General features: G+C 36.1%; 2 protein-coding genes and 1 long non-coding RNA gene across 3 annotated transcripts; 1 reads left to right on the forward strand and 2 right to left on the reverse strand.

Annotated features, from left to right (window-relative positions):
* Positions 1-6,668: 6,668 nt before the first annotated feature.
* On the reverse strand, positions 6,669-16,010 carry LOC106637642 (UNC93-like protein MFSD11). Its single transcript, XM_089595861.1, has 3 exons — positions 15,703-16,010; positions 8,651-9,586; positions 6,669-7,079 (listed from the first exon to the last, which is right to left on the reverse strand). Exons 1-3 carry the CDS (start codon positions 15,793-15,795, stop codon positions 6,708-6,710), a joined length of 1,401 nt encoding a protein of 466 aa, XP_089451987.1. The 5' UTR covers positions 15,796-16,010; the 3' UTR covers positions 6,669-6,707.
* An 8,319-nt stretch (positions 16,011-24,329) lies between these two features.
* Positions 24,330-26,779, reverse strand: Sec6 (Exocyst complex component Sec6). Its single transcript, XM_014350529.2, has one exon. It carries the CDS (start codon positions 26,625-26,627, stop codon positions 24,384-24,386), a length of 2,244 nt encoding a protein of 747 aa, XP_014206015.1. The 5' UTR covers positions 26,628-26,779; the 3' UTR covers positions 24,330-24,383.
* A 6,112-nt stretch (positions 26,780-32,891) lies between these two features.
* Positions 32,892-43,828, forward strand: LOC149373680 (uncharacterized). The gene is made up of 3 exons (XR_016293322.1): positions 32,892-33,122; positions 33,221-33,362; positions 43,552-43,828. It is a non-coding gene; the product is annotated as an uncharacterized LOC149373680 (long non-coding RNA).
* The last annotated feature ends 28,261 nt before the right edge of the window (positions 43,829-72,089 follow it).

The raw sequence follows: 72,089 nt of genomic DNA on the forward strand, positions 1-72,089 counted from the left end.
ATTTTTCAGTTTTCTTCTAAACGCGAAAAACACGTTTTGGCCATTTTTGCCATTTTTTGGGGGCTCTTGCTGATATTACTACTTATTAAATTCTGTGTCAATTTGTTACCATGCATTGAAACTACTACCCTATTTTTTTTAGCTATTCAGAATTTTTAGGATATTGATATGAGTTTAAGCTAATTCTACCATACTATATGCTCAATAAAACTTCTTAAACGAGTAAGACCCGATGATTAATTTTTATATGTATTACCTGCATAATGATGACTGCTATGGGGAACAAAGAATTATTTTTTTAAATCTTCATGCATTGCACGATGGGCACGATTCAACTGAAAACTTGTGATTTCAAACCGAGTAGGTAATGCATGAAGCACTTGAACTTATATACGCAACTGTCTTCAAAGTATATGAATATAAAAAAGGATGATGATCACGGAATCACCCACAATAAGGCGACAATGAGATGTTATTTGTAATGTTATTATCTTACAAATAAAATTGAGGTAACCAATTATATTTTTCAAATTATTATATTTTTAAATCAACCAATTATATCTCCAACTGATGAGACTAAAAATCGGATAGAAATAAAACTCATGAGTTGCAGCAAGACTCTTTCACTCCTCAACTTTCTCCATGAAGCTAGGCTTTTCTCTTTCTTTCTTTTTCTCACTCCAGGGGCTTTCGATTCTTCCCTTATCTTCTCTTCTTCACTCCTTATATTCCACACGTCTGTCGCGAGAGTGCATATAGCATGCTTTTTCAGTGCACATTCGTGTCCAAGGAATAAGGCGGCACATAAATCAAGCCCAAAGATTGCGTGTGTTTATATGCATACTCGGTCGTTCTCGTGCATCTTATTTTCTTCAACGACAATGTTGTCGACGGGCTTTCCTTTTTTTGTGGTTGAATAGAATTTTACGTTTATTTTATGCAAAATAGAACGGTTTTTGGAAAATTTGAAAAGTTTGAAAAACCTAATGATTTTTCAAAGTCTTCTTGCTCCTCGTTCTTTAAAATAAGTATTCTTTTGAGTTTTACACTACTTATAATAAAATAAAAATAATAAATACACAAAGCAGTTCTAGACCGTCCGTAGAAAGTGTGGCACTACAACTTCTTTCACCAAAGTATACTGCATAACTCAACTTGTCTACGCAGCCTAAAAATGGATACAGAATGACTAAAACATATAATTATGTGTTTACTGTAGAGCTACTTGAAAAATCAAGCAAGAAAAAAAACAGATTGATAACGACCGAAGAGATTATGAGATGATAAATATTAAAAGGCTACGAGTATATTCATTCAAATAACCAATTTTGGGCTCAGAATTGAGACACCTTGCCTTTTTTCATATTTGTTTTTTACGCTTAGATTATGCGTTTTATCTTAAGTTTTAAGACCTTGTACTGATTAAAGATTCAATATTATAAACCGTTTTTACTTACCATTACAAGATTTAGGAATTTTTTATTTTTAACTAAACTTTGATTGATAAATATCAATTATTAAATCTATACCTCGAATTTCGACCTTTTATAGAATATCAACCTGTAATTTAAACAAAGGTTTTGTTCATATATACTTGCAGCATATGTTTGTTAGAAGTTATTAATACGGTTGGTGCTAAGCTTCTGCGTATTTTTCGGTAAAATTTTATTAATACAAGACTTTATTGTACGTATCTCGATCAACTTACTATCAGATTTTACTTTATGGTGCTAATTGCTTGATTAAGAAATAATGAACTTAATTTCATAACAAAACATTTGTTATTTTATTTTAAGTTTTTCACTAACTTTAACGAAATTTCTTAAAATTATTTTAATAAATTTACCATTAACGTAATTTTTGTTTTTTTACTTTTCTGACTATTATTTATCAAAATAAACAACACGAGTCATATAATATCATATTCTTCAAATTGATGATAGGTATTTACGAATGTATAAAGCAATTATTTGTTATTATTACTTTTGAGAAGTGAAATTAATTTTAGTGATAATTTTTTGCTGTTGATGATAACTGACCTCTTCCGCAATTAAAGTAATCAATGATTTTCTCAAAATGCAGAAAAAGCGTAGAAACTTTTACAACAATAATTCAATGTATCAGAGAACTAGGTGAATTTTTTCAATATTTTTCATCACAAATTTTTTTATTGATACACATTAATTTAACCATTCATACAATCTCTTAAGGACAGCAAAGCAGCTAGGATCGTTTTTCATTAATAAAAAAGGTAGTGTACTGATACTTTAAATAATTATTATTAAAAGTTTTACTACTTTCGCTGCATTTTGAGAGAATCATTGAACCTCCTCAAGGTGAACCGAGGAGTTGGGATACCATGACTTGCAAATAATGTTTTTCAATGCTTTTTAAATTCACGGTAATGTTTACATCTAGAATAAAATAAATTAAAAATGACCATCTTTTTTACTTAATTTAATATAATACATTCAAGATTGACAGTGAGAGGGGGGTGACCGGTGTTTTATGTACGTATTTTAGTAACAAAATACTACAGAATTTTCTGAATTATTTTAGTATACAAATCAATATCAGGAAAGTGTATAATAGGTGAGGTGAAAATGAAAAATCAAAAGAGTGTAATTGAATATTATTTAATTAAATATGTAACTCATATAAGGCTTTGATTTTGTTTTAAAAAATAGAGCAAAAATGACTGAAATTAACTGCCTTATTTTTATTGAACAAAGTATATACCGTCTTCCACGCATTTTCAAAATGTGTTGAGACATCTGTTGGATTTTGTTGGAAGTACCATTTTTTGACCCGTGCTATGTCGATAACATGTTAAAAATTATCTCTCTTACCTACTGAAGGTATCATGTAATGACACACAAACTTTTTAGCTTGTGATTTTGATAACATAATCTCAAAAGTTTTTTTTATAATATAATGTATTTATATATAAGTTAAAAATTCTTTTACGTAAATAAGAAGCAAAGACAGAGACAAATTGTACTACAATCATGCCAACTTTTCTTTTGCCTTCTCTAGTAAATGCATATTTTCGTTCTAGTTACTACTGTAGTGTGTGAAAATGCAGCCTTCAAATGTCTTTACAAATAATTATTAGGTATAGATATCGCTCGCTTCGTCGAGGTGAGACGCGTGGCTCAGGTTTTAGTTCTTTTTTTCAAACACCTAAACTGGAAAAGTTTTTAGTTTCAACACTGGCCACTTCATTTACTTTTGTACAGAATTTTTGGCGCTAGTAGTTGCGTCTCACCTCTAATAAATATCTATGACACAATAATCTCGTGGATTGTGTTTTTATGTGTCCAAAGTTGAAACAAAGTTAAACACTATTCAAGTCTAAATACTGACAACTATATTTTATTATTGAAGCATCATAAGCAAGCTTTCTATGAATATCAATATTTTGATGCTAAAAGTGTTACTTCATAATAGTTTTATTTCATAGATGTATTTCATGAACATTTGTATTTAATATATAAATAGATTTTATAGAATTCCGCCGATCTCAAAGTTATAAGCCAAATTTACCAGCAATAAGTCGTTGAACATTATGAAAGGATGTTTAAAAGATAATAGATTTATCGGTGATTTAGCTGAAACGCCAAATTAATTTCTTTATTTTTCGGCAGTATTTTGTTAGACCAGACTTAATAAACGTTCCTAGAAAATCAACAAATATAGGAATTGTGCGTGAAATTAATGTTTTCATATACTGGTATGTCCGCTCCACTGATAAAGAATAAACTCCGTTTATTTTTTAATTGCTGAATAATGTCATAGATTCTTATTATTAATCAATGTTATCGGAAGTTTTACGCTTTTTTAAATCAAAAACAATCATATTAAAATAATAAATGAAATTAATATTTCCAATAGTAATTGTAAATGCCTCGTTTCTCAATAATTCATAACTTTCATGTAAAATTTGAAAGAGTATATGCTCTTCAGACGTCCGAAGTTTTGTTGCCGACAAATACATACATAAAAAATGTGCTAGTTCCGTAAAAAGGTAAACACACTTTTAGCTTCAAAAGATTTTCGATAATTTGTACTTTGAAGTTCAGGGAAGAAATAAAAAGGAACAAAGTAAGTGACAGAATCATGTAAAAATGTAATTAATTTTTTATAGGTACAGGTCTCATTCTTAACATTATTTCGAAGGAATAATCGTAAAGGAATGTTCAACAACTTTATACATTTTTTTTTCTTTCAACAACATATACAGAAATTTATAAAATTTAAAATTTATAATTTCTTACGCATGTTATTACGCTACTTTGGCAGGTATGATTTTATTGACAGTGACTCACAGCTTCGGCAAACAGTATCTTTTTTCAAAAAATTGACGATCCTATCAGCAAATCACATTGTTCGATCAATGCAACAACAAGGAATCACATCTCAATAATTAAACATCGATAACGGGAATCGGAACGATTGACCATTATCGTTACAATGTCGCCTGCTTGCAAGCTTGGACTCGTACAATCGCATGGCGACCTGCAGCCTTTGCTTAAAATTTTTCTGATCACCGTTCGAGCGCATATATACATACGTATTGTTATCTGACATCATCTTTTTCGCAAAATATAATTTTTCTCTTGCATTTACGCATCCAATCAGTCAATTACATACACGTACATTGTTCAATGACGCACACACATTCACTTGTGACGTATTAACATTCTTTCGATCGAATAATAATTCAAGAATTTACTGAATCAATATACACTAGACAGAAATCGTCACAACTGATTAAATCACGTGGGACTTAATCACGTTGAGTTTGAAAAAGTGCTGTCTTGTTGTTTAGTCAAAAACGTGTATATTGTAAAAATCTGATCTCCATTGATGGAATTCGTACTGCTTTTAGATAAATTTTCAATCATACTAAACTTTATGTACATACATTTAATCAAAAACTATATTAATTTATTGCCAAAACAAAAGTATACAAATACAATTTAACAACTTACAAATAACTAAAAATAAGAGTATTTCTTCAAGGATTGCGACGATTTTGCATTTTTATAGGGATAAATACAAAATGCTATTAAATACAATCGACACTGCAAGATTGCAAAATAAGCAAAAAAAAATTTTTGTGCTGTTTTGTACAACCTGCATTTATTTCAAACAAATGTGCGTGTGTTCATTAATCGATTAAAATATGAAAAAAATTATCCACTCACCATTACGAATAGAGAAAGTAGAAACTTATAAAGTATCCTTAGTCTAATTTAGAAATATATTAGAAATGTATATTTATGCCAGCTATCAAATTCATCTAAAAATATATACAAAATTTTTCTTACATAAAATTTTAGCTGAGTCACTTAATTTACTATGATGCATTTTTTAATTCATAAAAAATAGTCAGTTCAGATAGTTGTTTTCGTAAAGTAAAAAAAAAAATTATTTTTGGATTATCATGCAATTTAATTAATAAAATAAAAACAGAAAAATAGTTTCTTGCTATGCAATTTATCATCATTAATTTTTAGTAATCGAATATAAATATGTGCAACACTTAATATCTCTCAAAATTCTACTTTATACACAAAAAAATATAATAAAAAAAATTATTAAAACCACAATTATTCAATGGAATAGCATCATGCCTGAAATATTTCTTAAAAAATTATACTTGAATTTTCGCCATAAACAACAGACATTTTTTTTTTCCTAGTAACATTTTTCACTAGTAAATTTCGGTAACTCATTACACATACTATAATCCTTTCTTTGGATTTACAGTATATTTTTTCTCTCAACAACAATGACGATTTTCAAATTTACATTTTATTGACATTTTTTCCAGTTAACGACAGTTGAAAAAGAGAAAATAAATCGATTTTTGCATTCCATGTCGTAACGTATATATTTCTTCGACGCACTCTTATCAATAGATAAAATGACGCAAACATCTCTCGAGTATTCGTTTAAAATATTCATAATTGGAAGGCAAACGTTATTTTGTAAGTAATTTGACTTTTGATAACATTCAACACACGCGTAAAAATAATAATAATAATAATAATAATAATAATAATAATAAAAATGATAATAATCGAATCTCACATCTCAATTGCAATTACTCACGTCAGACGACCACTTTACTTTTCTTCGTACAAAATTACCGTCACTTGGCACATCTCAAGTACACATCTACATTGCTTTAGAGTTTCCGGTAACTTTATAGCTCGAAAAAAAAAAAAAAAATTAAAATTCCCGTCACGAAAAGCAACGGAATCTACCTCGATACGTGGCATTGTAATTACGTACAACCACGTGAGCCCGCGTTCGCGAAAGCCATCCACACAATTCAGTCGAGTTGAGCTATAAAACCAAAGGTACCTACTTTTCCGATAAAATCATCAACAAACGATCACCCCGAATCGAGTAAAGTACAGTGTCACGCAACTCGAGCCAAGGGCGACACACTCCCATCACCAATACGTGCTTCGGCATTAATTTTTTGTGCGCAATGATGATATATCATGCATACCGGCGCAAGTACCGAGTCACCAAAACAACCAGGCGACTCCTTTCTCTGCTCGATCGTTTCCTTTCTCCTCCCTCTCTTACGCAACAACAAAAAAGAAAAAAATCTCAAAAACTGCAAAAAAACTCTACTTGCATTGAATAAAAAAAAAAAAAAAAAAAAAAAAAAAAAAAAAATCACTCGCTCAGTCCTCGTAAATGATGTTGTGGGTGCCAGAGGCGTCGATCTCAGGACAGGCGACGCTGCCGAGCCTCTTGGCGCGTTTGTAGCCCAACTCGACGACGGCAAAGGCTCCCGTGCCGAGGACCAGCGAGCACAGCAGGATGCCCAGCTGGCCGTACAAGCCGAGGTACCGCGAGTAGAAGAAGCTCGCCGCCGTGGCCACCGACTGGCAGAACTTGAACAACGCGAAGGCCGAAGCGCTGTTTCCGGAGTACACCGTCCCCAGGAGCGAGTACACCTGGGTGTTGAAGCAGGCGTCCCCGAGGCCCAAGCTCAAACTCCCGGCCATCGCGAGGACCGGGGAGGCCGAGATCAGGCCTGCGTCGTCCGTTTCCTGCATTGAACAGGTTGCCGGTGAGAAAGGGTGATATTGGAATTGGCTTTTGTAGAGGATGGGTTTGACCTCTATCTAGCGGGGTTGGAAGAGGTTGTTCATCTTCATGGGGATACATACATCGGTTTTGTGTTTGCGCAAAAATTGTTGAAAGGTTGAATTTCTTCCTTTATCCCTCTCATCCAGGGGAATTTTTGTATGTCGAATAATGTTATCGAAATCTAGGGAATCGCGAGTCGAAGATCTTTGAAATCGTTTGTGATCAACAGATAGCGAGCAGAAAAAAAAAATTTTTTTTTAGCTATCACTTGTTTTTGGGCGATTTGGTGTATGGATGCTTGTTGATGCCAGGTAAGATTTAATTACTTCCACAAGAAAGTGGGTATTGCGAAACGAAACGAAAAGAGAAAATGTAATTTGTAAGACTACGCTCTGAATTTTAATTGATTCTGTATATATATATGCGTTACGCAAGAACTTACTTTTTGGGAGAGACGTTTTTGTGGCTCTGGTTGTGTAATTCAGTGGGAAACGGTAAAAATTGTTTTAAAAATTTTAACGCATACGTCTCAAGATTTACTGTAATGGTATTTTTTTTTTATTTTAGTATCATTTTATTTTTTTCTTTTGTACGGGCACAAAAAAATAAGCGTGTTTTTAATATAATTTTATAACGAAATCGTATCCTAATTTTAAAAGACGTCGAAATTTTCTCTGAATTCGACTATTCACACCCATGTCACGAGGTCTTTTGTTTATAATCGTCGTAATTAACAAAATTGTTAAAAGTATCTGCTTTTTCATTTTTTTTCCTTATAAAATAGAAGAGACAGTACCGACATTACAAAAATAAAAAAATAAAAAATACCTCCAAATCAGCACTTTCTTCAAGTCCGAACCTGAATTAGAGCTTTCGTTAACCGAGACGTCGATATAGAGGTATCAGAATAGGTGACGCATCCATCTCAATTGAAAAAAAAAAAAAAAAAAAAAAAAAAGGACAAACAGGGATACTGTAATGAGTAACTCTCTATTTTGCCATCGAGGGTAAATATAAAAATCAGCTGATTTAACGATGTATTAAATACTTTTTCCACCAAGGAGCAGCAACGTTACACTAAGCAACCCTGTTCTTTGAATCAAACAAAATTTCTTTACCCCCATCCCGTTATACGTTTTCTTATGAAGTTTATTTAAATACTAAAATATTTTATTAAATTAATGTTTTTTTTTAACTACAAACTTTTCACTTAATCGTACGAAATGCTTTTTTCGATCGACTAAATGGTTTTTAATGAGAAATGTATGGTAGAAGCTTAGCTCAGAGGGCGCCAGTTATTTGTGTATCCGTGAGACGGTTCCAATCAAATTAATCAAATAAATGCTAGTTTTTGTCTACTTTTCAAAGGTTCAAAATCCAAACACACACTTTTGCTTGGTCATCTGGATAATGAATTTTTTGATTCAAAGAATTGGGTTGCTTAGTGTGATAGTTATGTCTACGTACACATGTGTTTCAGTACACTTGAGGGCATCGTGCCCCATCATACTATACAAGCTCTTACTCTTACCTGGAAAGGGGCGCTGTTGGGCAGATTGAGCAGAGCCACGAGGAACGAGAAGAGGTGGGTCCCAAACCCAGCGAGCACCACGGACGTGCCGGAGTCCCCGCAGCCAGAGCGACATCTGGACGCGAGCAATCCTGACATGGCCCCACCGAAGACCTCACCAATGCCGATGCAAATACCCGACAGTCCGATCAGCCTCTTGCGGTCATCGCCCATGGCCTTGGTGAAGCCGATGCTCGACGAGTACACGGACGACAGGAAGGTCAGCACGAGGCCCGTGTAAATAAAGGTGAGCGTCAGCACGAGCATCCGGGCCGTGAAGAACAGCGCGACTGCGTCCCCGAAGGCCCTCCACGCCGCGGGCAAGGGCCGCTCCTTCGGCTGTTCGGGTATCTGGAGTTCCTTGTCGGCACTGGATACCCCCTCGGCTGGGCCCAGGCTCGACGGCTGGGGTGGCCTGCGCAGGGCAAAGAGCAACCCGAGCCCGGCCACCGACACCCCGGTGAGGACCTTGAAGACGAGGCTGCGCTGGTGGGCGTTGATCTTCGGCTCGCGGAAGGCAAAGAACACGAAGATGTTGCCGATGAATAGGGACGACTGGAATATGGCCCAGAAAAGGCCCGAGTTCCGGGACATGGTCCGGCCGTCGCTGTTGATCGTGAGGAAGAGGCCCTGTCCGGTCCACGCGAGGGCCGCACCTATGCCGACGAAGGCCGAGGCGAAGTAGAGGAGTTCGGTGCGCGGCCAGAGGAACGACGCGATGAAAAAGACGTAGCACGAGCAGCCCACGACGATGCTCGTGCGGGGACCGGTCATCGATATGAAGGACGGGGCCAGCCAGTTGCACAGGGCGAAGCTCGCGTAGATTATCGACAGGCTGAGGTAGCCCTCACCGTGGAAGTCCGGGTCGTCTTCGCTTATGCTTTCCAGTACGGTTTTCTGCGAATCAAAGGGAGGAAAGGGTTTTTTTTTGTGGATTTATTGCGATGTAGAGAAAGAGGCAGAGAGAGTTTTAACTCTTTTGGAGAATCATATTTTGGCTGAGGTGATATTGATACCATCAGGCTTGAGTGTTTATGACGAGTTTATGATTAGTTATCTACGGTTTCGTTTGCATTTTAATTTGTTTATCTATATACACATACATACTAATTCGTTGTGTAACGAATCAAAAAATTTTATTAAAAACTTGTACATATACCTAAATATTAAAAATTTTTAATCTCAAAGCAGAAAGTTCTGAAATATTGAAAAATTCTCGTGAAGACCACACACGTTCGTAAATTATCAGTAATCGCGGTGGACGCAAATCTTTGCTCAAGTTCGAATTGAACTTGGATCAATTATCACTTGAACGTATTTTCAAACAATAACTCATTCATGAAGATTGTTATTGTTGATTTAGTTAGCATTATTTAATTTTGTTTCGCTTAATTATTAGGCTTACATTATTTAAATTTCAAAGAAAAAGATGCCATTTAAATTCCAGAGAAAAGCACGCCAACCGAAGAACTGAAACTTTTATTTTATTTCCAAAACTTTTTTCGAACAATAATGCATCAATTCATCGAGCGACCGCACGGTAGCAATTTAGGCTTGGCTCGCATCTTTGAGAAAGCCAATAATGATAGTATACAACACAAAAATGCAGAGTTTTTATACGCAGAGTTCGTCAGAATGAATGTAAAATAATAATAATAAAAAAAATTTGTCGTGCGTGCGTCACATATCTTATTTAGTTTATATAGGATAACGCTTATTTTTTCCGTGACCGTTATCTACTAATCATAAAAAACTTATTTTATTATCTAGTTACTTCATTATGGATATTACTAAGAGTATTTTTAAAGCAAGGCACATCTTTATCACACGCTACAAACATATTTTATTTTTATTTTCCGAGAACTCAATTTAAATTATATACATAATCGCAGCTCGGACTGATCGCGTCACAAATGAGTAGATTGGTTTCATTATTTTCCTTTTGAATTAAAAGAAAAAATTCTTTGTTGATCACTTAATAATCAAATGAACTAAAGCTAAATAATTTTAAATAAACTTATTTTCTAATCAAATAATCAGTTGACGTATTTACCGCCCAATTATCATCAACAAACCTGATATTCACTAAGTCGCAGAATAATTGGAAATCCCGATCCGGTTGTTTAGAAAATTACGATATTCATTGCTGGAGGTATACTTAGTAAAGATTTTATTTTAATAAAATGAACACGAGCTTTGAAAAAAATAACGTTAAATTGACATTAAGAGAAGAATATGAATAGACGTGTCACTTCATACGAGGAAAATTCATGACTTTGCAAGCAAAGAAAAGAAACTAGAAAAGGCAACGTTAGATTGTTTTAAATGAATTTTTAAACTAGAATTTTTTACAACACTATACATCGTTTAGGCGAAGCTGCGTTATTAATAAAGAATAAAAATAATTAATTGCGAAAAAATGATCGATTGAGCTTTACTGGGTGACAAAAAATTTGGAGAAATGTATGATGTAAGTATTTATCAAAGAAAGAAATAACATATGTGTGGTACAACATAATATTATGAAGGTAATAATACTATCACAAAGAAATTTGAGAAAACAAATCTTGACATAGAAAAACATGTACTAGATGTTACGAAAAGTAAGAAGTTCAAAATACTACAATCGTTAAAAAATCGTAAGAACAGAAAAACTTACAAAGTATTTAGATAGACACAGAAAGGTGGAAATATTCCTGTATCTGTTAGAATTAGATGCATAAATATAAAAAAATTCTGGTTGGACGAGTCAGACACGTATGCCGCGTAAAAAAGAAAGTGTTGGAAATGAATGACTAAATGGTAAAAAAATAGAGAGAGTTTTTTGAAGTACTTGATAAAAATATGTACATTAATGACATTAACAGCGAACTGGGTATTACTGACGTAATTAGACTGTTAAAAAAATTAGGAAAATAATTCAAAAATATGTTAAGACGAAATAGTAAACGGTGATAACAAATGTAAAACACGATTCAAACCAATAGCACGAGTATGATGAGTATAAATATCACGGTATGAAAAATTATGGGATAAGACTGGATTAAAAAATTAATCGTTCGTTAACCAAGTCCTTATCTACGATGATAGGCTGGTGATTAATCAATATATACACATCAAATTTATTTACTATCTCAGGATCATTTACTTATTCTCGATCTAACAATAGAAATAGTATAGCTTTCTGGAGGTGTCATAGAAAATTTTCATTTGAAAATCTGTCATTGGCACATCATACTCTCTTCCTCACATACTTTCGAGTAATTCAAATGTATTTACATATTCAGGCGTCACAAAGAATGTATATATGATTGCCATCACACACTGTTGATTTTATCCTTTGCATGCAACTCATGTAACTGACATTGCTTGATTCAACGAAGAGTGTATGCAAAAAAAGTAAATTGTTTCATTAAATAACTATAGCACTGATAAACAGATACGATCATTCAATTTGCTAATGTCAATAACTGCTTCCATCTATAAGTATGTACCTATACATTAATTATCATTTTGTATACTTAAACCGGATCGTAGGATGATAAGTGAACGCAAAGAAATGAAGAGAATTGAATTACTTTGTCAGCAATGAGGAAATAAAATACTTCAACTGCTGTTTAACCTTGAGCTGCCAAGTTGAAGCATCTGTATTTTTTATTTTTTACCATCATTAACGATTCTCATGGAATTCAACAGCATTTTATTCCAGAATTCCTTTTAAACGTGTAAATCTATGTATAAGACTTTGAAAAAACGCTAAATTTCAATAATTGTCTCGAAAAATGCTCGTTTTTATTCAAGGATCCCGTAGTCGTCATAGGAAGTCCAATCAGCAAAGCAAACACATTGACAACGACTCATTATTGCTTATCACCAAAGCAAACACGCGTAATACGATCAGAGCAGCTGATTTATACATACCAAAAAACACTCCTACTTCAATAGAAATACAAATGTACAAAAACTACATGGCTGATAATATTATGTAGTCTTTTGTGCATTCATCTCAATTACACGCCATATCCCACAAGTACTATGTAAGGAGGAAGAAATTGCAGAGGCCACGTACGTATGGACCTTACCTTCTCAATGATTGTGACATGCGTGCAGTGAATTCTGTAGTAAAAACTCAAGGTGAATAACGATAGTTGCTGGCTTCCATGCCAGGACCCGTGGCTATTATACGTATTGTATGTAGAGATTCGAGTGCCTTTTACTTGATTTCTACACGTACACGCGCTCCAACACACCGTCCATCGGAGGACGTTGCACCCTATTAAAGTTATACTTGACTGGAAGGTATTTTTGAATGCACGGGTGTGAATACGGGAGGTCGAAAGAATTTAGTGATACTCGGATTTTTTTTTAGGTTTGATCAAATAAAAATCATTGCAAGAGCAAAAAAAAACTGTTTTCATCGATGTAACGTTAACTTGATTAATTTACTAGCAAACAACGCAGATAATGCACCTTCGTATTTTTAGAAAGCAGCAGCATCATAAAACTGAATTTACTGCACTTCTCGGATCTGATAGGATTTTTTACTTTTATACTTTTTTTATGAGAAAAAAAAAATTTATCTCGTATCCTCACAATTTTTTGTTAGCGAAAAAATTTCTTAAAAACTTTTTAAAACTGTTTTGTTGTTTGAAACACACGAGTTTTCCTATAATTCAACTGCATATTCAAACAGTCTATCGTACCAGCTTGTCTGAATTTTAGTGTTTTATTTTACCTTTTAGCGATCCGAATGCAATTTTCTCTCAAATACTGCTTTTTTAATAATATGGATCGCAATAGCCCATAGAACGCAAAAATTTGAAAAATCAGCTAATGGTTTTTTGAGCTGGAGAAGCAGATTATTCGTAGAATTTTTTTTTCTTTTAATTTGAAAACTTCAGCCACTAAATTTTCGTACGCACTTAGTAATTAAGTAAAAAAAGCATAAAAAACTATTTAACTATCAGATAACTCTTGAAATTGAAATTGTTGTAGAAAATGGTAGTTTTCCTACGAGTTTGAAAAGTCTCTGTTTGCGAACCGAGAGGTTTGCGGCCTGAGCCGAAGGCGAGGGACGTAACGAGGTTCGTAAAGGAGACTTTTCGAACGAGTTCCGGAAAACTGCTTTTTTGCCCGAGGAAGTACCAGCCTCCCAAAACCACCCGAGGGCGGAAAATCTTTTTTTTTAATTTCTGTGAAATCTTCCTTTTATTAATCTTGAAAGTGTTTATATGTTTGAAATTCTTTAATGCCTTTTAATTAATTTTCTTTTGGAAACAAAAAAACTTTAATAATAACACCTCCAAAATATAGAAAAAATTTCTCAAGTTAATGGATTTATTAATTTATATGAAATGAAGTGTTTTTTGTCTCAGTTGTCATTATTTTAACGATGAATTTTTTAATGTTTGTAATAATCTTTTAAGTAAAAGTATCAAACTTTGTAATCTATATAATATACCATTGATACACTAGTTTATTGTACGTTAATGTTAAAATCGGACATGAATTGGGTATTCAAAATAATTTATAATTCTCTTGTACTTCATACTCAAAATAAAACTGATTTTTTTTTTATTACATAAAACTTTCGAAGCCATCTGCATTCTTATTTAAAAATTATGTTAATTATATTTCAAAATATTAAACATTTTTTAATTAATTAAGTTAAAAACAAAAATTTTTAAGTTATATCACTTCACAGTTTCTGTAATTTCTTTCGTATTTTTGTGTTTTTAGCGTAATTATGTTTTAATTCAACATGTCGAAAAAAAATTTTTTTTAGATATTCTCTTTTTTCTTGGTTCTTATATTATTTATAATGAATTGATTCAAAGGTGCTACATGTATTTAAAAACATACTGTTACTTGTGAATCATGAGAACCAATGTTAAGCATTGCAATCATCCTTTTTTTTCGCTCCAACTCGTTATCCTAGTCGTTTATAAATAATCGTCATCTAAATAATTCTTATCCCCCTGATTTCGAGATTTAGTCATACATGTGTAACAAAATCTGGTTTTAATATTAATTTTACTATGCATAAATATTATTAATAAATCTCAACAACCATAAATTATTGCCATTGTGTGCATAACCCCTAAATATTTTAGCATAAAATTATTTATAATTTTTTCAAATAATCATAAATTATGTACCACATTAAAACGTTAAGTTCCACAATATTTTATTTCGATTTAAATGTTTCAATAAAAATTTTATTTTACACGCCGTAATTTTTATGCAATACAGTCTTTTACTTGTATTTACATGGCCTCAAAACTAGTTTCCATCGAATTTTGTTTCTTTGAACTTATTTATTTACTTGTTAGAGTAGTTATAAGATTAACATTATAAAATAGTAACAGAAAAAAGAATGGCAATATTATTAAGTAAAAAATTTGTCAAAACGCATAACTTGCAATTGCATATTTCGGCTTGTATAACTCTGACTTTAAATCAGTGCAAAGAAGATAATACACGTCACTTATTATCATACATCAGCTATGTATAATATGAATTGGCAAATCGAACTGTGATAACGCAAACAAGACCCATTGCCTCATTACTTCACAGCCTCAATAATTGCATTATATTGTTCCACACATTGGTTAACGACAGCATTACTAATACGACCATAGAAAGATAAAGAGTAACAGAATCTAAGTAAGAAAAAAAAAACAGCAATCTCTCTGTCAAAACATGAAAACACAAACAAAACAATGCTACCTAACCTCGCTGACCACACATGACACAAGAGCCATGAGTACATATATATATATATGTTGCTGCGCTCCAAAACTAATCACTTTCGTTCAAAATATTACATCTGTATCTAATGCCTGATATTTTCATTGCGCTATTTCTTTTACTTCAATAGCTTCTAGTTTATTTTTCTCTCCCTCTCTCTATCCCAATCTCTGATAAACTTTGGTAAAAAGTGTCCATATGACAGACGCGTGTATAATCGTAACAAGAGCATCACGTCAGATATCTGTTGTGTGTGTACGTACTTGTATGTTGCCCATCGTTTGGAAAGCAGTGAACACCAGCATGAATCCCCAACTGAGGATCATGACGTTAAGGAAGCCCCGGTTGATGTTCATTTTGCTATTGCTGAGGCGTAATGATGGAAAATAATAACAACAGAGCACGGCTCTGTAAAAAGCTGCCACGGTGTTGGCTGCTGTAAATTCACGGCTTACGGCCCGGATAATCAGAGTCGCCTGCACTGTTAGTTTACAAATTGTAAGTTGTGTCCGGTTTGACTCGTTTAATCATGTAACGCACATTTACAAAAAGTAACGTAAAACGTACGTTCCCCGCGGATGCTCGTGAAAGACTGTCGGTGTTCGGCATGACTGTATTATTGCCTCTCGCTGCGTAAGCTCACGTATAGGGTATTATTTAGGTGCACCTGACCGTGCATAGTAATATATGTACAGTTCGACGAAAAAAAGACTTCTGTATAAAAGTCCTCCAAAATCTAAGAATTTTTTTTTCCATTTTCATCGTTGGGATTAATTTTTTTTCTATATTTTACTGGACTCCAGAATGGCGATATTGCATTAAAAAGTAATTTTTTTTCTTTCATTTAGTCAGGGGTATATGTAAAAATAAATGTTTAAGACTCATTTTATTCCATTTTCGCATAAACAAAAATTGACAAACTAAAGCGGGTTAAAATTTTGATGTATTAGCTGAATATAATACAACTGTTGTGTAAATATTGACTTTCCTACTGTACCCTAAACGCACTTGATGAGAAAATTTTTTTATTCATGCAATAAGCTTTTCATCATAACAAAATTTATGAACAAGAAATGAACTGTAAAAATTTCAATTAGTTAAAACATATTTTAATATAAAAATGTCATCTTCTTTTGGATTTCAAAATGAAACAAGGCATATTTCTTATTTTAAAGAACCAAATCACAAAAAATTATTCTAAGTGATTTTTTTTTTAACTCCGTAATACTACAGAGGGAAATTTCTAGAATTTAAAAAGAAGTTTTCTACATAGCTTCAAAAAGGTTTTTCAAACTTCTTTTATTATTATAATTATTATTATTATTATTATTATTATTATTATTATTATTAATATTTTTTTTTTGTTATTATTATTATGATTTTTTTTTTTCACCGATTTTTTAGTCACAGTGTAAAATATCCACGTGTTATCCTAGTAGACTCTACAATAATCATATCAAATAATAAAAGACTCCTGACCGAACTGTTGATACGGAATCGCTCATATGTGCACAAACCTCTCTTACTCTCTTTCTATCTATATATACTTACGTACAGCAGCAGAATGGAAGGAAAAATTCTGGGTACTGCTGCTCTCCCGCTCAGTACTAAGCTGATTTCAAACGATATTAATAAGATATCTGGAAAAGCTAAAAGATATCTGTGTAGGTAAATAAGGTGTATCTGGAAAATTTTATTTTTTTATTAAAAGCGTTTCCATCTTTCACGAAAAATTTTTTTCAAAGCAACTGTAAAATGCATATACATACAAACACTGACAGTTGACGTGATTCGTAGGTTCTCTTGACATATACGAAAAAAAAGTTCTATGATATTCAAAATTCGTACGTTTAAATATCTGAAAAATAAAAATAGGCTAAACCTCACCCCCACAAAATTGTTTGTTGCTTTTTAATAGACAAGTTAAAACTGATTTTTACGAAAATTAATTACAATAATTACAGGCATATATTTTTAATAGAAAAATATTAATTAAAAAAAAAAATATATTTGAATTCAATTAATTATTTATGGTGTTAACGCTTCTAAAATAGTGTAATCCTAACAAGTATATGGATAATGAGTTATGAAATCTATTAATTATTTAAGCATCAAAAAGTAATGGTCATTGGCATAAAAGTTTAAATACATATTTTCTCTCAAAGCGAATAAGTATAAGCGTAAAAAAATTAAGTAAAACATTATGAGCCATGATAAAAGAAGATTTCTTGTAATATACATTAGAAATTTATTATATTTATGAAATGAATTTAGAGTAACAGTTGGCATGGTATCAACTTAACAGTCAACATTAAATTTTAAAGGTAATTAATGTAAAGTAATACTTGAGTAATGTTACAAGTGAAATGCAAAATAGTATTAACTTTGTTTCGAAAACGAAGTTTTTCCCTATAATTAAACTATTTTTTCCTCTTATTTTTATAATTAGTTCTTATGTATAGTTACTATCATAAATAAAACAATTATGTAGAGGCTTGCGTATTTTGGGTTATACGAGTTATTTATAATTTGTTTAATGAATATTATTTATTAATTGCGTGTATATTAAGCAATAAAAATTAAAACAACCAGATTATAATTAAAACAAAAAAACTATGACAAAAGTTTTCCACATTAAATGTTGGATCAAAAACTCGCGACTCCGATTTGTTGAGTACAAATCCAGTGTTTCAGCCGATCACCTAAGATAACGACCACGAAAAAATGTAAAAAAAACTTTAAAAAACCTTTGTAAACCATTTCATTCAATTTTATAACTTTCTGAATAACTTTCAGTATTGAAATATTAAGATTAATATTTACATGAAACAGTAAGTATGGTTAACTCATTTCGAATTTTTAATATTTACAATATTTTAAGAATCATCATTTAAATGACAGTAGTATACGAATTTTATGCATTGATAATTAAAAATGTATACATTTCACAAGTTTTAGTTAATTATTTCATGAGATTAACATTTTTTGTTCTTAATACTTTTTCAATTATTAAATTATTTAATTTAATTTTAATTCAAGTTTGCAATGTTACTACACCTAAAAATTTCTCTATCAGTAAATTTTTGATTTATATTTTTATCACAAATGTATGTTTTTTTTTTTTTTTTAATTAGTTTGTGTAACTTGAATATATTTTCATATTTAAATTTATAAGATCGTATAGTACGTATAACAATTATAAAAGAAAAAAATGTATATTTGAGATTTTTGAAGAATTTCTTCATAGTAGTCACAAATAAGTTTAATATATAAGCTTACTAAGAGTTTATCTTCATACAATAAAATTCAATTGTTTAGGGAAGAATTTTAACTGTTTGTACTTCATAATCAACAAATTAAGTATTAAATATTCAAACAACTAATCTTAAATTTTTATATTTTTCAATGCTATAATATTCGTAATAAATATTTAATACATTAATATACTGAAATTAATAAATTAAGATTTAATACAAATGTAATGGACACAAACTATAAAAAAAAGTATCGGAGTTTTTACATAACTGTTTAAAATGTATCTTGATAAAGTATTTATTAAACTCAATGCACTGATTTATGTAAATTTGTAACCATTAATTGAAATTGAATGAATTACGCATCAACTTCACATTTTTTAGTAACTTAACGTTGTTACACTTACAACATTATTAGATTAGTTAAGAATTGTTTCCTAGTAATGTTATTAAATTTAAGGATTTTGTTAACTAGTTGCCATTATACAAGTTACACACGATGCTGCAACTCTTTTTAATAACGAATACTTGTAAAATTCAATTTTTTTTAAACAAATCTTGTAAAATATTTAATTCAATATTATTTAAAACGCAAACATGACTCATTTTTTATTCTTGAATGAATATTAAAAATTTGAATTACAATATCATACATGCTTTGTCTTCATCAATTCGTAAGAGAAAAAAGGTAAATAATCGATAAAACTTGTCAAGGGATATTTTTAAGGTTAAATATATTTAAAAGGAATCTTTCTTACATTACAAAAATACGTAAAATAAACTACTTAAATCTTAACATGAGGAAACTAAATATTTCACAGAATCTTTGGTAAACTACTTGACATTCGTATGACATTGAAATTGGCCGAGTCTTAATCTTAAACACGACACTTGGGTTGTTGGAGTCTTTTCACTTGCGACTAGTGATGCTTCAGCAATTGGCTCATCAACAGCTAGATTTTATTCCGAACCAAGACTACACAACATTAGAAGAGAAAACTTAAAAAACCTGAAAAAAAAAAAAAAAAATTGAATCAATATTTGACTGCACTTCTTGCGAATAGCGTAAAAAATAAAATAACATCAATTACTTCTCCTTGATGGTGTTTTCGTCTCAGTTGTCGCTGCGTAAGTAAACCGCTCGGGACATTGGCACCGAGCAGGAAAAGGCCACCCAAAGTAATACACGTAAGTAACGAGGGCGGCAAATAACATTATGGCAACTATCAACAGTTTGGTCGAAGTGCTCTGCAAATAAAAGACATAGTTTATTAATTAAGATGCACCAACATCACACTTGCATGACTTGAAAAATAGCACGAGAATTAACGTTACAAAGTTGTCACTTAAGTCTCATGTTCATATTTCACTGTGTGGTCGGTAATTAAATAATATTTCCTCACTTACCATACTACAGCAGCAACACAAGTTACACATGCTGAACTCTCTTAAATAAATGATTGGTGCACTGGACGATTGAACCCTTACACACCGCAGCTGTCGTACGACTGATGCCGAAAATCGCACCGGCTGTTGAGTTTACACTCGTTTTAGCTTTCAGCTTGACTGCAGGGAAAGTCGCAGGGGCACTGATCGGTATCATCCAGTCGAATGGTTGAGTGCATGCGTCTGTTGGTGGGTAAATTTCATTTTCGGCGTCGACACCCGAGTCCCCCCGACTCCGACATCCGAAACCCTCCGAATCCGACAATCGAGTCCCTCCGACTCCGAAAAGAAAATTTCATTTTCGGCGTCGACACCCGAGTCCCCCCGACTCCGACATCCGAAACCCTCCGAATCCGACAATCGAGTCCCTCCGACTCCGAAAAGAAAATTTCATTTTCGGCGTCGACACCCGAGTCCCTCCAACTTTGACCCTCGAGTCTCTCCTACTACGGCCCTCTCATAAAAATAGGCTAAACCTCACCCCAAAAAAATTGTTCTTTACTTTTCAAGTCACTTCAACATATGTTTACACTTAAATTTATAAGATTGTATCACATGTGTAATATACATATAAGAAAAAAAAATATATTTTACAGTTTTAAAGAATTTTTTTGAACAGTAACAAATGAATTTATTATGTAAGCTGACTTAAAATTTCTTTCTATTGAATGATATTTAAATGTGTATTAAAAAAATTTAACTGCTTGTGCTTCAAAATTTACAAAGTAGTATCAATTGTTCGAACAATTATTCTAAGATTTCAATTTCAATACCATAATATTATAATCTCAGTAAACATTTATTGATTCATCATTTTCACTTTCTAAAAATATTTATTTATTTTTCTTACCAGGAATGCAAAATTTTTTAACTCCATAGAAATTTAATACATTGACATATTTACAAACTAATTTTTAAATTTTAATTAACATTTTTATATTAAAAATATATGCCTGTAATTATTTTAAGGGGTTCAAAAGTTGAAGTTAGGATAAATATTTCCCACACAGAAGTGATAGCTCGTCAAACTTAGTTTTAACTAGTTTATTGAAAAGTAACGAACAATTTTGTTGAGGTGAGGTTTAGCCTATTTTTATGAGAGGGCCGGAGTAGGATGGACTCGAGTGTTGGAGTAGGAGAGACTCGAGGGTCAAAGTTGGAGGGACTCGGGTGTCGACGCCGAAAATGAAATTTTCTTTTCGGAGTCGGAGGGACTCGATTGTCGGATTCGGAGGGTTTCGGATGTCGGAGTCGGGGGGACTCGGGTGTCGACGCCGAAAATGAAATTTTCTTTTCGGAGTCGGAGGGACTCGATTGTCGGATTCGGAGGGTTTCGGATGTCGGAGTCGGGGGGACTCGGGTGTCGACGCCGAAAATGAAATTTTCTTTTCGGAGTCGGAGGGACTCGATTGTCGGATTCGGAGGGTTTCGGATGTCGGAGTCGGGGGGACTCGGGTGTCGACGCCGAAAATGAAATTTACCCACCAACAGACGCATGCACTCAACCATTCGACTGGATGATACCGATCAGTGCCCCTGCGACTTTCCCTGCAGTCAAGCTGAAAGCTAAAACGAGTGTAAACTCAACAGCCGGTGCGATTTTCGGCATCAGTCGTACGACAGCTGCGGTGTGTAAGGGTTCAATCGTCCAGTGCACCAATCATTTATTTAAGAGAGTTCAGCATGTGTAACTTGTGTTGCTGCTGTAGTATGGTAAGTGAGGAAATATTATTTAATTACCGACCACACAGTGAAATATGAACATGAGACTTAAGTGACAACTTTGTAACGTTAATTCTCGTGCTATTTTTCAAGTCATGCAAGTGTGATGTTGGTGCATCTTAATTAATAAACTATGTCTTTTATTTGCAGAGCACTTCGACCAAACTGTTGATAGTTGCCATAATGTTATTTGCCGCCCTCGTTACTTACGTGTATTACTTTGGGTGGCCTTTTCCTGCTCGGTGCCAATGTCCCGAGCGGTTTACTTACGCAGCGACAACTGAGACGAAAACACCATCAAGGAGAAGTAATTGATGTTATTTTATTTTTTACGCTATTCGCAAGAAGTGCAGTCAAATATTGATTCAATTTTTTTTTTTTTTTTTCAGGTTTTTTAAGTTTTCTCTTCTAATGTTGTGTAGTCTTGGTTCGGAATAAAATCTAGCTGTTGATGAGCCAATTGCTGAAGCATCACTAGTCGCAAGTGAAAAGACTCCAACAACCCAAGTGTCGTGTTTAAGATTAAGACTCGGCCAATTTCGATGTCATACGAATGTCAAGTAGTTTACCAAAGATTCTGTGAAATGTTTAGTTTCCTCATGTTAAGATCTCAGTAGTTTATTTTACGTATTTTTGTAATGTTGTTTTGCATTTTACTTGTTATATTACTTAAGTGTTACTTTACATTAATTACCTTTACAATTTAATCTTGACTGTTAAGTTAATACCACGCCAACTGTTACTCTATCTCATAAATATAATAAATTTTTAATGTATAATACAAGAAATTTCTTTTTCTATCATGGCTTTTAATTTTTTACTAAACTTTTTTACGCTTATACTTATTTGCTTCGATTTTATAATATATACATAAATATTTTACACGGTTTGTTAAAAAAACTTGGATTTTACAACTATTCGTCACAAAGAGTTGCAGCATCGTGTGTGACATATCTTCGTGATAAAACATAAATTTTACCGTGATTTTCCCTATAAAAATTGCCACGCATACGGTAATTGTGTGACAAAGCGACATCGCGGAACTTCTGACCTAACTTAGTCAATTTGTACCGTGTTGCACAGTTCAAATTGTCCGGATCGATCTGATACTATGAATAATCATCTTCCATGCACAAATTTGTTTAACTTAGGATGCGTCCCGTAAGCACTTGCCGTTTACTGTATGTATTTAGATAATGTGTAGATTACTTATTAGTGTGAGAGTGATAACATGTCATACTTTTTTTTCCTTGCACTTAAATAGGTAGCTCCCTTGTGTACTGCTCGAGTCAAGTAGGAGAGTTTTACATGTGTATGTATACGTATATACGTACATCAGGCTTGATATTCTGCTACCGTCTGTCATTCATAACCTTGAAGCTAATTTTTACATCTTCCTTGGCGAGTATCTTTGGAAAATGCCCAACGACCAGCATTTTGCATGACAATATTGAGAAGAACAGATTTTTCTACAAGTACATCATAATTTGTCTGCTTGGATTTTTTATTGTGAGTTGGAAAATGCTTGTAAAGCTGATTTTTTGGTGCTCTGCTATTTGAGATCATGTTAAAAACAGTTCAACTTTGAGCTGAAATATCTCGAGATTTTCCTCCACTTGGGGTATAAACAAGGAGACCTTTGGATTCAGTAGATCAAAATCTATTGAATGAAACATATTTTATTTCGTAGGTTTTTGCACAGGAGCTACCTTGAAAACATGCAACTCGCGCATTCAGTCAAAGAAAATCTTTTATGAATCCTCGAAATTTACATTTTGCTCCGTACAACATTGTTCAATAAGATCTCAAGAACACGTGTCTGAATTTTTAGGTTATAAATATTAAACGAAAATCATTTGGGGGAAATTCAGTAAAATACTCTGGCTTTGTTGTTTACATCTTGAGTCAAGTATCTTCTCAAATGTTTTTCGTTTAATATAGTAACCTGAAAATTAATACACGTGTTGTTGAGTTCTTATTGAACAATGTTGTAAGAAGAAAAATGTAAAAGGTGACTTTTTAAAATTTTTTAGTTTTTTATATCTATTAAAATATTTTTTAAATATTGGAGATGATTAAAACATTTAATATAAATTCCAAACCAAGTCCGATCTTTAATTGATCAAAGCTGCATTGTTTTGTCACCCGATTTTCGGATCGTTTAAAATTAGTACGTCTATTAGACCTACAAAAATTATTTCCATGCTTTGTGAGAAAAATAAGGATAAAAAAAGGTTCTACAACATTTTCCTCTAAAATGTGTCATACGTAATATATATGTACCCTGCAGTCGAATACGATTTGTAATCAGATTAGCTTACTAGGCTCTGGCAAGATTAGGCAAGATTAGCTGTGTAGGATTTTATTTAAAAAAAATTTTCAGTGGACTGATGAAATAAGGAAGTGTAGACTGAAAATTTGAATAAAAATACTCTTATTTGGTAATGTTATATATGTACATATATATATTTAAACGTGTGCTTGTAGCTAATAACTGTAGATGCATTCCTTTTGAATTAAACTTAAGACTTCCAGTTTAAGAAACTGTCCTGAAACGTGATATGTTTAAATATACTAGTTGGATTCGACTGGAGTACTTTACGAGTGCGTTGAGCTTGAAAAATGTATGAAACCTTCTCCCTTGCATCACTTTTCGAAATATCACCTCTGAGGCTGAGTAGTCTTAGAAGCTGATCATCAGTCATATCTGGATATTTTTCTATCAAAGAATGTAAATCTAATGAAAGAATTTCAGGATCCTCACAGCGTAAGACTTCTGCCAATTTTTTAATTATTTCAAAAGGAGAATCGAGTTCAATATTTGGTGCTATTTTCAAAAAAAAGTTTTGCAACTTTTCAGCTTCTAAGATTATCTTCGATGTACATGTTAAACACTCATCATACGTTTTGAATGATACTTTCCGCTGTAACATAGCCAAAATGTAACGTTTAGCTATTAAGTTTTGTGCCTCAGTAATGACAAATATAAAATTGTTTTCGGATAAGTAGATGTAGTCTTGAAAATAATCTTCCAAAGTTACACAAATAGTTTCTACAGGTATAGGAGAAGATAACCACTTCGGAGTTAACAGGTCGTTGAAATGAAGTTCGAGATCTAAAAAAGATTCTTCCAACAGTATTGCTGCAGCTTCGTTACGAAGTTTATAATAATTGTTGATCACTTCTTCAAACTTTGTAGCTAACTCATTATTAATAGTGAGTACCAAATATTGTTGTTTCATTTTTTGAGACAATTCTATGAATTTCAAGCAATTGTTTACAACAGTAATCATGTGGTGTGTAAAGTATGGAACTTGGCTTCTATCTTCAAAATGTTTATTTTTAAAGTCTAGAATAGCTTGATGGTATTGAAATCCATATTTTATTACTTGCTCGACGCATAGACTTAGTGCCTTCAATGTTAAGTCTTCATTAACAGTTTTCGTAACTTGCAAATTTTGATCGATCATTTCAAATATAATAACAGGAGCAGCAGTGTAGTAGTATTTGTCATGTATACTAGTTTCGGGTGATACTTCCTTCGACCAATCAATCTTTTCTGTTTCCAAAGTTTTTCTCATCCAATCTTCATAGTTTTGGGACATATTTTTTAGATATTTTTCTTGAAGTTGACTCATAATTTCATCACTTAGTAAATTTCCCAAGTCATTAATGTTCAGATTTAAATCTGGATGGCCCATCATGTCTTGACTTTTATATGTGTTAATAATCCAGGAAAGCAAAGAAACATATTCGTTACCTTCAAGACCTTCATTAATAATATCTTTCAAATGTTCAGATAAACTCGTGTGATACATTTTGACAAATTTACAAGAAATATCATAGGATGGAGGAAAACAAGGTACACATAAGGTTTTCACAACACGTAAATCTTCCAAAAACAATAATCTTATCAATTCCAGGTATCGTACTAACCACATTTTAGTATCAGTCCTCTGATCAACATGAGTACCTTCAATTTTATTTGCAACGGATTTCTCCAAAACTTTAAAAGCAGCTTCTTTCCACTGCTTTGGTCGCCCAGGAGGTATAAACCCACTCTGTTTGTATCTCTGCAAAGTGTAGTGATCTGCTTTTTCTTCACGTTCAATGATTCTTAAAACGGTTACAATTACTGTTGGTTCTTTTCTGACAGTATTGAGTGTCCTACTAAGAATCAATTTTATTTGCTTTTCCATAAATAAAGAAAGTTCGTGAACATCTTCAAAATATGCTTTCAACATAATCTTGTCTGCTGGCTTTTCATTAGGTAACTTATACAGTTCAAATAACAACTCATCCCTAGAACTCTCAAGATCCATGAGGCTCTGGTGAGCATACAATAATTTACTTTCACTAATCCACTGTTTTGTCCTTTCAATACTTTCTGGGACTGTAAAAATGTGTTTTAAATTTTCCTTGGCTGTAATATACTGAGAGTGTCGTAAATTTTCATAATGCACCATTTGTAGTCTATTACTGAGTACAGGAATCGATTCAAATAATTTTTCAACAGATTCTAAATCATTTTTAATAATTTTAATATTTGACAATGAATTTTGCAACTGATCAAACCCAACTTTCACACCATCGAGTTGGCTTTGCATTGCAGTTTTCAACATCGTTTCTACAGATGCTTTTTTCCTCTCCATTCTGCGTTTATAATGCTCGACTTTTTCCAACTGACCTGGACGTTGCAGCATATTAATGACATGCTTGGTTGCAGCGGTTTTCGCATTTTCTTCGAGCAAATGCAAGTCGTACATCTTTTATTAATGTAACTAGGATTAGTTTGTTGTCGAATGAATACTTGACAGCTACAGTTGTCACTTGTCACAAATATGTTGGAGTTCTGAGCGCTCCAAGGTGGATAAATGAACAAACCTTATATGTATCAATAGATTCGTTCACCTTACAATCCAGGGACGGTCGGGGACAGTGTGGGCGAGTCGGAGACGAAAGTGAACAAGTCAGCGATGGGATATAGTTCCGGCCAGATTTGGGAATTCTCTAGGACCCAACCTCTCTGACGTGGGAAATCACTAGATCAAAAAAAAAATAGTACCAAAGGTGACGCGCGAGATTCAAATAAGGTCCAATAACACAAGCATCCATCACCTATTGACCCGGGGCGCTTACTGGCCACTCTTTTAAACAAATAATTATTAATAACACAAGCGCCTATCACCTGATGACCCAGGGCGCTTACTGGCCACTCTGTTAAATAAATAATTATTAGTAAATTACACAAGCGCCTATCACCTCATGACCCACGGCGCTTACTGGCCACTCTTTTAAATAAACAATTATTAATAACACAAGCGCCTATCACCTGATGACCCGGGGCGCTTACTGGCCACTCTTTTAAACAAATAATTATTAATAACACAAGCGCCTATCACCAAATGACCCGGGGCGCTTACTGGCCACTCTTTTAAATAAACAATTATTAATAAATAACACAAGCGCCTATTACCTATTGACCCGGGGCGCTTACTGGCAACTCTGTTAAATAAATAATTATTAGTAAATAACACAAGCGCCTATCACCTGATGACCCAGGGCGCTTACTGGCAACACTGTTAAATAAATAATTATTAATAAATAACACAAGCGCCTATCACCGTATTACCTGGGGCGCTGATTGCAAATCTAGTGAATAAATAATTATTCATAAGTATGTCAAGCACCTTCTTCCTGATGATCCAGGACACTTGTTTGCAACACTATTAAATGATAAAAAGTTGATCGATAACATATTAAACATATCACAATTTATTTTGATTGCCTATCTAGTACAACAAAGATCTTTTTAATTGGCGCTCTTGTAATTACTTGATAACTTATTATTCAATAGTAGCCAGTAAGTACCCCGGGTCATTAGGTGATAGGCGCTTGTGTTATTTATTAATAATTGTTTATTTAAAAGAGTGGCTAGTAAGCGCCCCGGGTCATCAGGTGATAGGCGCTTGTGTTATTTATTAATAACTGTTTATTTAAAAGAGTGGCCAGTCAGCGCCCCGGGTCATCAGGTGATAGGCGCTTGTGTTATTTATTAATAACTGTTTATTTCAAAGAGTGGCCAATAAGCGCCGTGGGTCATCAGGTGATAGGCGCTTGTGTTATTAATAATTATTTATTTAACAGAGTGGCCAGTAGGCGCCCCGGGTCAATAGGTGATAGGCGCTTGTGTTATTTGTTAATAATTATTTATTTAACAGAGTTGCCAGTAAGCGCCCCGGGTCATCAGGTGATGGATGCTTGTGTTATTGGACCTTATTTGAATCTCGCGCGTCACCTTCGGTACTATTTTTTTTTTGATCTAGTGATTTCCCACGTCAGAGAGGTTGGGTCCTAGAGAATTCCCAAATCTGGCCGGAACTATATCCCATCGCTGGAACAAGTGCTCTTCTCCGATCGTCCGCGATCGTCCCTGACCGTACGCGATGCGCAGTTGTACACGTTAGGTTAGGTTATTGCAAAAAGTAAACAAACTTTTTTGTATTTGCACTTCTTTATTTACAAACTATTGTTTACATACAGCATTAACCTAACCTAACGTGTACAACTGCGCATCGCGTACGGTCAGGGACGATCGCGGACGATAGGAGAAGAGCACTTGTTCACTTTCGTCTCTGACTTGCCCACACTGTCCCCGACCGTCCCTGGATTGTAAGGTAAACGAATCTAATACTCCATAGGGTACGTTTTTTTAGTAGTCGGTCGGTCGATCGGTCGGTCCATTTCCTCAAAAAAGTATACCTATGGAGCTGTTCACATAGAAATTTCTGCTTAATTCAATGTGAACGTTCATATTGAAAAGGGGGTTCCACTGTTCCGCTAAACTCAAATTGAGTGAACAGACTGAACAGACCTATGCTGTGTTCTCTGTCAGTCAACGTAGTTGCGACCATAGGCATAGGCTTTGTTGCCTTATGGAAAAAGAGATATAGGTCTGTTCAGTCTGTTCACTCAATTTGAGTTTAGAGGAACAGTGGAACCCCCTTTTCAATATGAACGTTCACATTGAATTAAGCAAAAAATGTCTATGTGAACAGCTCCTATATTTACTATGTTACATGTATTTCTGCAGATGTACGTTCTAGAGGAATCGGACCGACCGACTAAAAAAAAAAAAGTACCCATAGGCCATACGCCATAGTGAGTATAGGTATACTTTCTTCAGGAATGGGACCGACCGACCGACCGACCGATTAATCCGACTATTATAGACATAAGACTGCTCGATGCTCGTTCCTGTGTACGCCGCTGAAGCACGAGTAGAAAGTGACACAGTATTGAGCGTGAGTATCTGTATTTCTCGCACATTGACAACGGTGGGAATCAGTAAACTAAGTCCGGTTAGTGCAACCTCCCCAACGTTGGCAACGAGCGAGAGAGACAGATATCCACGTTCGACGTTATGTCTCTTCCTACTTGTGCTTCAGTGTCGTGAAAAAGAACGAGCAGTCTATAATTTGTATGTCCATGCTAACTACAAAAAAAATGTACCCATAATATAATGTCGATAAGATATAGACAAGAGCTGAGTCACTTATACTGACTGCTGGGTCCGTACCATATAACTTTTTTTTGCTTTGCAGGCCTATGTTATAACATAGGCCGATGTACTGAAAAATAGTTACATGGTACGACCCCTGAGAGTACTGAGGTGCTGAGAGTGCTGAGGCCCGAGGGTGGTCAAAAATCTAAACAAACCGCAACTTTAACAAGATTTTAAGTATTTCATGATTCGTAGATATTCGAAAGTTTTTCATCATATTTTATTCTGGTAAAGAATTATGTAGTAATTGAAGTAAGGGCCATGTAGTCAATTTTGTAAACCAGCCGCAACCAAAACCAACATGTTGTTTATTAGATGTTGTTGCCAACTGGTTTTTTTTTTTTTTTTCTTCACAATAATTTACATACTAAACCAAAGTTGCAGCAATTTTCGCATTAAATAAAAAGGTGAAAATGACCTTTCCGTGTTGCTCATTTAATGCTAACCTTATATAGAAATGCATTATTTATAATCCTAGATGAGCTGGTATTATTTATTGGTGTATTTTTTAAAAACATCTATTGGGCTGCTGCTGGTCTAATATTTTCAAAAAAGTATAATACTTTAATACATTTTTCCGTTTATTCCCGCTGTTATTTTTCTTATTCCAATGATATCCCCTTGCGTCAATGAAATCAGAGGAAGTTGAGTTAAAATGTGAATTCTACGATCTAAACTTTCAACAGTGAATGTGAACCACAAACCAGTTGAAATTTGAAGCAAATCACAAGTACAGTTTATACAGTTGCAACACTCCGTGCTAAAAAGTGTCCGCCAGGCGCCATGTTCCTGGTCACACAGTCCGTGAGTTCGCGAAAACTTGAATACTTATATACATTAATATACGATAGTGTAACAGACATCATGAGTACTTTTTAAGCTAAATATTTAGTAAATTATACATTCATAACGAAATTAGCTTCGTAAACGTATTCGTCAGTCAAGGAAAATATATAAACAAATAAAAATTTTCATAACAGCTAATTCTGCTTTGGACGATATTTCGATACTCGCCTTTCCGCCATGTTCTTGATGGTGGCAGAAAATGGCATTTGCATATTGAATAGAAATTTAGAAATTGGGATATTGGGAAATCTCACATAGCACTCACGCTACCTGTGGGCTAGCTCGGAACTACGGAGAGAAGGCTTTTTATCGGACTGAAATGTAAACCTACAATTGCATTATAACATTTATATTTAAGTCAACTCATTTTCATCTAATTCATGATCAGTGTTGACGTTGCAACCAGCAGTTAAATCGCACTCAACTTAGACTGAATCTGAGAGTACTTCTACGTGGACCAAACAATTCAATCTTGACAGTGCCTATTAATAAACAAAGTAAATTGGCAATGTACAGTCAGTGGAACTTTGCTCTGTCCCGGACCTTATTATTGAACAGTACTTCACGCAATAGTTCCGAAATAGGGTCCGGAACAGATCAGAGTTCAACTGAGGGTTTTACAAAGAAAAAAAAGTATATTCACAGAAATCGTTAAAATTCTAGAGAAGAATGTGCCGGACGATATTTTTCCGATCAATCATACAGATGATCCATTTAAACATGGACTACAATTACTTAAACAAATTATTACTACGTACCTACGCATCAGGATTCATCAGTACGAAAAACAAAAAAATATTGCTGCTAAAAAAATTCGAAGAATTTACACCAAAGTTATATTATTTCACAATCGATAATGTTCCATTAGAAGGAAATTAACGATAGCTGTCTTTAAATCTTATTTATACATTTAGTTTCTGTGAATATGTATTTGGTATATTTCAAACACCGCCAAGTATCCTGTACATACCCTATTTCTTCCTTTATATTGTGGTATTGGTGTAGTACTGTTCAGTATTAATTATTTGTATTGTAGTAATTAAAGTAACACATCTGTACTTATACATCTTCCTCACTTGGAATTTTATTTTATTTTGTAATGTTCCAAGTATCTGCATAAATTTACAATGAAAATGTACACTGTAACATAAAAAAAAAAAAAAAAAATTTACCAGTCGGGACTCAATCCATGTCTACAGCTTAAAAAAAAACACCATTCGGCGCATGCAGCCCACTCAGCTATCATCATTGACCTCTAAAACTACAATAGATGTAATATATAAATTGTATGTCACCAGAGCTTGAGTTGTACATATATTGGCTGAAGAGGTAAAGGGGTATCGAGGTATAGCTATATATATGGAGCGCGCGGTGGCTCAGTCGGCTAGGTCGTGGATTGGCACACGGGAGACCGTGGTTCGATTCCCGGCCAGTGCGACTTTTTCGGGCAAGTACCTCTGTGATTTTTCACATGTGCTTTTTCACCACGCAATGCTCCTCGAGGAGGGTTAAGGCGACCTCCTCGCAGCATACTTGCCTAATTTCCCCCTATCCCCTCCCAGTAATGTGAGGCCTCCTATACTCCTATCCCTCTTCCCTTCCTTCTCCCAAGTGCTAAGTGCCCTGTGTAGTGCCCTTTATAGGACCGGACGTAAAGCCATAGAGATATCTATAATATCTCTATGCGTAAAGCACTATAAAAAAAATAAAAAATAAAAAAACTATATACACGGAAGGAGGCTAGCCAATCATCGGAGTGTAAGAGAGAGAAAGCATATCCTGCATCACGGGCCCTCTCTCTCTTTACTAGTCTCGTGGCCGAAGCATTGTATGCTCCCTCCAGGTATATATTATGAGCTCGTCGTTGGCTCAGTGGTTAGCATGCTAGCCACCAAAACAACACAGCTCAAGGGATCGTGGGTTCGATTCCCGGTCGGGGTACTCAGATTTTTTCTGATGGTTCTTGCCAGGTATCGAATTCATGAAACCGACTTAGGATAAAGATTTAGTTTTTAAGATGAAAAGAAAAATAAAAAAGCGATTGAAAAATAAAGAATTGTGACGAGCTCTCAATAACCGGTCCTGCGTGACCGGGGAGATAAAAAAGATATGATATGCGAATAAATAAAGAACGAAAATGTAATGACAATCGAAAATAAGAGAAATGTATAAAGACACGATGAAAAACGACATGTTAAAAGACAATGTAAATGGTGAATGAATAAAGACAGTGTACATACCCATAGTAGGTCGTCAGTACACTATAATATAAAAAAAAAAAGGTATATATTATGCTCTAAGACATACCCCAAGGTCCCTAAGTAAGTAAACAGGAAACCGAAACGAACAGACTCGTATTAACCGGCCATTCGAAGGACTGGGACCGTATACCATGTAACTATTTTTCTGTACAATCAAGTACAATGGCCTATGTTATAACACTGGCCCCCGAAGCGAAAAAAAGTTATATGGTACGGCCACTGAGTACGCCATCTACGTATTGGCAGCTGGCAGCAGGCAGCAGTTGGCCGCCTATGTCTATGCTCGAGTCTTGACCTATGACGACCAATCATTTTAAGAGTGGGCACCGGTGCACATGGTGTAGCAGAATAACAATCACGATCATTTTTGAATTTATTCATTTATTGACGTCGTGTGTTAGTACGTTAGTCTAATTCATGTGTGCGGTTTTCACGCAGTATTTGTTATTTACACATGTTACAACTAGTACAAGTAATAAATTAAGTATTGCAAGAGAAAGTCAAGTAATATTAAGCATTGCAAGCAAAAGTGTGCATCATCGAAAAAGTGTAGTGGTAACAAAGACAGCAAGGTTACGTTTTTTTAAGAGGTTATGCGTTTTTCAAATTGCCATGTTTTCATAATTCTTAGCATTCTTTTGTTATAGAATTCCACACATTCTTTTTTTTGCTCTTTTTCTACGTATAGGTTAAAATGGCAACAATGAGAACTTACGATTTCTGCCAATATCGATGCTGTACAAAATCAAAACTAAGTGGTGATAAACTCTACAGATTTCCGAATGCAACAACTCAAAGAGATCGTCATAATAAATGGATTAAGCACTGTGGTAAGTTTTTAATCTACAAGTTCACGCTCTCTCCATGAAATTGTTATTTAATTTTCGTTAAAATAGATGACAGTAATCTTTAACTAACTCTATTTTGCTACGATGTATTCATATATTTTAGCTAAGTTATAAATTAATTAAACCGGTAATAGAATTGCACACCATCAAGAGCTGACTTAGCACAACGCTCTGGTGCAGTAGGAATCACTTGCGTTTCTGTACTTACTTTAAACTAGCTGTCCTTATCTTTGGTTCAAGTAAATATTTTTACAAATTTAAACAACTGATGCCAACTCTATCGGATAAAGAGTTATTTGCTTAATATCTGGGCCAGACTTGGCTTGTGCTAGAAAAGAGTGATAGGCCCACTGGCAATTACATGATCCTCTAATAAACTATCCATACAAAGAATGCATTTACAAGCATATCATAGTAGAATTAGTGGTTACAACTGCAAAATCCTTCATGTCAAGGTGGTTTGTGTGCGAGATGAACTATAATTTGATACATCTCTAACAAACTTCGTATGTAATCATGAGTGTAAAAAATCGTGTGCTTCATTCACAACTCAGGGATAAATCAGGAATGACTAAAATCCTTTTTTGCCAGACAATTTTTTTCTTTAAAAATAATTTTTTTTTTAATTTTTATTTATAATGTACATTTCAAAGTTGATTAATTTTTTTATGTTGACAATGTGTCACAAATATTTGTTTTTAATTAAGTACTTTACACCAATATATTTCTTTAAATTCAAAAAAATATACAGTTGTAAAAGCTAAGTACATAAACTTAGATGATATTAATGCAGAGTGTAAGTAATATTAATGCAGATCTTCCAAAGTATGCACATTACACCGAATATTACATGCCAATAAAGCAAATACATATATCTTCTTTTGCTCGCTATCTACAGCATACCATTTGTATTAATGTTGTATATTTAGTTACAATTCCATGAACTTTTATGGATAAATATCTTAATGGAAACAAATCTATGCTCATGTTTAACTGCACCGACTTGAATATTAACATAAGAATACGAAAATTTTTATCATTTTTAGAGGAACTTTAAATAACGTTTAAGGTATCAATATTAAAAAAAAGTATGATTAATAACCAATTATAAAATCTGATCAGTTTGAAGATTATTAAATGTCTAAGTTACTACAAATATAAAAAACTTTTGTTTCTTTAAATTAGCTATCGTTTGCAAAAAAGTATCCATGTTTTATCTATAATTTTCTGCTGGTGCAGCGCAAATTGTAAACATGCAAATAATCTGCATATGAAATATACTGTTACAAAAGCTACTTTTTCACCGTTTTTTTATCATTATGGCATTAAATTATTTACTTACATCCCAGTTAACATAAATTTTGTATTTCTGTAAATATCAAAAACCTAATTTTTTCTTACTACTAGCACAGCTGCATATATTTTTGAATATATGAGATAATTAAACATGTATTAGCAGACAACACAAGTCTATATACGACATTACTCATTAAAAGTCCTTCATGCTTTATTTTCATTACACAAGGACATGTACACATTGTGCACTTTTTAAAAATGAAATTTTTTTTAATATGAGCTGTATTTCGAATGTGTTTCAAACATTGTATCCCAACGAAAATCCTAAAGAAAAAATTTTTTGTTTTTGTTGTGAATAACGCAATAAAATGAAGGTAAAAGGCTTATAATGACATGAAAAGATTTAAATATCGTCTTATATAACAAGTTTAAACGCAAGTAACATCAATAAGAGTAACAAACATAATAAAATAACATCAAGTATACCTATATATATTAGGAGTGTCTGAGGCGATCGGGTTAGCTCGGAGAAAGAACACGTGTTCGGTTATAAAAAAATCTGGAGCGTCCGAAGCGCCTGGGTGGCATAAACGAACAAATCTATTGGCTCAAGAAAACTTAACCTCAATTAGTTATGTACTCCTCAAATTGGGAAAAAGTTAAAAATAAGACATTTTTCTGTCAAATAAATCTATTAGGTGCTGTTATTGCTGTAAAACATGACTTAATATATCTAAGACTACCATAATTGTTTTCAGACTTGGTAAACCTAACCTCATCCCACAATACGCCATGGCAATTACTCCAAAAAAATCGCCTAGGTTCTGACATTTTTATCAATAATAAGCCATTAGATAGGCCGTTGATGGTCCTTTTTTTTTTAAGTCTTATTGCACTACGTCCATCTAGTTATATAGGTCAATGAAATCAAGCATTTAAAGTAATTAATTTAAATAAACTACTTGAATTACTTAAATATGGAAACATTTCAAATGGTTTTTATAAATCTTGTTTTTTAACTTTACTGCTCGTGACGAGTCTTGACAAATTACAGAACAACTAAAAAAACTTGAATCAACGGGAAGTTTTTTTTTTTTTTAAGATAGGAAAAAAAATTTACGGAATTTCTGGGTCAATAAAAATCCAATTGTAAGAAAATTATCTTAATTACATTTTTATTTTCTTTTAACAGCATTATCATTTTTCTACGTATAAGAATTGCGAGGAAACATGTTTTGCGCAGTTGTTTGCCGGTACGCCTGCATTGGTGCAATCATTGATTACTGTGCCATTGGTTGTTGGTAGGGCGGTACAACCATGATGCTTTTTCTCAGCAACGAACTTCTCGTTTGAATCTAAAAAAGAAAAAAAACACAAATTTTATGACATATTTTTGTCTGACTTTTTTCAAAATTTTATTGTATGTATTATAATTGACAACAACAAATAAGAACTTACGTTATAAAACTTTTTTTTCATCCACTCATTGCTTCACCTCACCATCTTTGATTGCTGCTTGTCCCTGCAAACGTCTAATAATTATTTTTGCTTGCTCCAGAGCTTTTGTGTCTGAAAAATAATAAAAAATATTACTTAACAAATTTGGTATATTATCACCATCACTAATTTTGGTATAAAGTGTATTGCATGATAATAAACAAAGAGTGATTTGCAAAGAGCTCATCTCTCTTCAAAAGGAAAGTATGTCGACAAGGCCCTAACAACAATTAGATTAGACTTTTCATCGGTGTTACTAATTCAATAACTGTATTTTTTACTATATAATAAAATTCTGAAAATGTCTTGTTCGTCAAGCCAATTTCAAAATATAAGAAGACTGAGCTCATGGCCAAACAGCTTGTCGAATAAGACGTTTTTGGCATCTGGTTACATAGCAAAAAATAACTCTATTTTCACCGGTTTTACCATGTGCCCACTGTCTACTTATATTATCAAATTGGCCTTAATGTTTAATTTCATTTTCTCATGTATGTAGCTCTTATTTAAGTTATTTGCATTTAAACTTGTTATCAGTCGATATTTAAATCTCTGCACCATATTATAAGCCTTAACTTCGTTTTATTAGGTTATTGACAACAACAAAATTTGCACCCCTGCGCGCTCCGAGCGCCAACCCCCCCCCCCCCCCTGTTGTGTTATAAGTAACGTGACCATACGTCCCGTTTTGACCGGGACTGTCCCGTTTCTTGGGGTGCCGTCCCGGTGTCCCCGACAAATACCTGGCGAAACCGATTTGTCCCGTTTTCCTGATAATGTCCCGTTAACGTCCCGTTTTTCAAAAAAATGTGCAAGTTCGTTTTTCTTAATTTAATTTTTCTCGGAATTTAAACTATTAATTTACTTTTTGTTTTTGGATTCTATATTTTTTTGAACTGAAACTTTCAACTCTGTAGATTTAATCTTTATTGGAAGTTAAACTTTTAATGTATATCTTGTCTCTAGATTCTATATTTCCTCGAATTCAAACTTTTGATTTATATCAAAATTGTCTTAAGTTTGTAAATGATTGTTATGGAGGTTACGCATATTATTGTTTGCTAGTAATATATACCGATATACGTAAAGTAAAATAAATAAAATATTGTTGTTAAATTGCAAGTGTTTAAATTGCCTGTGATAAACAATTTAAAGTATTCGGGGTGTGCCGTTACAATGCCAAAGCGTAAGTGCACGTTTAAAGATAAATTACAAGCAAAGTACCCATTTATAAAGAAAAAAATCGGCCCCTCGGATGTAAGCTGCGAAAAGTGTTGCGCAGAATTTAGGGTTTCTCATGGCGAAGCTTGTGATATAGAACAATATTTAAAATCAGAAAAACATAAAAATGCTGATCGGGCAGCTGCTTCAAGTTCGTCTATGTTAAATTTCTCTAAGAATTCAGATGTGCCAACTCGACATGATTTGGATATTGCTGCAGCAGAAGGCGTGTAGGCTTACCATACAATACGAGAGAATCACAGCTTTCGATCTAATGATTGTGCTTCAAAGTTGATTCAAACATGTTTCGAACAAAAATTTAAATGCGCACGAACGAAAACAGAAGCTATCGTCGTTAACGTTTTATAATGTGCAGGGATAGAACAGTTGAAAGCCGATCTTGACAAATCTCACTGAACAATTTCAACCGATGCATCAAATCACGGTAGCACAAAGATTTTTCCAATCATAGTACGGTATTTCAAACTATATGAAGGAATACAATAAAAATCTTGGATTTCCTAGGTCAGCCCGATGAAAGTTATGATACTATTGTTGATTACTTGATTCGAGTATTGACAGAAAATAAATTATCTTCAAAAGTTGTGGCATTTTGTGGTAATAACACTAACTATAATTTTGGAGGCAAAGCTAGACGAGGTGTCAATAACGTATTTGCTAAATTAAAATCATCCTTTTAAAAGCCTTTAATAGGTATAGGGTGCAGAGCGCATATAATTAACAATGCTATCAAATCAGCTGCAGATGGATTCTTATTACAGTCGCTTTTAAAATATATATCCTTGTACATTAACTTCTTATCAACTTTAACTTGATAAAAATAAGATCTTTGTTCAACTTTCAAGTCTAGTGGAATCTCTACAGCAAGCTTCTGCAGTGCGTCCATCGAGACAGTATCATTTGCCTTAGTCATAGATCTCAGCGGGATTCTTTGCATTTGCGTTAGTGACCTAGCTAGTTATCCGTCCACCTGTTACTTGATCACCCCAGATCCCATTCAGTCTGAGACAGATGCAGTGGGACCAAATCCAAAAAAGCTGGCCAAAAATCGAAAAATCAAGTAATTGATCTGAAATTTCTTACTGAGGGGTCTTTGAGGTCGCTGATTACGAATTTAATGTCGGACCTTCTAAATTTCCCCCCCTTCACCCCTAATTCACCACCCTCTTGCATAAAATATCCCATATTTCACATCGTACTTAAGTCACACATCATTTTCAAGGTTTTCGGGGTCGCTAATTACACATCTGGTATCAGAATCGCAATTTTCAGAATGGCAGACTCAATATGGTAAATATAACCTCTTCAAGGAGTGAATCACTTTAGTAAATGATATTTAAACATTTCACTCGGGTTTTTAGATGTCGCTGATTACAAATCCTCCGTCAGATTTGTAGAAAACTGTTAAATATGGCTTGAAATTTCGAAATATTTTTTTATATTTGTTAAATAATAAGTGGCAAATCAAAATCAGAAAAATTTTTAATAATTTTTTTCATTAGTCAGGCAGTCACTGTGCATTAGGGAGGTAAAAAAATATTTGTTAGAAATGCAATTTATAAAAAAATTTTTTTCTTTTTCCTAGAATTACAGAAAAAAATCATTGTGAATACAAGTGAAAGTTATATCTGTTTTTTCTGATGTAGACGAACATTCAGAGCTTGAATCTTCATCGTGTAAAAATTTTTTATCAATTTGTACTTGTGGTGGTAACAGCAGATCAACAACTTCTTCTGACATAGGTTTTAATGATTTCGCAGGTAAATCTTGACAACTAGACAAGTGCGAGTCAGAGAGTTTACCTAGAATCTCAAAAATACATCTTGTAATGTTTCAGTTGGAGAAAATTTCCGTGCACAATGTTCACGGAATTGTTTAATCAATTTATTGCAAGATTCTAGGGCATCTTCTAACATCTAACCAATTGGTAATACTGAATGCGATATTATTACAGGAGCATGAATTAATAATTTATGAATTGTTGTAAGCATGGAATACCAGCTGTTAAGAGCTACGTACTTTCTCGCTGTTTTCAATGAAAACTGATTTAATTTCTGAGCATTTATATCAAAATCAGATTATAAAGGTGATAATATAAGGTAAAATCGATGAATCAGATCCTTATCAACTCAAGTTATGGTTGCAGCAGTTTCACTATTTTTAAAAAAACGTCTAGCGGTGTTGCCATTATTTGAACTTCTGTATCCAGGCTTCGGCTTATCAACTATCAAACCCAACTTTGTTTTGAAACCTTTCTAAATATTTTCTATTTTTAGTTTGTTTGTTTTTCTTCAGCACTGCGAGTCTGCCACTTATTAATAGCCAATTTATAGCCAATATGTATACATTTGATTCACGGCAGATTTCGCACAATTTCGCAGTAACCGCACAAATCATGATTCTTTTGCACCCAAGTACTTCATTGTTTCTTCTTAGCTGGTTTAAAGATGGTTCAAGTTCAAGTACTGACAGTACATTGACACGAGATAAAAGTTCTCGGTAGGCCTGTTGACCTGTACACAGACGCAATACGAAGTGCTGAACTTTCATAACTCCGTTACTGTGTATTTACTTGTCAAGGAGCAATATGCAAACCCATGCAACTTCGCCCTTTTTATTTCCTGTTACGACTACGTTTTTAAAGGCACTCATTCTAACAACTTGTATGAGTACGGGTCCTGTATAGCCAGGATCGTAGTTCCAATTTGATTTGCCTTAATGAGTAGTTCATCCATATGGCATCTGCCTCTTTTCAGGTTCACCTGCACTACGATAAACGTTTTTTGGCTACTGACCATAGTCTGTGCTCATACGAATTCGTTCCGCCAATGCCTTGTACGTGTACTTGCCGGGCTCGTGGTCACATACTCTGTCCGCCCTTTTACAGGGGGCACATTTCTGGACCTCCTCTTTAGTCTTGCAATTTGCTGTCTTGTGCCCTTTTTTCGCACACTTTAGGCACGTACATTTTTCTTGTCTGCATGACTTTGCAATATGCCCATATCCTTGTTTTGTTAGGTTTTTCTCCTTTATTCTTGAAAAGTGCCGTAAACTTTTCCATTGCATCTGCAATTTCAACGTAAGCAAACGACTCCTCAATGAGATCGCCTTGCTCGTCTTGCAGTTCTGGTTCTTCCCTTATGCGCTTTGGGCGTTGGCCAAAAGCATCAGTCCCTGCACTGCATCCATCTCATTTTTTATTCTTATTATTGCACTCTTCTGTGTCAATTCCCTCCTCATATATTTTCTCACGTAGCTCCTGCGAGCTATTCACCTTCTCACCGAATGACAAAGTACGAAGACCAAACGGTCAAGCCGGGCCCCGGGTTTCCTTTTATGCAATGTTCCCACAATCACGCTCTAATGCGAGTTGCTGCAGCACACAAGTCAATTAGCGTATCTAAAGGAGACAGCGCTCATCTCCCCTAGCTAGAGGTCACTCGGGTGCCCCCAATCCGTGCTGCCATTGATTTGACAACCCTTCAAAATTTCTGTATCGAGGATGCTTGATTTCCAAGCCAACTCGATCCTCAGTAGCCGCTTTACTCACTCGTGAAGTAATCGTTAAAGGACTTTCAATCTCGGGCAAGCTACTCTTGTAATAGCTGCTTTGCAAAGATCTTCACTATTGAACCCTGTACTGTTACCATTCAGAAACGTGGGGAGGTTACAGTTAAGGCACTTACCAAGGCTATAACTCACTTCACAACAATTTCTATAAATGCTTTAACATTATTTATTTCATTTCTCACCCTTCATCTTAGCTTAACACTCCCCTGCCGTGTGCCCTTCTCGCGTCCTTTATTTCCAGATTTGAAAGACAGTTTAGATTGGTTATTTATATTTTCAAAGCTGGAACTGCCAAACACCTCGTTATTCTACTCAGTGGCAGCTCTTATTCAAATTGTTCGCTCAATCAATAATTAATCGCACAATTCACTCACTTTCTATGCTATATACCGATGTTTCTCTCTCAAACAGGTTTCGGATGCTCATACTGAATTTCGCTAAAGTTACTTACAGGCTGTAATATTTTCAATAGATTATTTTTTCGAAATTATATTTATCTGAGAACAAGTATAACTTTCAGTTTTGTGGCCAACTAGCCCACTAAACTGCTGAGTCAAAACACACAGGCACTTTAGTAGGTTGACGACGTTTTTCACGTCCAGTACGATCTTTCTTGGTTTCCAATCACCTATGCGTTGAAAAAAAATATTAGTCATAAGCTTTTTACCTCCAGAATGTAATTTTAACAGAGTTAGATTGTTTTGCTACTACTTACAAGCATCAAAAAAATAAAAACCAACTAAAATCTTTTCCCCCTAATTGATTATTATATATATCTTGGAAGTCACGTGACCTTTTGAGATTCCCATAGCAAAAAAATGAAATACTTACACCTTTATAATTAGTAAAAGATATTAATAATTCGATAATAATTTATTTAAAAAAGTCTTTATAGAAAAATTCCAATAGAAAAATTCTTATAAACTAAAAAATGTATAACCTTCTATGAACCACTAAAATCGTAGAGATCCCAATAAATAATTTTCAATTACTCCCAAATAATTTAAATTCAAGATCTATTGATTAATTTCCCTCACTTGAATGAAATTTCGACACCCCGGACGAAGACTATGCCCTTTTCTCGCGCTCGGACGAAAACTATGCCCTTTTTTCGAGTCCGGACGAAATCTGTACCCGTTTTTTCTAGTCCGTGTGAAGACTATTACATTTTTTCCGAGTCTGGACGAAGATATTGACTTTTTCTGGAGCCGAGATGAAATACTATTTATATAAGCTCACCATACATTTGTGTTTGTAATTAGATATAGAGTCAAATATACTTATATAGTGGTTGTTGTTTACATTAACATAAATAATTGTAAATAATAATACAAACTCAGGAATCGTTTTATAAGCATGCTAATTTGCAATTAATGAATATGAAAGACTCTTTTATGTTTCATTTTCACATTTAATTTTTTTTCTACATTTTTGTTGATTATAATAAGTAACTAATATAATTATTGCAACTTGAAGTTAAAAAATTAGTACAATTTGTACAATTCGCGATATAATAAAATATAATATTCGTAAGAAAATTGAGAAAAAAGTAAACTTTTTTTTATTAATTGATGTTTGTAAGACATGCATATTTGGATTATAAAATATTTTTAACACAAGAATAAATTAGCAAGTTTAAATGAATTACAGTTATTGTTATGTACAATTCACGGAATCTTTTAAAAAAAAACTCCAAAACCCCTTTTTTTTAAACACTTACCAAAACTCCAAATACTTGGCCGTTAGACCTGCTAAGAATAATGATTACATGTTGTTTTTTACAAAAGCGTCTGTAGATTCACGTACATGTGAATCTCGATGTGAAGATAAAACTTATATCGATATAAATATATACACAAGTATCGAGAAATCTGAAAATGTTAAATCGTTTTCAGAAGCTTCGTATTCTTGAGCTTCTTCCAGCGTACTAGTAGCTAGTAGAGGGGTTAGTAAATAATATTGGGGTGTTTTTTAATTTAGTTTTCGTCTGGACGCGAGAAAAAGATATATTTTGAGCCCAGACTAAGAAAAAAGGGCATAGTTTTCGTCCGGACTAGAAAATAGGGCATAGTCTTCGTCCGGGCTTGAGAAAAGGGCATAGTTTTCGTCCGGACCAGAAAAAAGGGCATAGTCTTCGCCCGGGACGTCGAAAGGGCATAGGGCATAGTTTTCGTCCAGGGCCAATTAGGGCATAGTCTTCGCCCGGGGCGTCGAAATGAAAAGATAAGAAAAACATAAATTCTGTTTTCCTATTATTTTATGAATTAATTTGCGCTATAGTTTTTTCATTCTCTCACTGCACTTAACAAAGCACTTCATCGAATTTTGTACTAAGACTCTGCAAATTAGCGGTTTTATAGAGAGTAACAGTGGAAATTCCGAAACTAAAATTTATTATACTAACATTTTTTTATAATTTAACATTAAATTGTACTTCTTATATGTGTCTCTTCAGTAATTGATTATTTTTGAAGCTTTATTAAAATTATATTGACTGTCATGTAGATATTTAATAAGGTTTTCTTTTTTAACTAAATGAATAAGTTCGAAAAACTTATTTTTATAGGCAACAAAAATCTTCTACATTGGGCGGCATCTTCTATACGGTCTGCGGGACTTTGTGGACATCATTTTGCTAAAGAAGATTTCGTAGAAAGTATCGATGGAAAAAGGCGCTTGCGAGGAAATGCTGTGCCAATTGATTGGCGATCGCCTGAAGCCCAAATTGTTCAAAAACGACCTCGGCAGACCTTAGAATCATTGGTAATGGACGCTATAGAAGATCATGAGCTACAGCCAGTACAAAAAAAAAAAAAATTACTAGAAACAGATGCTGCAGAAGATCCAATAGACATCGATTGTGAAGAATCACGGCACACCACAGATAATAGCGATACATTTCCAATTCTTGTAGAACAAAATGATGATGTAGAGGACGATTTTTTTGAAGATAATGAAACGCTTACGGTTAAAAAAAGTTTTAATGATGTCTCATACCCTTCTGGACAATACATGTTTGTCAAAGTTGATGAAGTTGAAACCAATGAAGTTTGTTTAGATGATGACATTGTTCACAATAAAAAAAAAAAAAAGTTTAATGATGTAAATACTCATAAAGCTAAACACGAAGAAAATTATGTCTCCGATGCTACAAAAACTGTAAAAGATAAAAATGTTTCCCACAGAAAATTTTGTTCAGCCGCTTGTGAACAATACACTCGATCTCTAGAGCGTCAGATAAAATTGTTACAAGAAAAAATCGAATCTTCAAAAAAAGTTTGCAAAAATATTAAGCAGCAAAATTTTAGATTAAAGCAGCGTCTAGATGTAGAAAAAACTAAAAAGCCAATAGATATTAATGATTTTATAAATGATAAAGATTTTACTGAATCTCGCAAAGCTTTAGTATCTATGCAGTTTAAACCAAAAAATAAACACAAGTTCACCATTGATGAACAAAATTTATGTAAAATAATGTATTTTCATTCAGCTGCTAGTTATAATCAATTAATCAAATTGGGTATTAAGTTAGCCGGAGAATCTACAGTTAGAGGTTGGATAGGACAACTAGTTAGTAAACCTGGTTTAAATGACAGTATTTTAGAAAAAATCAAACAAAATCTAAGTGAACTACCTGCAAACGAGCGCATATGTGCATTAAAATTCGACGGAATGAGCATCAAGAGTATAGAAGAATATTCAACCAAGTATGATGAGGTTGAAGGTCCAAAAGATATAGGTGGTAATATTTTAAGTACTAATATTGCTAAACATGCTCTTTTATTTTCATTGAATAGCTTAAATGCCAAAAATCCTTGGCGCCAACTTCTTTGTTTTAAACTTAACGAAAATAAAATGAGCGCTGAACAACTGAACAATATTGTACGTGAAATATTAAGTGCTTTATATCAAATAGGTGCACTAGTTAAAATTATTGTTTGTGACCAAAGTCCAAATAACCAGACGTTATTTTACAAATTTTTGAAAGTAAGCATAGAGAAACCTTTCTTTGAGCATGAAGGCAAGACAATATTTACAGCTTTTGATTGGCCACACCTCATCAAACGTTTGCTTTATCAATTACAAACACATAAATATATTTATGCAGACAACAAAATTATAATAGCTTTCGACGATTTATTAAAAACATATGAAATAGATAAAGTGAATGATACATCGAATTTGTTAGCATTTTCAAAAAATAATCACCTAAAGTATAATAATTTTTATTCCATGACAGTAAGTTCAGCTTTTCAACTATTGAGTAGACGAATGGCTGCTGCGATAAAAACTGCTGGTGAAGCTGGAATAAAAAGTGATAAAACAGGGTTAACGTCGGATACGTGGAAGCAGTCGGCTGAGTTTATTACAATAATGGATTCTGTTAATAATGCGTGTAATTCCTATAAAATATCTAATGTTAAGAAGCAAAAGCGTCCAATATCACGTTTCAACCCAGAAACTGAAAAATGTCTTCAGGATTTCGTGAAATGGTCGAAAAAATGGACAATACACTCTGTACGTGTGAGTAAACGTGGAAAACCAGAGCGAAATAGTAAACCGCCATGTTTCGTTGGCTTACCTCTGACTGCAAATTGTTTATTAAAACTCTTTGATAATATAAAAGTAGAATGTAACGACCAGGACTTTGAATTAGCAACTGATCTTTGTAACCGAGACGGCGTCGAAAATACTAATTCAAAAACACTATACAGTAGCTTAAGTGAGCTTTGAAACAAAAATGCAAACCGTAAAAAGCGTTAAATTTTTTTTTGTTTGAAACGTTTTTTCAAATTATTTAACAAACAAAATTAAGTCTTATAAGTTTGATAAAATGCTTTATTTAATGTATTTTAAAAGAAACACTGCGGCTGCTGTAGAAAGTTCACAAATTCATGTCATCTCAAGTTTGTCACATGCTTTAAATATGTAAATTTTTGTAAGTAATTCGAATTTCGATGTAAATAATGAGTAGACTATAAGGAATTATATAAAGCTGTGAACTGTGATAGTTGATTAAACAAAAGTATAGTGACGTACAATCGAAATTATATGAACTTGTTCGAAGATATTCGTACCTCAGTATCAGATGTCGAGATCCCAATAAAATAATAAATGATATTTGGACACATGAGTGAGTCCCCCGCTGTTCTACTCTACTCATTTAGTTTAAAGCGCTATTGAAAAATAATGGGTTTAGATAGGAAAAAAAGACTTTGCTAAAAGGGAATATAATATATCCTCGAACAAGACTTTCGTATGATTTCGATTGAACTTCACTAAAAGTTCGTTTACTCAACAATTATACTTCACTGCCTTATTCGAGGATATTTACTGTGTAGATATTTAGAGTGCATCTAAAATACAAAATGTTAAAGAAATATTATTTTCTTTATTGATAAATACATGTTTTAGTCTTCTCCTCTAGGTTGGATAATCAAACACATTTCTATTGCCTTACAGCTGGATATTGACTAAAAAAAAATTCTAACCCTTAAAGGTCTATTATAAAATCTTGAGAAGATAAAAGAATTCTTTGACCACCTTGCTGTCCATTTAATTGTATCAACAACTATGCAAAAGCTCTTGAAGTGGACACGTGTCTTATCTAGTGAGATGAGCACGTGGCTTTAACTCTTATATCCTTCATGACTGTTTTAAGTTAAGCACTAATCGTGTTAATGGATAAGTTATCTGGAGATTAGAATTAGATAAAAAAATTGAGTCTCATCACCTCTAGGAGTCTTATAATCTTTGTACATAGGAGCATAAAGTTATGGTAATACAGAGAACCATATTCTTGAGTAGAGAAAACGGGACATATGAGTATTGAGCTCTTGATTTAGTTAGATCTTGAATTCTAATCTCCACACATTTGACCGTATCTCTCATGTTCTTTTACTATCTTATTTTAATAAAGGCTAGAGTTTGGTCTCCACCCGATTAGATATAGTGGTTCGGCGGTTGCCGAAGTACCGGAGGTAGGCCTACGGTGTCAGTGTGAGGGAGCGAACGGTAGGTCCGAGGTTGCCTGTAGTGAACTTGTCCGATAGCCACCTTAGATTTCTGATCGGGTAACTGCTGATCCAAGTGCCAAAAAACATGGTCATCTTGAGCCTTAATCTGCAAAGTTCCAATCCGCACTAGAATTCCAATAATTTGAAAATATTCGTAGGGTCCTAAGTAGTTGAGTATTTAGGAGCCGTAGGTCTATTTCTAAGAATACCTTTTAAAAATCTTGTAAGTAGATTTTCTTGCATGTGGGCCTCAGAGTTAATCAAGGGTATCGCCGCTTTTAGTGCCGTCAGAGTTCCATTAACTACGCCCTCTTTAAAATTTTCAGACCATCTAAGACTGAGTGCACTTAAATCGAGAAAGGGTTTTTATTTTGCGCCTGAGAAGTCTTACCAGTATCTAAGAGCATTATTATACAATTTGATGGTATTTTCTTACACTGATTAGATCGTCACTTTACCTGTACCTAGGCCTATTTGATGATATTTTTTTATACTAATGAGATCGTCACTTCACCTTTATTAAGGCTTAGTCCCTGATGGAAGTAAGATGACCTGATACAATTCCTGTCACCAGGATAAGGCTCTTTGCTAGTAGGTGTATTATTATCCTGTAGATAAAAGAGAATCAGATGGATCTCAATAAAAAGTTTTGTCTCAACGAGACGCTTAAGCTCCGGAAAACTGCGTTGGTCAACGGGGGATGGGTAAGATACCATTGGATTATTCATCTTTAATTTTCTTTGTTTAAACTTGTTTTTTGTATAAATCTTAATCTCCATTTGTGTTGTCGATAAACAACTTATGATCCAACCGATTCTTATCCATATCGATCTTTAAATCTATAACCATTTTCATTAGAGCATCTAGGCTTGCTGAGATATTATCTATAAAAATCAGGGATCTATTTTTGTAGCACTGAAAATATTTTTATTTGGGATATCAACAATTAAGTTCAAAATTAGATGATAATTTGACGTTCTAGCAAGTGAGCTAACTTTTTCCAGAAAAGAGCACGTAGAAATCAGTGGTACTACTAAGCTTCATAAGCTCTTTATTAATTATGTGTTGATAATCTATTATTAAATTAAACGATTTTTTAGCATTAGCCTCCGAACCTCGATTTTATACGTTTCCGAACTTAAGATTTTCATTGATCGATAAAGTTCGTCTGAGGTTGACGCATTAGTTTGTACAATCTCTTTGTGAAAAATGATTGGTAAACATCCTTTTACATTACCAATCATGATTGTTAGAATCCATAAGAACACGCACAACAAAACATGAATACAATGTATGAGTCACGTATAACTTGCGTTAATACTGCAGTTGACGAAGAGATGTACATCTTTCGACAAGGACTTAAGTTGTAAGGTAGTGTCAATTTCCTCGTTTAAGCATGATGGCTCGAAGTGAATAATGTTGTCTAGAGGGATGGACTGCAAACTTTTATCTCTTTCTGCTTTATCAATGCCAGTGAATGTATGAACCACAATTCTCTTTGCCACACCAGGTCCCATGTTAAGTTCTCCTTTCTTTGAGCACCTCTCAAGAAAAAAGACACATCCATTTCCACGTCATCAGCCTTCTCTGTCTCTCACATATTCCTTGCAAAGATGAGTTGGAATCCTAGTCGACTCAGTCAACCTTTAAGGAGATTTCCAACATAGCGATTGTCTCCTTAATTTTCACTAGATGTAGGGCTTGGATTTTTTCTGGTGGCCTCTGTTGTGCCTGAGCTTAGGTATGGTCTGACATCCAGGCTTTGGCTTCATGGTTAACTTGGACTGCTTGATTGCTCCTTAGATTTTGAATGCGTAGTGTTGGTTTAGTTTAGGTTTTTTCTTCCCTGCAGGGAGATTTTCTGCTTTCCATAGGTTTGAGATAATCTGGCTGTGCCACTGCGTCACTGTGCTTATTAGCAACCGTTGTAAGCTCTGATCTCTAAAAAATTCTCTTTGGTCCTCCGTGGAACTTCTTTCCGAGCTGTTCCGAATATCAGTTTTTTTACTTCATTGCGTGTAATGTTGTCATATACCATCAAGACATTTTCTCAGTAGTGGGCTTTAAACACAGAGCAGTTTAAGTCTATGCTCTTGTGGGCTTCGTGGCAGTTAACACATGATGGTGTTTCTACTTCCGAATTTCTGTTTTCTTGCTTCGCCTTAGCGTACACAATGCATATACCCTCATCGTTGCAGCGCCTGGCTGTGCGCCTGAAGCTGAAGCATCTATAGCACTGCATGTATTAAGTGACGCAGGGCTCAACTTATACCTGCTGTAAAGCAAGCCTTGATTTTCTAGGGTAAAGTCTATCTTTGAAAAGTAAGGAAAATGCTCTTACTAGCAATCCACTTGTCATCGTTGTAACGTTGTACCCGGTCAGTTTAGCACACGCACACTACTAGCCCGAGTACAATGCCACAGGTACTGCTGTGCGGCTTTGGCCTCTTCGATGCGACCGTCGTACCCCGACGCCGCCACCCAAAGTGCCCCGCACAGCAGTTATTAATAAAACTTATTAATCGATCAAGTAGCTAACCCTTAGCGAGCCACTAAATTCCCGCCAACGAGCTACTAACAATGCCCCCCAGGGAGCCACTAATAACTTTCCCCGAAGCCACTATTCGCGACCCGGAGTCACTACCAGCTATGCTCGAGGAGAGCATGAAGTGCACTTTGCGACCCGAGTTTCCTCTAACCACGCGTCGCGTATAGCCACTAACACCTGGTCCCAGGAAGTCACTACCTTGGAGTGAAGGAGACGGAAATGCGTCGTATTCACTCTAACGCGTACCCTGTACCCACCACCGCTATCTCTCATCAACAGATAAAACGTACTCACGGGCTTACTATTGACCTTCGCTACCAAGGGACTTCTAGTCCTGAATGTCGGCTCCGGCTTCGGTCCTCTTGTAAACTCCTGCAGCCACCTGATCGCACCCAGCCAGCCAAGACCCTCAAGCTTCCTTTCCGGTCACAAGATCCTTACAGGAAAACTCTGACAAAATTGTAAGCCTCACCGTAACTATCGATACTGCTCCAAATCTCTCGTCTTGTTTTTCCACAAATAAAAAACGTAACAAGAGATAGCGAAAAATTGAACTGAACTTTTCCAGCTACTTTTCCTTGCTCGATACCGCGGAAAAATCTCTACCAACAATCCTTGATCGATCAAAATAAGTGAAAAAAAAATTTTTTATTAAATTGATGAAACGAAATATAAATATAACATAAAATAAAATTACAAAAGACATGAATATATACAATGGAATGAACAAAAAATGAAATAAAAAAGGGAATGAAAAACAAGAAATGAAAAAAAAGAATACAACAAGAAATAAAGAAAAAAATAAAACAAGAAATCAAAAGAAAAAAAACAAATGAAAAAATTATAAAGGAAATTAAAACAACATACCAGGGGGTATTAATGGGTCATAGGACCCACGGTAAGAACGAAGTTCTTTAAACATGAGATGGGTATAGACACAATTTCTCAGGTAACAAGGGGGTCGCTAGACCCACAGGAAAAACGAAGCTCTGTAAACGTTAGTACTGCATTCATGTTGTTTACTAAAACAAAAACTTGAAAAACGAATGAAAAAAAAAAAAACAATAAGTAGTTTAGTACTCACGATGGTTGAACTTCGTGAGTACTGTATTTATGCACCAGGTTCTCACGAAGTTCAACCATCGTGAGAACTACTCTCTCCCATGCCCCGCTCCCCGCTCTCCGCTCCCCCCTCGCCACCAAGAACCGGGTGGACACTTTTGCGTTGCATCAGCCGGTTTTACTCGCCTCTAGACTTCCGATACGCAGCTGTAGAAGTTTCACTTCAAAAAAAATATACATTGTACATAGTTTATGAGCTTCTATAGCTTGTTCAAGGTCTCTGCGCACCCAAAGTGTTCATTTTTCAACGAGTTTATTGAACCGGTTTAACGGCGAAAACCATGATGTCATCCATATATACCTCTATCTCGCGTCCTTGTAAGCCTGCTAGTGCCAGTGTTATCACTCGCATGAATGTACTTGGCGAGTCTATGCATCCCATCGGCATTCGTTTATATTGGTAATGTCCGTTTGGTCCTGAGAACGCAGTTTTATGAGAATCCTCCTCGTGAATCTCTACTTGGAAAAACCCGCTCTTCAGATCTACCACGGTTATATATTTTGCAGCTGCTAAATTTTCCAAAATTTCAGTCTGGAATGGCAGTGGGTAGCACGTACCAACTGTTATTTCGTTCAATAGCCGGAAATCTGTTACGACCCTTCAGCGTTTTTCTTTGTTTGATCCCACGTTTTTCGGGACAATCCACATATTTGAGTTATATGGGAATGTCGATGGCTCAATTATTTGTTGCTGCAGTAGATTATCTATTTCTACTTGCATCTGTTCCTTTAGTTTTATTGGATAGCGTACCCTTTTGGCAACTATTGGCTTCTCTGTTGCCGTTATTATTCGATGCTTAAGTAAGTTTGTAGCCTTTAGTGGCTCGCCGTCGAGGCCAAACACGAACGGATTGTACTCTATGAGATCCCGGATGTGGTTTAATTTCTCCATGTTGCAGCCAGATGTATCAACGATTTCAATTATTTTGCTTACTTGAGCCACTAAATCCGATTTCTTAATATCTTTGAAATTTTCAATGTTGTTCTTTATATTTTCATTATTTTTGCAGCTTACGGCATTTCTTCCTTTTATAATTTCATTATTTTTTACCTTTGCGTCTGAATTTTTAGTGTTAAAAAGCCCAATCATGGCTTCGTTTAACCCTTCAGCGTCGTCCTCAGCGATGCTGAATGGTTCCGCCCCTTGTCTGGTTTCATATTCGAAAACATTTACTTCTGGTACTGGCACGTCAATTTGTTTGTCTGTTATGTTTATAATTTCCGCATATATTTTTGAGTTTATTTTCTCCTATAAAATTTCCAAATAAGATTCCCTCCTTTACATTTTGTAGAGGGACCCAGCTGACTTGTACGTGGCTGCTCTCATCTTTTATACGCGCAAATATTATTTTCCTCGATTTTGCGGGGATTTTAAAATATTCTGGTTTTAGTAATGGAATTCTGATGCCTTTTAATTCTTAATAATTTTCTTTGGCGCTTATGAGGCCATTATACAACTTAAAAGCGTCCCAGCCAATAATGCCTTCCATTTCTATCGGAAAGGTATCGGGGACTACGTGCAGATTCATTATTATACCGTTAAGAGGTATTTTAGTCGTTCCTAACGTGCAGCGTGCTCCGTGTGTGACACCAGTTATTAGGACTTTTTCTCTGCTCTCTATATGCGTGTCTGTAGTGAGACATGTTACACTATACTCCTGCCGATTTTTATCGGCAGCCCGGAAGTACAGGTCGCAACTCTCACGTACGTCTGCCCCTCTCCTAGTCCCGATTATCGTCCTAAACCAAAAGGAGGTTCCCGACGAGCTTTCTCCCCCAGCCCGGGAGGTGAGGGAAATAATGAAATAACAGCCAGACTCGGTTACCATATACAGTTAAATTTCACAGATTTTTATTCATCTTCATGTACAGAGGTGCCGCGCTACAGCAGCATCGCCGCGCTCGACGTGCTGCGAGCGCTGGCGTCTAAATGCACCGACACAGCCCCCTTTCCCCCCCTTTCTGTCGTATACCCCTATCCCCCCGCGTTGGTATCTTCTCGCGACCAAGTAGCAGGCTCGCCTCGTATCCGAGGTCGGGACACGCTTACGGCCCGTTCTTGGTTATGCTCGGCCCTAACCCACTGTTCTAAGGCGGGTACGCCCTATCGCGTCCTATCTCTCTATTTCTCGCTTTACACACACCCACGCGTCCATACACTTATTCCCCCGTTGGCCCACTATTTGTCGCTGTCTCTCTCTCACACCCTCACGTTCGACGACCACACAATATCCCTCTCCCGTAGCCTGCACCGCGAAACAACCTCTCTCTGGTTCTCCTTTCACACCACGTCAAAACAATTATAATTCTAAACACCGTACCTTACGGCTGAAAGTACGCACGTGAGAACGAGCCGCGTCCCGACAAGAGCTGGTTAACCCCCTTTGTTCTCGCTCTCTCGGGGGGCTCGAATTCTCTCCTTCTGTCCTCCCCTGACTCCGCGGCAGGTGTCACCTCTCGGGGCCGTGTCGTACCCGGGACCTGACTGCTGGGCAGGCGGTTGAACTCGGCGTGGCCCGCTGACTCGATGGCGTGCTCTCGTTCGGCCTCTGCTGCAGGTCTCGTTGACGGGAGGCGGTGTGGCAAGGCAGCAGGTGGCACGGTAGCGGGGCCGTCGGTGTCACGGCCTGGGTCGATCTCCGGACGCTCTTGTCCCCGATGGCAATTTACTCTCTCTCTCTCTCTCTCTCTTTTTCTCTCACACTCCGACAACGCGCAAATTTCTCCGTACACACACACTGTGCAAAAACTCGGTGGTTTTCCTAACGAACCTCTCGGCGTAGTAGCCCGCTAAGGAATGGCTCAAGCGCGCGCGCGGCAACATACTCCCTGTATCTCTCTCTCTCGCGGCGCTGCCGCTGCAGCGCTCACAGCATATACGCGGGCATGTATTCTTCCATTTCTATATCTGTCCGTCGCTGCCGTGCCCTCGTCTCGTCCAACCGCGCCTCTTTCCTCGAAGCCACATGTGTATCAACAAACAAGAGAAAAACACGAGTGCATGACTATACATATATATACCTTTCTACTAGTCGACTCACATGGAGTCGTCGGTGGGACGGGTGAAAAGTAACTTCGTTACTTTTACCACGTCACAGACAGCATTCTTTGATAGTTGATACTTCGGCACCAGTATCCGCGTAAAATTTTGCGCTATAAGATTGCAGCTGATTGCTGTTTAATATTACTGATGGTGGTGTGCTTCCAGTACTCGATATATTTACCTTGCGGAGAGGTAGGTTCATGCTTTCATGGATTTTTTCTTTACCAGCTAAAGGGCTACTAGTTATACATTCTGTTTCAATTCTTTTTTCTTTGTGAGCATTCTCAGCCGTTTGAGGAGCCTGTTCGGAGTCTGTTTCTAGCGATACTTTAATGGTTTCATTTCTCGTATACTTTTCTTTGCGTGATGTCTCGCTATCTTTACCTCCGATGCGTATTTTATTTGACTCTGCTTGCTCCTTTCCTTCAGCTGACTCCGTTTCGTTTTTATGCTCTATCTCCTTCTCTATTCTCGAGGCCCGCTCGGCGCTTGGGGAGCACGACGAGCGTCCTGCGAGTTTAAGTGTTCCGTGCTACGCGTGGATATTTTTTCATCAGGTGCATCATTTGTTCCATTCGGAGGTCCTCTGTCGTTATAATTTTCATCCCTACTATAATTTCTGTTATAATTATAATTTCCTCTACAATTTGTGACGTGGTAGCTAAAGCTGCGGCGAGGGACGCGCGGATCTGTCGAAGTGCACTGCCATAACGCAGCAGTATCGCGTGGATCGGCATAGAGAGCAGATAGGAAAGAGAGAGTGAGTGGATATAGGAAAAAGTGACAGGTAGAGCTGAGAGTGAGGAAAGGGATCCAAAAGGAGAGCATAGGAGGACCCCGAACAATACTGCCCGAGAGTTAACCGTGCCGCCGAGTCTACGCGACGATTGAGACGAACTCCAGGTAGCACCGGGTGACGGCGAGGACAGAGAGAAGGTCACTTCACGGAGGATGGTGCACTAGGTGTGATTTCGAGGTAAAGGTTTGGAGACGATACGATTGAGTCAGGATAAAGGGGTGTAGGATCTATATAGGGAGAGGAAAGATTGAATTGAGCGGAAGGTATGCTTGAGGTTGTGTGTGTGTAGCCTAGGTGCCGGTCACCAACAGTCGAGCCAGGGAGGAGTTCGGCGAAGAGGACGACCGGAGATGACAGCACGAAGATATCTACCTCGAGAATAGTGTGCCAAATATATACATATGTAGATTTAGATTTATTAGGCTAAGGGCCATAGTCCCAGAATAGCCTTGACAAGGTAAGTACATATCAGACACAGAGATTGATACATTAGAGCTGCATAGCAGCAAAAATATGTGTCAGCATAAACATTGGCGCAGAAAAACAAGAATAAAGTAAAGTGAAGTAAAATAAAAATTAAAAAAAAAATAATTGAATGAATTAACAAGTAAATAAAAGAAATTTGACACTGGTAATCGGTATAAGAATTAATCCACTATAGACTAAGGATCGTGTAGCCGGTTGTCTCGTGATCGAATTAAATCCAATAGTCTGTGCTTGAAGCCGAGTCTAGAGAAACTCATACGGAGGCTGACAGGTAACCTGTTCCATTCTCTGGCCGCCGCGACAGTGAATGAAGTTTTGAATATGTCCAGAGCGGCTTTGGGTACGAAGAGTTCTTTGGTGTTTGATCTTCTAGAACAGACTGTATCTGATAACGTAATTTTAAAGGCAAATCTATCTGCGAGGTAGGTAGGAATTCCAGTTTTGAGGACACCGGCCAACAGACTAAGCATGCAGTAAAGGATCCTGCTACTGAAAGACAGGATGTGATGTTTGCGGTATGCTGGTGTGATGTGTTCCGATTTGCGCATGTTTTCTACAAAGCGGAGAGCGGCATTTTTGCATCGACCTAATTTGGTCGTCATCTCGGCCGAAAGTCCGTAAAGCAACGCTGCACAGTACTCGAGTCGTGGAAAAACCAGTGATTGAACGAGAAGTAGCTTTGTATCTCTAGGTATGCAGTCTTTAAGGCGCTTGAGTTTTGCAAGCGCAGTGAAACAGCTGGCGGCGGTGGCAGTGCAATGAGGTCTCATAGTGAGAGATGAGTCGAGGAATACACCGAGGAGCTTGATGGTATCACTAGTGTCGATGATGGCCTCGTTCATTTTGATAGGAGGTAGAGTTTGGTTCATTCTATTCCTAAATCCCCGGGTTCCAAACCAAATGGCAACAGTCTTCAGTACATTTACTATTAGGCCGTTCTGTTCGGCCCATATAGAAATTCGCGATAATACTAAGTTCACTTGTTCAATAAGACGCTCGGCTTCTTTGACATGGCCATGGAAATAAAAACAGAAATCATCAGCATAGATGTGGTAGCCACAATCCTGACAGACAGCAAGAAGATCGTTAATGAAAATTGAAAACAGAAGAGGTCCTAGTAGGCTCCCCTGCGGCACGCCGAGGCTGCGAAACAAAGTCTGAGAGAGTTCACCATCTGGTGAGCGAACAGTCTGTGTGCGATTTGATAAGTAAGATTCGATCCATTGCGCGGCAGGGTCTGAAAAACCGTAACACTTGAGCTTATTGACAAGTAGTTCGATGTTAACAAGGTCAAAAGCTCGAGTCTGATCAATGGAGACAAGTAGGGTTATTTGATCCTTATCCATGGCGCTCCGGATATCGTCGACGATGTTAATCAGAGCGGTATGGGTACTATGTCCTGACCTAATGCCCGACTGATGACTATCGAGAATGCTCCTTCTACTTATGTATTCCGAAATTTTGTAGAGAGCAACTGCCTCAAGCAACTTTCCCCCTGCGGCCAGGATGCTTATGGGCCTGAAATCCTTAGCAGCAACAGCTTTGTCTTTTTTGGGTATAGGGACGATAGTAGCATGCTTCCACAGAGTAGGGAATATGCCTGTATGGAGCGACGTGTCGAATATGTGAAGCAGAACCGGCATGATGACTGGGAGACATGTCTCGAGAAATCGAACAGGCAGCCCATCAGAGCCACAAGCATTGGACTTAGCTGACTTAAAGGCCCTCAGCACTTCCAATTCCTCGACGTGGTTGAAGTAGAATCGTTCATCCGGATCAACTTGAGCGAATTGATGAGGTAATAGTGACACTGGCTCATCGCAGCCCACAAAAAACTTGTTCATCTCCGACGGCGAAGAAGGGAGCTGAGCCCTCTTGTGTGTACGTCCACCAAGGCCAATCGACTTGATCATCTTCCAGGTTTCCGCAGTGGTGCGACATTGAAGAAACTTAGTTTTATGGTACTGAAGCATGGCGTCGCGAGTAGCTTGTTTGACTACGTTACGCAGGGTTTTGTACTTTACACGAAGGTGTTCCGATGAATTACGCTTGACATCGCGCCAGGCCCGGTTACGGGCTTTAATCAGGTCCTTAATTTCAGAGGTAATCCATGGTGTTGGGCGTGTTTTTGCCTTGAAAGTACGTATTGGCGCATGCTTATCGTAGGTGGTTTTCAGAAAGTCAGCGAAGAGATAGACTTTCTCATTAACGTCTGCAGATTCAGTTATCTGGTACCAGTTATATTGGTTGAGATCCTGTATGACGGCTTGTTCGCTGAAGTTCCTGAAGGACCTACAAGTGATGTAGCGTGGAGCCTTGTCTGGGACAGGGACATTAAGCACAGCTATAACGGCATCATGAGCTGATATCCAAGGCATCCTGAGCTGCTCGTTCAGAAGAAGAAGATGAGGAGTGCTGAGACAGATGTAGTCGATGGTGGAGTCTGAGTTGCAGCTGTGATGTGTAGGTAAGAAAGGTACCCGTTCTAGGCCAAGAAGACACATGCTTTCCTTAAAATTCCGAGAGGTTGTAAGATCTGAGTTCCATTCAATATTGAGATCACTCATGAGGATCAGGGTGTCATAAGCACAGGAGCAGTTAAGGACGGCCATCTCAACGTCTTCCCAGAAACCGGATTTGGGGGGGCTGTACGCCACAATGCACAGCATTGTGAAAGCACCTGATTTGATCACCGAAAGCATAAATTCCGGACGCTTGGTGTACATGAGAGGACGGTTGGATGTCTCGAGTATTTTAGAGGTCAGGGATTGGTGCACGTAGAGGGCAACCCCTCCGCAGCCCCGGCCAATACGGTCGTGCCTGTAAAAGTTATATCCTTGCAGATGTACCGATTGGTCGGGTATTTCTGGCTTCAAAAAACTTTCACTAACACCAAAAATCGATATGTTTTTGCTGGTGATCAAGTTGTGGATGTCAACAAGGTGTGCAGTGAGAGATTGAGCATTGATGTGACCCAATTTGACATTGCCTGTGTAATTTGAGTAAATATTATTACTCCCCATAATTTATAGTACGGGTTTTTCGCTCAATGCTGGCTCGCAAAAGAGGACATTTTTTTTTGTCAAAGGCGTTGTGTTTGTGGTTGACCTGCTTGCTGTTTTTGCAGTTGATGCAACAGACAGCAGTCTTATGGGTACAGTCTGTAGTTGAGTGTTCACCCGCGCAATGGCCACATGCCACAGTGTTCGAGCAATCGGCAGCTGTATGACCTAGCATGAGGCACTTGTAGCACTGTAAAAGAGAGACGTGGTCAGCAAAACGACATTGGAACCATCCAAGGCTTATCCGATCACGACAGAAAAGCGCAGTACGACATTCAGGGGATACCTCGATGATACAGGACCTGTGCTTCTTGCTCTTAGCTGGGTAGAGATAGACTATTTTTACCTCGTCGTTTCCGCAGTCAGGCAAATTCTGCGCAATGACAGACTGTAGTATGTCCTCCTTGGAGTACTCGACAGGTATGCCATTTATAATGATGCGAGGCATGAGTTTCTTAAAAGGTTTGACTTCGAGTCCCAGCTCACCAAGAACAGGGCTCGTAGCAAGAGCTTTAACGGTTTCGCCCTCGACAATGATTGAGCAATCCGAGCGTAGATTTACACGTCCAACACGAAGTTGAAGAGCAGCAGCGCTGACTTTGTTGAGCAAAGCTTTTTTGGTGTCATTCGCAGAGGTAAATTCATCCGCATGGTCCCTGCAAGGGCCTATAACTATCCTCTCAGAGCGTTTGATGGGAATGGATTTTCCATGTCCTAAGAGAACCTTATTGGAAGCTTTTGAAGGCTTTGCAGCGGTGGCAGCATATGAAAGTTGCGACGTTTTTGTCGACGCGCCGTTGGAAAGTGCCTGCGTCATGGGCCTACAAGCAGTATCAACACTGGTTTTAAGTCTGGCGATAGCCTGTGTGCACGCAGTTAGGGCACTATCAGACGCAAGGCGCGCGGTATAAGCGGACATTATGCTCTCAAATGCAGCGGAGAAACCGTTGACTGCAGCACGTAGTTCTTTCTTGCGTGTGGTTTCTTTCTCGTTGGTTAGCCAAGTTAAAAGTTGTTCACGGTGCAACGAGACCTCAGTGTGGAGACGCTTCAAGTCGTCTGCTGTGAGCAGAGAAGCAGAAGTCTCACAGTCCTCGAATCCATCGCTGGAGATCACACTCATGATGGTAATGCAGAGCAGGCCCGCAGGTACCAGGACATGAAGCCAGGTGGCGTTGTCTCCGCCAGGCACCCCCGAACAACAGCTCCCAGCGGCCGCAGCTTCGAGGTTATGTGAGCGGACTCCAAGTACTTGTAAGCGTCTCCTGGCTCAAGGAAGAAAAGTTTGCAGTAGCCACCAGCTACAGATCTTCCCAGGCCCCACGGAGACCAAGCGCTGAAACAGTCTTACTCACAGATAGAGTATTAGAGGAGTGAAAGGTCACAAACTGCCGGAGCACATGACGAACGAACTGCACAAGAACTCACCTGGAGAGAGAGAGAGAGAGAGAGAGAGAGAGAGAGGCGACGTTGTGGAGAGTGTGCATTGAGGCGAATAAATAGCGCGAGAGCGCTGTGAAAATTTATATCCGTGAGTGTTTATTGAGAAGTAGTGCCCCCATTTGCCCCCTTCTATTTTTCTTTTAGGAGTGTCTGGTGTTCCCGAGCCAGACACCTGTGGCAGACCTCCCGGAGGAGAGACATCCAGAGTGTAGGGACATGGAAAGAAATATAGTGAGAGTTTTGTGAGGGGATCCGGGACGGCTGTTTATCGGCTAGAAAAATCCTTGTCACAAATTATTGTAGTTACCGTACTGGTTGTTGTAATTGTTATTATTATTTCTTGAGTAATCAGCGTTTCTGTTGTAGTTATTATATCTGTTGTAGCCTGTATTATTATAGGGGTTCTTTCTATAATCGTTGTTATAGTTTTGGATATACGTATTAGAGGGGTAATTATAATTATTCCGGTAGTTAAAATTTCCTTCCGTATTTTCCCTGTTATCATTGTTGAATTGTTCGCGTCCGTCGCTCCGATTTATTCTCCCATTCTCTGTCTCTTACTAGTGTGCGGCATTCGCTTGTATAGTGCCCCCTGCGTTTGCAGTAAGCGCAATTTTTATCCCTTACGTTTTGTTTATCTTGTGATACCTGCACTGGTGGATCATTTGCTTTTATGTCTGGGTTTTGAATTTTCTTATTCGCTACGTCTGCTACTAATTTCATACATACTTTTGTAGCATGCTCCCCGTATTCATTTCAATATGAGCAATATTGATAGTCCCCTGTTATTTTATTTTTATCTGTTGTGTCGCGTACTTCTGCCTGCTCATGGCTGCTCGCACGGTTGTCCGTATCTCTTGTTTCTGCTCTCGCTCGGTATATTTGGGCCTCGATTCGTGCCGGCATTATTTCTCGTAGGCTTAAGTCGCTTTCCATTTTCAGCGCGGCCACTATAGCTTCGCCTAGGGTTTTCAGGTTAAGGCATGTTACCCTGTAGTTGTAAGGTGATTGTATCCCGTACGTATATATTGCTTTATAGCTTCTTTTTCAGCGCTCTCCTTTAATGCGTGTCGTTGCCCGGGTGATAGTGTCGTGTCCGAATCGTATAGGGTTATTATTCTATCGTATAATTTTTGAACGCGCCTGCTGTATTCCTCTACTAATACCCTTCTGTATTGTTTCACTACTTTTAATTTTGCCAACAACGTGTCAACGCTTCCGATGCTGCTATATCTATTTTTCAATTCTACCAAGAATTCATCTACAGATGAGAACTGTGCCAGGCGCGGTATAAATTCGGCGGCTGCTTCTTTCAGCTTATTTGCTAGTGAGCCTATAAAAAATTTTTCATATACGGGGCTTACTGTCCACGATACCACTCTTACCATTTGTTCAAAAAGGGGTAGTTTAACGGAATCGCCGTCAAATATCGGTATGTTTGCTGCTAGGTGACTTAGTGATAACAGCGTGTTCTGAATTGGGCGTTCGTAATTAAAATTTCCTGTGTAATGTGGGGGTACTGTAAATCGGTCTTGGGAGTTTAAGTAATTTCTATTTGTCCAACCTGACTCGTCCTCTCCTGCAGAATGAAGTGGTGCCGCTGTGTTTTGTCTATAATAATTATTGTCGTGGTTTGTATTGCGAGTGATGCCATCGTTCCCGATTTCTTGCTCGCCTTGAGCTACTGGGGTTCGCATTTGTGTTTTATCGCTAGGTGGGTTAGTGACTCCTCGATTCATATTAGTTGTCGCATTTTCACGTTCGGTATGTGGAGTTAATTTTTCAAATACAGGGGCTCTATGTGTTTCTGTGTGGGATGGCGCATCAGTTTCGTTATCGCTTATGTCTTGTCTATGAGATAACTGTTCGTGTTTTATGCTTGGCGTTAATTTCCTTAACATTTTCATCATAAAAAGCTTCTGTTTTTTGCTGGCCTTCTGCCACTCTGTCCATGTTTCCGGATCATCTTCTAGATTAATTTGTATTACTTCGTCATCTGTGTCAATTGGTCCTATTTCGTGTATATCTGTGCACCTCACGGCTTCCTGTACTCCCCTTCCCAGTGTATTTGTTTCTACGTCACTCATAGTGTTGCTCTTTAGTCTCTTTTTTTTCTGTAGTTCGTCTTGTGCTTTTCTAGTTCATATATATATTTTTCTAATCGTAAAACGCCGTCGTTTCTGTGTATTTTGTGTTAACCTGTTAACCGAGTGTTAGTCGATAGTCTTTTTTTTTCGTTTTTGTTTTCGGTTGGCTACTCCTTGTATTTATTAACTAATTTAAAAAATTTTGTATGGGGTGTTGTTTGTATCGGTTATATGCTTGTGCATGCAATTATCGGTTGCCGCTAAGGTCTTAGGATATTGCGATTTAGAAATAATATCGATATATAGGTTTTTTTTTTTTTTTTTTTTTTTTAGGTGTGTATTTCCCTCGGGGGTTATGAGTATAGTATATACGAGTAACGAATATTCACTTACCAGATCGCCGTGACGATGATCAGCATGACGATAATCCCGTGCATACTTATGGGTCCCTTCTTTGATCCTTCCTGGAGTTGCTCAGCTTCTGCTTCCGCTCGTTGTTCCCTTCCCCTGTGCCGTGTATCCCGTGTTCCCTCTGCGGCTGTAGTTCGGGCTTGGCGTACCATGCTTTCTTCTCTTTGTCTGTATTTTTCTGGGTTTAGTGAACAGTAGCTACCTCTAGTGTCCTGGTATATTGGTCCACTGGCTTGATATGCAGTTTTTCCTTGTCTGGTATCCTTGCGGTATCGAAGATTTTTCCGATTATATCTTCCTGTTCTCCTCTACTTTTCGAATTTCCCTTATATTGTGGCACTTGACACGCTGAATTTGGCGTCTGGCACTTTTGACACTTTTTTTCTATGGCGACGAGAGATATATTCTTTTTATTTCTTTTATTTATTACGTCAATTAAGTCGAGAAAAAATAATTAAAAATTTTTTTTTTTTGTTCCGCGAGACTAAGTGATTTCCGCGCACGCGACAGACCGTAAAAAATGTTATCTGTATCCCACTTCTGACACCAGCTGTTACGTGGGATTCTCGGTGCGGGAATAAATAGAAGCGTGACTTGTTGTTACTTATGCTTTATTAGAATTACTTATATTTGAGGGAAGTTGTGCGTGTCTTCATGTCTCGCGGACTTCGTCCTTACCCTCTTGCGTCTCTAGCTGATCTCCCTTTCCCTTCTCTCTACCTTTCCTATCACCTCTCTTCTCTATTCCCCTACTTTTCAGGCCCAAGCCAGCAGAGGCGCACGCACGCATAGCTGTATGCTATCGTACGTAACAGTTGCATCGACGAAGATTTTCTGTGCGTATGGAATCAAGCTTTCAAAAAATGAGTGATCGTAAATATATACATTGGTAGCTTGCACGGCTTTCCCTTTTTTTTATTTTAATATTATCTACATCGGCAGACATGTTAAATTCTTTATTGGTTCCGTACAACAAATTAATGCTTTCTCCGTTGGATAAAGCGGAACCAAGATCAATCAACTTTCTGACTTTACATTTCAACGTAGTCTTGTTCGGATTTTCTGTGTGTGCGTACTGATGGATTGTACGCCGCACTGTAGAGTATGGTACTTCAGATGCAGTCTTCAGATCTCTGAAGAGAGAAAAATTTTTATAATTATATTTTATATTTTGTAAAATGTAATTTTTTTTCAATTCATTCATTTATTGGAAGTGACAGTCACGTGACTACATCCAGCCAATCAACTTACGAATAAAAAGCTTTACTCCGAATTATCCTTTTTTTAAGATTACGATTGATTACATACGTGATTTCTCGTATTGGTACTACGAACTGTGCGTCTCATTTTTACGATTAATCACCGTATTAAAATAATGTATAGTATCACAGTATATTTGTAGATGTTTGTGCGTAAGTAAGATTTAAGTGAGGTACATACTTTACCATAGCGGTCTTGTACACATTTTTCGGTTTGATACAATGAACAGCACTGTAGGTCCGCATATTTTTGTAAAATTGATCTTTTTTCTCTCTCTGCATATCTGGGGGGTGGTTATGATGAAAGGTCGGAAGATATTTTCCATTCTTAAAAGCTCCTCGAGCTAAACACTTCTGCGTTTCATCTTTCCTGATTTTTTGGTCTGCGGAGACTTTGTATTTAATACACCTTAAATAACTGGTGGGAAAACAAAATTCTTTTTTTCATTACAACTGTGGTTACTGTAAATTGCTTGTGTAAATATAAAAGTTAATTATTGCGCAGAGGAAGGTGCACAATCTCGCCCCCACGCTATTACTTTTACATGTTATTCCTGATTACAAAAATTTATAATGTTTTTCACGAGAACTTTGCGTGTCACTTGTCGCGTACGCGATTTTATCTTTGTACGGCTTAATTTGCTTGGAGTCAGGACAGGTTTCTATGTAAAATAACGGTCAATGATGGCCGATCTCAAACATCAACGCAAAATTCATGAGTTAAAAAATAGATGAAGAAAAATAATTTTGTCTTTCTGATTTGTATTAATTATTATCGCTGTGCACACGTGTCTTATGTAGAGGGTTATCGCGGACGCGATTAACAAAAACAACATTTCAACACGAATGTCACTCATTAAATCAATCATAAAATCGAATGTGTTATTTATTTAGACGAACAACTTAAATATTATTTAACATAAATTTACATTGAGTGTAACGATAGCAATAAGTCGAGTCAAGAGTGCAATACTTAGGCGATGTCCTTAAAGTGTTGATATCGATAGTAGGAGTAGCCATCAAATACCCACGGACTATTTCCTCTTACTCCTTTTAAAGCTACGACCTTCTCCATAATGGCGTAATCACAGTAATTTATAAAAACAATGTTTACTGCGTTATTTGAAACAAATATTAATTGACAATCTATTCAATGGTGTATCTACGATAAGCAAGGGGACGTAGTCTCATAAGGAGAGTGGTAGTACATAATAATATACGTCAGAGGAGATACGCGCATACACATATATTCTGACAGCACACTACAGTTTCGCAGTCGCGTCCGCAACAAACTTATGTTTAAAATTGGTCATAATGTTCTGTTTTTACTGATTTTTGAAGTGAAAACTTCTTATGGCGCGTTGGGCACTTTTGTGGGTGAGCATTTTCAGCCGTTCTCGCGACAGATGAGATTTTACACAGATATACTCCGCGTGTATTCTTATAATATATGTATACTATACGCGCTCTTTGCATGGGCATTCGTTCGTGCTCTCGCGACAGACGAGATTACATACCTATATGTATACTCAGAGTGTATAGGTATGCAAGAGCGCTGCATGCTATACGCAGCAGCGTTGGTCTGAGCATTATTCCATGCTCACAGTTCATGCTTGATCGCACATAGCGCCGCGAACTACTTGGCGCGAGAATTCAAATTCAAAATCGTATGATTTTTTCAGCAGACAGTAGGCACAGAAATTCAAATTCGAAAGAAATCTTTGTATGTATTGGCTAATTAATGCCTTAAAATATTGGATAATGTTGTATGATTACATACATAAATAGTATACCAAGAATTCTTTCGAATTTGAATTTCCGCGCCTACTGTCTGTTGAAAAAATCATACGATTTTGAATTCGAATTCTCGCGCGAAGTAGTTCTCGGTGGGATCCAGTCAGCGTCGCTATGTGCGGTCAAGCATGAACTGTGAGCGTGGAATAATGCTCAGACCAACGCTGATACGCAGTCTTTGCATGGGCATTCGTTCTTGCCCTCGCGACAGACGAGATTGAGAGTTTTTTATATTTATTTTATAAATGAATATTAAACGGAAAATTTGTTTATTTAAAAATTTATTTGACTTGTGTTGCTGCTATGGTATTGTGTTAAAAAAATTGATAAATTTTGTATTTACTATTTACTAATATTTACTCATTTAAATAAAACCACTTCCTTTGAATATAGTTTCTATATTATTATACTTCATGTCCATTCAAAAAGTGCCCACATTGCTTTGATAAACTTGATTTTTTATGTACAATTTCTCATGTCGTGAGCGCACCTAAAAATGCTCACCCAAAAAAGTGCCCAACGCGTCATAAGTTCAAGTTTTCACTTCTGCCTGCACTCGCGGAGTGCTTAGTTTTTTTTTGTTTACATAGAAGCTTGTATAACCGAATGCATTTTAAATTATGTTTTACTTACGATCTGTACAGTAGGCGTAGTTTTAATATATGCGTGGCACATGCTTATCATTATGTTTGTGTCTTTTACTTTTCATAAAAAAATCAAAGGGCTGGCTGTTTTGTCAAGCTGCTGTTTTTTTAGGCAAATTTAATTTTTTTTTTTTTTACTTCATTTTTGGCGGAAAATGTTTTGATCCAGGCTTTGCATAAAATTAAAAATGAGTTAACAACATAAAGTTGGTTAACGTATTCAAAGAAAATTTTTCATGATACTAAGAAAACTACTTTTATATTACCTACTTTTATTGTCATTTTTTTCATGTATCCATAAAAACATTTCTCTTTCAACGTGTTTTTAGAAATTTTTTTTACTACATTGCAATTAGCTTATATTTACACTTTTATTTATATATTTTTTTTATTTATTGGGAAGAAAGTAAAAGACGACAGTTCCATACAATAAACTTTTTCTTCACATACTTTCTTTTTAAGCATCGTTTACGATCATAAAAGTACTTCAATTCTAGCAGTGAGTTCTGGTACAAGAATCTTGAGTTGTACGAGCATGAAAGCTTTACAAAAACTTACTTACTGTACACTTAAGCCTTGGTAATGATATTTTAAAATATAGAACTGTATGTAATGTAAACTTACAAATATAATTGAGATATTATAAGACAAATTAACTAAACCATATCAATTCAATAAAAAAAGTTTTATTTTTAAGTCTTGAGTATTTATCGCATTATAACTTATATGTAAAAAGAAAAATTTTAGTGTTTCATGGAAAAACTGTTATTATAAAAATAATTTAAGACGTACTACACAAATTTAAACAAAAATTACAATAAAAAAATTCTATTTTATTAGCAGCATATTTACTTAATTTAACGCATGATAAATGCTCCCAGATCAGACAATTATCACACTGAATTAAATTACTCAGCGCGCTACGTTTACAGACCTGGCATTTGAAGCCCATTGCTTTTTTTTTGTCAACAAGTGACAAAAATAAAGCGTAACTTTCGCCATCAAAAAATTTTTTGATAATTTTTAAGTCCACCGACGGGTCAATGAAGGTGTCGTCTAGTGTCATCTGCTATCCTGACGTGCAATAGACTGTTCTTCGGAGCCTGAAACAATATTAATATGTAACATGATTTTAGTATAAAACTTCAGTACCAAATGGTTGTCGTATGATACGATAGTCCTCTAAAAAACTATACACACGCACACACATAGAGACACTATAGCTAACATTTGAGGTGAATAAGAAAATGCGGTGGCAAAACGCTAAGTACATTTTTTTAAAGTAATTAATAAATTTTTTATGCTCTCTTTCACGTACTTACATGATGTAAAATAAGCTTAGACACATTTAAAAGAAACTGTACTTTTTTTTTCTAACAATGTCGCAGTAGTCGTGTACGCAAAAACAAATTTGATATACGTTACACACAAAAAAAAAAGAGTTTGCTACCGGAGAGAGTACTGTCGACAACGAACGAACAACAATATTTGTCATTGGTACGCAGTCACTATGTACATACTACGTTCCACAAAAAAACTCCCAACCATTAACATTGCTTTAAAAAAAAAAAAAAAAAACTGTACGCACCGTTTTCCAAGTATGAGGCTTCGGCCACAGCAGCAGGAAGGGCCAGTGGTGCTTCCTTGGTCTCGTAGATCTCCTTAGCCATTCCGGAATCACGAACATCATCATCTTTGTTCTTCTCATTCATCGCCTCAGCCATTTCGGGAACGCGATCATCATCATCTTTATTCTCCTCATTTATCTCGTCAGCCATTTCGGGAACGCAACCATCATCTTCATTCTTCTCAGCAATTTCGGGAACGCGATCATCATCATCTTTATTCTCCTCATTCATCTCCTCAGCCATTTCGGAAACGCGACCATCATCTTCATTCTTCTCAGCCATTTCCGGAAAGCGATCATCATCATCTTTATTCTCCTCATTTATCTCGTCAGCCATTTCGGGAACGCAACCATCATCTTCATTCTTCTCAGCAATTTCGGGAACGCGATCATCATCATTTTTATTCTCCTCATTCATCTCGTCAGCCATTTCGGGAACGCGATCATCATCATCATCTTTATTCTCCTCATTCATCTCCTCAGCCATTTCGGAAACGCGACCATCATCTTCATTCTTCTCAGCCATTTCGGGAACGCGATCATCATTATCTTTATTCTCCTCATTCATCTCGTCAGCCATTTCGGAAACGCGACCATCATCTTCATTCTTCTCAGCCATTTCGGAAACGCAATCATCATCATCTTCATTCTCCTCATTCATCTCGTCATCCATTTCGGAAACGCGACCATCATCCACTTCACCTACGTGAATATTAATTTTTGTAGTAACCCAATCAAATTCGGATAACTTTGATTCTCGTAAAGACTTATAGAGAGATTTAGAGAATTATATATTGGGAAACTGTTTTGTTTAACAATGTGTATGTGTGTGCATTCGCACTCCGTCGCGTACGCGAAGCTCAAATGCCTCGCTTGGAAAAACAATAAACTCGGACTCTATAAGTATCCACAGTAGAGTTGCCGAAAGTATACAGTACCGAAAGTATTTTCTCCCAATTTCGTACGCGAAAAAAGGGCGTTCTTCTCGTATCACGTAAGATTATGTATACCGTTTCGCATACGCGACGGTGCGTTTACAAACTCATATACTAATCAAATTCTCCAAAGTACCCAGAATGTACTTTAATAACTATTAAACTTAGGTATTCGGTGGAAACACGTGTATACATAGGGAGTGTTGGGGTATCATACTTACGATTTTTATCCAGAAGCTTTCTTTGTTTATTACTCTCGGCACGGCACGTATTATTGTGACTCCAACAACTGCTACTACTGATAATCAGCCGGGTTTTTTGGTCATTTAACTTGATCTTTATTTTGCAGGAGCAGTCACATTTTACGGATGAAACTTTCCGAATGCCATTTCCGCGTGTTTTAAATTTTCCAGCCCTGTAACACTGGAATGTGAGCGACGAATATTTGAGTTCTTCATTTGATATTTATCTTCCATTAACTTTGCTGAGGGTGATGATATTTAACTCTTCGTACTCTTTTAAATGTTCTTGTAACTGCGAGAAAGAAGAAAAACTTTGCATTTCGCTTGACATTTCCCTGTCACAAAGCGCACGAGTTGGAATATAAAAATCTCTCTCTGCTGACGCGTCGCACGTGTGTGTGTGTTTGCAGGAAAAAAAGAAGGATGAAGAAGAAGAGAAGAGAGAAATGCGCACGCCTGAAAAAAAAAATCGCACGTGTTGTGACACAGGTCGCGCGCATAGCGGTGCGCAGGTAGCCTCTAAGTGGCCGAGTAGTTGCCTGTCGTTCAAATATTTAAAATTAGAACATTCAGCGAGCGCGCAAAGCCATCATTATATGTACGTAATCTCTCTCTAACCTTCAGTTTTCTAAACTATTTTTATAATAAGAAGTGTACAATACAAAACTTTGTTATTAATTACAAGTAGTTAATTTTCCAAATAACCAATGAATGTTGCTTGCTTTCAATGGTAATTTAAATCTTTAGTCGTTCAAATCCAAAGCTTTTTGCACGTACATATTATGTATATGAGGACTTCTACGAAAAATTTATCATTTGTTGCGCTAAAAAATAAAGTAAATTTTCTGTGAAGGCACATTTTTAGAATGATAATTAATAATTATTAATTATGACATACAATTCGACATGATACGGTAAGTAGTTCAAGCAATACAGAAAAAAATTAGTATGATGTTGCCTTCAAAATAATGGTTTCAGGGGTGTATATATTATGTTGGCGTATGTAATACAATAACGTTATATCATTTATCATGAAAGAAGTTTATTAGTTAACAATACTCCCCCTAAATCAACATATTTATAAATAAAATGGAAATGCTAGCATTAAAAAATGTAACGAGTCATCGAAATTGCAAGTAAAAAAGTGTCAAAAATTTTAAAAATGGATATAAATCTTTGCGTCGGTACAGACGCACTTATATTTAAAAAAAAATTGAATTTAATGCCAATGCTCCGAATTTTTTTTTTTATTGCTTATTGTAACTTGAGTTTCAGACTATATGTAAAAAAAATCAGGACCCATGTCAAGTCAAGTTTGGAGCATTGGCATTAAATTCAATTTTTTTTAAATCCTTACTTGCAAATTGCATTGTGCAAAAATTACCTAACCGATTCTAACGAAATTTTGAGTGTATATTCTGCGCACTTTATACTATAATTTTCTAGATTAGTAGTATGAAAAATTATTTCTTTATTGTTTTTTAGTACATTGAAGCCAAAGGATATTTTTATGCAGTATTTGTTGATTTGCAAAAATGCAATTCTAATTATTTAGACCAAAAAATCGTTATCTCGTACGAAATGTGACAAGGAATAATAAAGTTTGTGTAACATTTTCTTCTTGGAGGCGTCGGTTTTGAGTTATACACGAAAGTATGCCCCAAAAAAAGTGATTTGTCGTTAAATTGTTCAGTTATCGGGTCGCCACTAACATTGCTCTTCATAAAATCATTGCGCACCCACTAAATATTGTTAGGTACATTATTCCGGACCACCTACCATAAAAATCGTGGTTGTCCCCTGTCACAACCAAAATTTGAGGGTCTAGGGTCTCTATTGCTTAGGCTATTAAACATCTCTTTCAAGCACGATAATTAGCTGTTTTCAACGACTATGGACGACTTTTTTAAGCAAAGTTATGATAAGAACAAAGTCGAAGATATAGAAATTTATATGAAATTATCTGGTAAAAAATCTAAAAAAGCAAAAAATAATTATGTACCGACACTCGAATCGTTTGTACTGACTATTTTATTCTTATACTATTTGATCTCTCTCGAAAAAGAAAAACATCGCGTTTGGGGGACTAGACGAACGCTGCCGCCGTCTTACTGCTAATATTCTTAACCAGACTTATGATGCCCGAAAATCATCGGTGACGATGCCTCTCATGCCGAAGCCTGCACATCTGATTTGCAGCTACTAGGTATGTGTCACAGCACAAATCTATCATAAATGCTAGAGATTTATTTATTCTCTATATAAGCCGCGAGGGAATATGCGGGCTCCTTATTAATAAAAACACTCAGCACTATTTAATTATATCAACACCTTTCATTTACTAGCTTCTCTAGCTTATACAAACCGTTTACCTAGCTTTCTATCTAACTTATTATTAATAAATACAATACAATAAAGACTTTTATGAAAACAAAGTAAACTAAAACGCGAAGTTGATAAACTGTCGCAACTCTATACGTGAAGAAAAAAGTAAACTTTTGGAGACAACCGAGTAGCTCAAAGATCAGCACATGAGAGAGATCGGCCGAAGCACAGCAGCCGGTAGGTGATAGCAAAAACAGCTCGGCGCGCGCACTTCTCGCCGTCAGCTGTGATCATGGCTTACTAGGTGTCGCCACCGCGCGACCTCTGATTTGATCGGGTTGATGCACCGTACCAACTCTGACAATAAATATAATGACATTATTGACAGTTATACACCTATAACTTTGAGCAACCGTCCGCATGCACGCACGCATGCACACGCGCTTGTCTCTCCCCCGTTAGATTACACACCACCACCCTAACTTGAGTTAATAATCGCTGGCGTGGAACCTACATTTGTGCTCTTCAGAAAGCCCCCGTATACCGGCGTACACCGCAGTAAGCCGCAGTACGCTGCAATCTTTGTCTATGGTTCCGACTGAACATGTATGGGAATAACGAGTTTCATACTCCGAAATCATAATCCTCGAAAACTTGGGGCCATTAATTAATAACACAGGAATAGGAAAAAAAAAAAACACTCAAAAAATGTTTCCAAAGATGAGGGTTAATTTTAAACTTACGTCGTCGCGCTTCCGCGCGACTTGATAATACCAAAAAAATATTACTAATTTTCTTGCATAAACACGTAGGTGTTGTTTGCGAGGTTTTTTGTTTTACAATACGCATATCAAAATTATGGCATTCTTCACAATTTTTTAATAAAAATGCTTATACTTTTAGGTGCTATTCAAATTTGATGCAGCGGGTATTGGTATGTGAATTTATTACGATTTAACAATTATGTTACGAAAAAAAATTTTTTTTTACTATAGCGGTTTAATCTAGTTTTGTGACTAGTGATCAATTTTTCAAATTTATAAGTGTATCTTAACTTTTTACCTCCTATCGACTGCAATTTCTTCATGATTGTTTTTACGTTGAGTCCAAAACCAGTTAAAGCAATAAAAGAACACATAAAAATTTTTATATCATGTTGAACAAAATAGACAGTTGGGTAACTTAGCGTTGTTGCTACGTCACCTAATAATTACTGTATTATGTTTCATAAAATGAACAGTTGCTTGCTTGCCTGAAAAA

The sequence above is a fragment of the Copidosoma floridanum genome, unplaced genomic scaffold, assembly GCF_036245765.1.
Source record: "Copidosoma floridanum isolate Cflo_tuat_1 unplaced genomic scaffold, Cflo_Japanese_pri ptg000029l, whole genome shotgun sequence".
NCBI lineage: Eukaryota > Metazoa > Arthropoda > Insecta > Hymenoptera > Encyrtidae > Copidosoma > Copidosoma floridanum.

Bases quoted from the DNA above. Each gene is read 5' to 3' on its own strand.
- Sec6 (XM_014350529.2), bottom strand. From the start codon at position 26,627: ATGTACGACTTGCATTTGCTCGAAGAAAATGCGAAAACCGCTGCAACC.
- LOC106637642 (XM_089595861.1), bottom strand. From the start codon at position 15,795: ATGAACATCAACCGGGGCTTCCTTAACGTCATGATCCTCAGTTGGGGA. The intron at 9,587-15,702 runs GTACGTACACAC...TTTGATTCGCAG, and splicing joins AAACGATGGGCAACATACAA to AAAACCGTACTGGAAAGCAT. The intron at 7,080-8,650 runs GTAAGAGTAAGA...TGTTCAATGCAG, and splicing joins CCAACAGCGCCCCTTTCCAG to GAAACGGACGACGCAGGCCT.